The sequence below is a fragment of the Trichosurus vulpecula genome, chromosome 1 (assembly GCF_011100635.1).
Source record: "Trichosurus vulpecula isolate mTriVul1 chromosome 1, mTriVul1.pri, whole genome shotgun sequence".
Taxonomy (NCBI): domain Eukaryota; kingdom Metazoa; phylum Chordata; class Mammalia; order Diprotodontia; family Phalangeridae; genus Trichosurus; species Trichosurus vulpecula.
The window spans coordinates 410,238,183-410,310,271 of NC_050573.1; positions in this window are offsets into that span (position 1 = coordinate 410,238,183).

Below are 72,089 nucleotides of genomic sequence, written 5' to 3' on the forward strand. Positions count from 1 at the left end.
AATCGTCACTTACCTAGAATCGTCACCAAGAGGCAACTTAAGCCCACATGGTCTAAAAACCTCCGATGTCCCAAACATGTCACTCAAACTCATGTGTAAACTGGGCCCTCCCCTGAGGCAAGGAGTTCATCAAGGACTCCAAAATCTAATCAAGAAAAAAAAAGGCGAAACTCTTCAAGGGCACTTAGTTGAACTGAGTGCTAAGAGCCCATTTTGTTTACCAACAAAATTGTACATTTCATAATACTCTCTATCTGTTATTTGGTCATAAATTCTTTCATTATTTATAGTTCTGACAGATAAACTATTCCTTGCTCCCCTAATTTGTTCAGGGCATCACACTTTATATTTAAATCATATACTCATTGTAATCTTACCTTGACATATGGTATAAGCTGTTAGGCTATACCTAGTTTCCGCCATGGTGTTTTCAAATTTCTCAACAGTTTTTGTTTTATTTTATTTTATTTTTATTTTTAATTTTTATTTTTAGTTTACAACAGATGGTTCTACATAATTTTGAGTTCCAGATTTTCTCCCCTCTCTCCCCCTCCCTCTCCAAGATGGCATGGAATCTCTTATAACTACCATGTATAACTTCGTATTGAATTAATTTATACACTAGTCACATTGCGGAAAGAATTATGACCAATGGAATGAATCATGAGGAAGAAGAAACAGAACCAAAAAAAAAAACCCAAAAACAAAAACAAAAGAGAAGAGAAAAAGGCGAGCATGAAGTGTGCCTCAATCTGCATTCAAACTTCATAGTTCTTTCTCTGGATGTACATAGCATTCTCCATCGTGAGTCCTTTGGAGTTGTCCTTGCACCTTGTGTTGCTGAGAAGAGCAAAGTCTGTCAGGGTTGGTTCTCACGGAATCCATATATCTGTGGTTGTGTACAATGTTCTCCTGGCTCTGCTCCGCTCACTCAGCATTATGTCGTGTAGGTTTTTCCAGGTTGTTATGAAGTCCGTAGGATCTCCATTTCTTATAGCACAATAGTATTCCATTACCTTCATATACCACAGCTTGTTCAGCCATTCCCCAATTGATGGGCATCCCTTTGATTTCCAATTCTTGGCTACCACAAAAAGAGCCGCTATAAATATTTTTGTACATATGGGTCTTTTCCCCGCTTGTGTGATTTCTTTGGGATACAACCATAGAAGTGGTATTGCTGGGTCGAAGGGTATGAACATTCCTGTGGCCCTTTGGGCTTAGTTCCAAATTACTCTCCAAAATGGCTGGATCATCTCACAACTCCACCAGCAATGTAACAATGTTCCAATTTTCCCACATCCTCACCAGCATTTATCATTTTCCTGTTTTGTTATTTTAGCCAATCTGACAGGAGAGATGTGGTATCTAAGAGTTGTTTTGATTTGCTTTTCTCTAATCAGTAGTGATTTAGAGCATTTTTTCATATGCATATAGATAGCTTTAAATTCTTCCTCTGAAAACTGCCTGTTCATATCCTTTGACCTTTTGTCATTTGGGGAATGGCTTGTATTGCTATATATTTGGCTCAGTTCCCTGTATATTTTAGAAATGAGGCCTTTATCAGAGATACTAGTTGTAAACATTTTCTCCCAATTTTCTGCTTCTCTCCTAATTTTTGTTGCATTGGCTTTTTTGTACAAAAACCTTTCAATTTAACATAATCAAAATTATGCATTTTGCATTTTGTAATGCTCTCTATCTCTTGTTGGGTCACGAATACTTTTCTTTTCTATAAATCTGATAAGTAAACTATTCCTTGCTCTCCCTAATTACTTATAGTATCAGCCTTTACTCCTAAATCATGAACCCATTTTGACTTTATTCTGGTATATGGTGTAAGATTTTAGTCTATGCCCAGTTTCTGCCCTACCATTTTCCAATTTTCCCAACAGTTTTTGTGAAATAGTGAATTATTAGCCCAGAAGCTGGCCTCCTTGGGTTTGTCAAAGAGTAGATTGCTGTATTTGTTGACTTCTCCATCTTGTATTCCTTTGCTATTCCACTGATCCACACCTCTGTTTCTTAGCCAGTACCAGGTAGTTTTGATGACTGCTGCTCTGTAGTACAGTTTAATATCTGGTATGGCTAGGCCACCTTCTCTAGCATTTCTTTTCATTAATACCCTAGATATTCTAGACCTCTTGTTTTTCCAGATGAATTTTGTTATAATTTTGTCCAGTTCAGTAAAATAATTTCTTGGTAGTTCGATTGGTATGGCACTGAATAGATAGATTAATTTAGGTAAAATTGTCATTTTTATTATATTAGCTCGGCCTAACCATGAGCAACTGATATTTTTACATTTATTTAGATCTGACTTTATCCGCGTGAAAAGTGTTTCATAGTTATGTTCATATAGGCCCTGGGTTTGTCTTGGCAAATAGACTCCCAAATATTTTATAGTGTCTACAGTAACTTTGAATGGAATTTATCTTTCTATCTCTTGCTGTTGGGCTTTGTCAGTAATGTATAGGAATGCTGAGGATTTATGTGGGTTTATTTTATATCCTGCAACTTTGCTAAAGTTGTTTATTATTTCCAGTAGTTGTTACTTGATTCTCTAGGATTCTCTAAATAAATCATCGTATCATCTGCAAAAAGTGATAATTTAGTTTCTTCTTTTCCTATTCTAATTCCTTCAATTTCTTTTTCTTCTCTTATTGCTACAGCTAATGTTTCTAGTACCAAATTGAATAGTAGGGGTGATAATGGACATCCTTGTTTCACCCCTGGTCTTATTGGGAATGCATCTACCTTATCCCCATTACAAACAATGCTTGTTGATGGTTTTAGGTAGATACTATTTATAATTTTGAGGAAGGTTCCATTTATTCTTATGCTTTCTAGTGTTTTTAATAAGAATGGATGTTGTATTTTGTCAAAGGCTTTTTCTGCATCTATTGAGATGATCGTATGGTTTCTGCTAGTTTTGTTGTTAATATGGTCAATTATTCTAATAAATTTCCTAATATTGAACCAGCCTTGCATTTCTGGAATAAATCCTACCTGGTCATAGTGTATTATTCTCGTGATGAGTTGTTGCAATCTTTTTGCTAATATTTTATTTAAAATTTTTGCATCAATTTTCATTAGAGAAATTGGTCTATAATTTTCTTTCTCTGTTTTGACTCTACCTGGTTTGGGTATTAGTACCATATTTGTGTCATAAAAAGAATTTGGTAGGACTCCTTCTTCCCCTATTTTCACAAATAGTCTACAAAGTATTGGAATTAGTTGTTCTTTAAATGTTTGATAGAGAAGATGGCGGCTGGAAAGCAGTGAGCTCCCCACTGAGTCCCTCCAAAAACCTATAAAAATGGCTCTGAACCAATTCTAGAACTGCAGAACCCACAAAACAGCAGAGGGAAGCAGGGCTCTAGTCCAGGACAGCCTGTATGGTCTCTGGGTGAGGTCTATCCCACACGGAGCTGGGAGCTGGGAGCTGGGAGAGGAGCAGAGCAGAGGCCAGTGTGAGCAGCACGGACCAACCAGACCAGGAGGCAGGCGGAGCAGGCCCTAGCATCCTGAATCAGTGAGCTGCAGCAGTTACCAGACTTCTCAACCCACAAACACTAAAGACAGCAGAGAAGGTTAGTGGGAAAAGCTGCGGAAGTGGAAGGAGTTCACAGTTCGGCCACCACCCCTGGGGCAGTGGAGGTGGGGCAGCTACAGCTGCTGTTGCTTCTGGCCCCAGGCCCACCTGGTGGGAGGAATTAAGTGGCAGATCAGAGCAGGAGTGCACAGCCTGCTGAAGATCTAAGCCCAGTCTGGGTTGGGGGTTCTTGGGGAAGGAGTGCTGATGTGGCAGAGCTGGCACATCCCCCCCAAACATGGAACATAGAACTCTTTAGTCCACAAGCAGTCATACCCCGATGAAAAACTCAAGGGTCAAGTTAGTTGGTTGGGAATATGGCCAGGCAGTGAAAACACACCCAGATTCAGTCTCAGACTTTGGATTTTTTCTTTGGTGACAAAGAAGACCAAAACATACAGCCTAAAGAAGTCAACAAAGTGCAAGAGCCTACACCAAAAGCCTCCAAGAAAAACATGAAATGGTCTCAGGCCATGGAAGAGCTCAAAAAGGATTTGGAAAAGTAAGTTAGAGAAGTAGAGGAAAAATTGGGAAGAGAAATGAGAAGGATGTGAGAAAACCATGAAAAACAAGTCAATGACATGCTAAAGGAGACCACCAAAAAAACTGAAAAATACACTGAAGAAAAACACCTTAACAAATAGACTAACTCAAATGGCAAAAGATCTCCAAAAAGCCAATGAGGAGAAGAATGCCTTGAAAGGCAGAATTAGCCAAATGGAAAAGGAGGTCCAAAAGACCACTGAAGAAAACACTACCTTAAAAATTAGATTGAAGCAAGTGGAAGCTAGTGACTTTATGAGTAATCAAGATATTATAAAACAGAACCAAAGAAATGAAAAAATGGAAGACAATGTGAAATATCTCATTGGAAAAACCACTGACCTGGAGAACAGATCCAGGAGAAATAATTTAAAAATTATTGGACTACTTGAAAGCCATGATCAAAAAAAGAGCCTAGATATCATCTTTCAAGAAATTATCAAGGAGAACTGCCCTGATATTCTAGCGCCACAGGGCAAAATAGAAATTGAAAGAATCCATCGATCGCCTCCTCAAATAGATCCCAAAAAGAAATCTCCTAGGAATATTGTCACCAAATTCCAGAGCTCCCAGATCAAGGAGAAAATACTGCAAACAGCCAGAAAGAAACAATTTGAGTATTGTGGAAACACAATCAGAATACCCAAGATCTGGCAGCTTCTACATTAAGAGATCGAAGGGCTTGAAATATGATATTCCGGAGGTCAATGGAGCTAGGATTAAAACCAAGAATCACCTACCCAGCAAAACTGAGTATCATGCTGCAAGGCAAAATATGGAATTTCAATAAAATAGAGGACTTTCAAGCTTTCTCAGTGAAAAGACCAGAGCTGAATAGAAAATTTGACTTTCAAACACAAGAATCAAGAGAAGCATGAAAAGGTAAACAAGAAAGAGAAATCATAAGGGACTTGCTAAAGTTGAACTGTTTTGTTTACATTCCTACATAGAAAGATGATGTGTATGATTCATGAGACCTCAATATCATAGTACCTGAAAGGAATATGCATATATATATATGTTTATGTATATTTATATATATATATGTGTGTGTGTGTGTGTGTGTGTGAATATGTATGTATGTATCTATGTATGTGTATGTATATACATACATACATACATATATATATGTGTATATATATATATATAGAGAGAGAGAGAGAGAGAGAGACAGAGAGAGAGAGAGAGACAGAGAGAGAGAGAGAGAGAGAGAGAGAGAGAGAAAGAGAGGACACAGGGTGAGTTGAAGATGAAGGGAAGATATCTCAAAGAAATAAAATCAAATTAAGGGATGAGAGAGGAATATATTGAGAGAGGGAGGTAGGGAGAGATAGAATGGGGTTGATTATCTCACATAATGGCAGCAAGAGGAAGCCATTCTGTGGGAGGAGGGGAGAGGGCAGGTGAGGGGGGAATGACTGAATCTTGCTCTCATCAAATTTGGCCTGAGAAGGGAATACCATACATACTCAATTGGGTATCTTACCCCATAGGAAAGAAGAGGCAAGAAGATAAAAAAAAGGAGGGGATGATGGAGGGGAGGGCAGATGGGGGTGGAGGTAATCAAAAACAAACACTTTGGAAAGGGGACAGGGTCAAGGGAGAAAATTCAATAAAGGGGGATGGGTTGAGAAGGAGCAAAATATAGTTAGTCTTTCACAACATGAGTATTGTGGAAGGGTTATACATAATGATATACATGTGGCCTATGTTGAATTGCTTGCCTTCTTAGGGAGGGAGGGTGGGTGGGAAGGGGAGAGGGGAGAGAATTTGGAACTTGAAGTTTTAAAAACAGATGTTCAAAAACAAACAAAAATGTTTTTGCATGCAACTAGAAAATAAGATACACAGGCAATAGGTCGTAGAAATTTATCTTGCCCTATGAGAAAGGAAGGGAAAAGGGGATGGGAGGGGAGTGGGGTGACAGAAGTTCATTAGAGGTGAACTCACCCTTTTCATTCTTTCTTTTTTTTAATCAAATTGACCAAAGGTTTATCAATTTTATTGGTTTTTTCATAAAACCAGCTCTTTGTTTTACTTATTAATTCAATAGTTTTCTTGGTTTCAATTTTATTAATCTCTCCTTTGATTTTCAGTATTTCTAATTTGGTATTTAATTGGGGTTTTCAACTTGCTCTTTTTCTAGCTTTTTCAGTTGTATGCCCAGATCATTGATCTCCTTTTTCCCTATTTTATTCATGTAAGCATTTAGGGATATAAAACTTCCCCTAAGAACAGCTTTTGCTGCATCCCATAAGTTTTGGTATGTTGTTTCATTATTGTCATTCTCTTGAATGAAGTTATTAATTATTTCTCTGATCTGTTCTTTGGCCCACTCATTCTTTAGAATTAGATTATTTAGTTTCCAATTAATTTTTAGCTTATTTCTCCATCGTTCTTTGTCACAAATAATTCTTATTGCATCATGATCTGAAAAGTGTGCTTTGACTACTTCTGCCTTTCTGCACTGGATTGTGAGGTTTTTATGCCCTAGTACATGGTCAGTTTTTGAGTATGTGCCATGTACCTCTGAGAAGAAAGTGTATTCCTTTTTATCCCCATTCAGTTTTCTCCAGAGGTCTATCATATGTGCCTTTTCTAAAATTCTGTTTACCTCCTTAACTTCTTTCTTATTTATTTTGAGGTTAGATTTATCAAGTTCAGAAAGGGGGAGGTTGAGGTCTCCCAATATTATAGTTTTGCTGTCTGTTTCTTCCTGTAACTCCCTTAGCCTCTCCTCTAAGAATTTGTATGCCTTACCACTTGGTGCATATATGTTAAGCAATGATATTGCTTCATTGTTTATGGTGCCTTTTAGCAGGATATAATGTCCTTCCTTATCTCTTTTAATTAAATCTACCTTTACTTTTGCTTTGTCTGAGATTAGGATTGCTACACCTGCTTTTTTTTACTTTAGCTGGGGCACAATATATTTTACTCCAGCCTTTTACCTTTACCCTGTGTGTATCCCCCTGTTTCAAATGTGTTTCTTGTAAACAGCATATTGTAGGATTATGGTTTTTAATCCATTCTGATATCCGCTTCTGTTTTATGAGAGTGTTCACCCCATTCACATCAGAGTTATGATTTCTATCTGTGTCTTTTTCTCTATCCTATTTCCCCCGTTTATGCTTTTATTTCTCCCTTTCCCCTTCTCCTCAACAAAGTTTTGCTTTTGACCGCCGCCTTCCTCAGTTTACCCTCCCTTTTTATTCCCCTCCCTTATCTTACCATTTCCCACTTGCTACTTCTCCCCTCCCTTCTGACCACCCCCCTCCCTTTTTTCCCCCCTTCCCCTCGTACTTCCTGTAGGACAAGTTAGATTTCTAAACTTATCAGGTTATGTTATTCCCTTCTTGAACCAGATCAGATAACAGTAAAGCTCAAATACTGCTCTTCTCCCTCCCTTCCTTCCCTCTACTATAATATGTTTTTGTGCCACTTCATTTGGTGTAATTTAGACTTTTCTACTACCTCCTTACCTCTTCTCTCATAGCCTTCCCTTTACATCTCTTACTTATCTTTTTTATCTTTACATCAGTTAATTTACACAGGCATTCACAATCTATGTATATCCCTTTCAATCGTCATAATAGCTGTACCAGTCTCAAGACTGACATATATATGTATATATATAAAACATACATAAGATGATATAATCCCACATAGAGATGCAAACAACCTGCCCTTATTGGTTAATAAGGTTTGTGGGGTTTTCCCCCTGGTTACCTTTTTATGTCCGTCTTGAGTTTTGTATTTGGAGATCAAATTTTCCATTGAGTTCTGGCCTTTTCATCAGGAAGGTCTGGAATTCCCTTATTTCATTGAATGTCCATCACCTTGCCTGAAAAATTATGTTTAGTTTTGCTGGGTAGTTGATCCTTGGTTGTAGTCCTAGCTCCTTTGCCCTTCAGAATATCATATTCCAATTTCTCCTGTCTTTTAATGTGGAAGCTGAGAGATCCTGCATGATCCTGACTGTAGTTCCACAATATGTGGATTTCTTCTTTTTGTCTGCTTGCAGTATTTTCTCCTTGAGTTTATAGTTTTGAAATTTGGCTATAATATTTCTTGGTGTTTTCAGTTTGGGATCTCTCCCCTCCCACCTCTCTGAATTCTTTCAATGACTATCTTGCCCTCTGGTCCTAGGACCTCTGGGCAGTTGTCTTTGATAATTTCTTCGAAGATACTGTCAAAGCTCCTTTTTTCATCGTGGATTTCTGGTAGACCAATAACTCTTAAATTGTCTCTCCTGGATCTATTTTCCAGGTCAGTTGTTTTCCCAATCAGATATTTCACATTTTTTTCTATTTTTTCATTCTTAACATTTTGCTTTACTACTTCTTGGTGCCTCATAGATTCATTAGCTTCCACTTGCTCAACTCTAATTTTTAATGAGTTAGTGTTTTCATTTTGCTTTTGAGTCTCCTTTTCAGTTGGTTGATTTTACCTCTCAGGGTGTTATTTTCTCTATTTAGATTCTTAATCTCCGCGGCCATTTTGCCAATCTTATTCTTTAGGGACTTTTCCATTTTTTCCATGTTTTCTTTTACTTCCCTGATTTGGTTTTTAAAATCCTCCTTTAGCTCTTTCAGCAATGCTTGTTGGACTGGAGACCAGTTCACATTATCTTTTGAGGTATCAGATGGATCTATAGCGTCACTGCTATCCTCTTCCAAATTGGTATTTTCATCATTCCTGTCTCCATAAAAAGAATCTATTGTCCTCGGTTTTTTTGTGTTTTTCATGTTGGTTTGCCTTTTCCTGGCTTTACAACAAATATCTGCCTTTGGGACTCAGAGTTCTCTGTCCCAGCTTTCTTATTCTGGGGGTTGTGAGTCTAGAATTATAGCCTTCAGTTTCCTGAGGTGTGTGGAGGGGTCTGGCTCCCTGACTTCTCACTCCCTATGGGTGCTCTCCAGCACTGTTGCTCTTCTGCAATGGTCTCAGCTGTTTGTTGTTTGAGCTGATGTCCGGTACTTCTTGGGGAGCAAGATTACGTCTGAGCTCCTGGTGTTGACCCCTGCCGACTCTCCCCTCTGGGACTAATGAACTTCTACTATTTGACCACTGAAGCCCCACTTCTTTCTCCTCTGTTCTAGCATTATTTTTCTTCCCAAGGAATTCTCTGGGTGAGGGGGGGAGGGATTAGAGCCGTTTACCTGGCCGTTATGTCTCCTGGAAGTTTGAGGTGCCAGGTTTCATCCCTTCGGGCTGCAAGCCTCAGGAGTAGGTGTTTTCCTGGCTGGTGGCGTTGCGCTGCCTCTCCTCACTTCCACAGACTGCAGTCCTGTGTTGGGAGCCCTGGGGGTCTCCACCGGTTTCGGGCACCCAGCTTTCTCCCAGCCTGTCTCCCACGTGGATTTCCCGGCCAGCCGCTTCTGCTTTGGTCTGGAGCAGCTCCCCATGCCAAGCCCTCTCCGAGCCTACAGATTCGTGCCTTTGGCCTTTCAGACTCTCCCGGCTTAGAAATTTGCCCCACTCAGACTGCTTGTGGTTTCTGACTCTCTCAAATCTGCTCAAATTCACTTTTTCATTGGAATCTGACAGACCTTGTGAGAGAGCTCCAGTAAGATGCTGTTTTCATGCGGCTATCTTGACTCCACCCCCTCCAGACACCTCTTCTCAACAGTTTTTGTCAAGTAGTCAGTTCTTGTCTCAAAAATGTGGGTCTTTGAATTTATCAAACACTAAAATACTATGAATCACTTACTTCTGTGTGTGGTGCACCTAATCTCTATTCCAGTGACCCACCACTCTGTTTCTTAGCTGATACCAGATTGTTTTGATGATGAGCATTTCATAATATAGCTTGAGATCTGGTATGGCTAGGCCACCTTCTTTCACATTTTTTTTCATTATTTTTTTCACATTCTTGACCTTTTGTTCTTCCAGATGAATTTTGTTATCTTTTTCCGGCTCCTATAATTTTTTTGGTAGTTTGATTGGTATGGAACTGGATAAGTTAATTAACTTAGGTAAAATTCTCATTTTTATTATATTGATTTGGACTATGCATGAGCAATTGACTTTTTTGTATGAAAGGCGTTTTGTCATTGTATTCGTATAGTTATTGAGTTTGTCTTGGCAGTAGACTTGCAGGTATTTTATATTGGCTAGAGTCATTTTAAATTAAGTTTCGTTTTCTGTCTCTTCCTACTTAGTTTTGTTGTATATCTATGTATATACACACATATGTACATGTATACACATACATACATATGTACATATGTGTGTATGTATATGGATTATTTATGTGATTTTAGTTCATGTGTTGCAAATTTTCTAAAATTGTTTATTAGTTTTAAATGCTTTTTATTTGATTCTCTAGTATTCTCTAAGTATGCCATCACATCATCTGTAAAGTGTGATAGTTTTGTTTTCTTATCACGTATTTTAATTCATTCAATTTCTTTTTCTTCTCTTATTGATATAGCTAGCATTTCTAGTACAATACTGAATAATAGTGGTGTCAATGGGCATCATTTATTTACTCCTAATCTTATTATGAAGGCTTCTAGCTTATCTCCATTACAGGTAATGTTTTCTGATGATTTTTGATAGATGGTACTTATCATTTTAAGGAAAGCTCTGTTTATTCCTCTCTCTAGTGTTTTTTTAAATAGGAATAAATGTTGTATTTTGTCAAAAGCGTTTTCTGCATCTATTAAGATAATCATATGATTTCTGTTGGTTTTGTTATTGACAAGGATATTTTTCCTAATATTGAACCAGCCCTGCATTTCTGGTATAACTTCCACATAGTCATAGTGTATGACTCTTGTGACATATTGCTGTAATCTCCTTGCTAATATTTTATTTAAAATATTGCGTTAATGCTCATTAGGGAAATTGTTCTATTATTTTCTTTATTCTCTATTATTTTCTTTCTTTGTTTTTGCTCTTCCCAACATATCAGCAACATATTCGTGTCTTGAAAAGAATTTGGTAGGGCTCCTTCTTTGCCTATTTTTCCCAAATAGTTTATATAGTATTGAAATTAATTGTTCTTTAAATGTTTGATAGAATTTACTTGTGAATCCACCTATCCCTTGGGATTTTTTCTTTTGTTGTTGTTGTTTTTTGTTTTTGTTTTTTTTTTTTTTGCTTTTTGGGAGGGCAATTGGGGTTAAGTGACTTGCCTAAGGTCACACAGCTAATACATGTGTCATGTGTCTGAGGCTGGATTTGAACTCAGGTCCTCCTGACTCCAGGGCCGGTGCTTTACTCACTGTGCCACCTAGCTGCCCTAGGATTTTTTCTTAGGCAGATCATTGATGGCATGTTCAATTTCTCTTTCTAAGATACAGTCATTTAAGTATTTTATTTCCATTTCTGCTAATCTGGGCTACTTATATCTTGGTAAATATACAGTTACTTCACTTAGACTGTCAGATTTGTTGGCATATAATTGACCAAACTGGCTACTAACTTTAAAAAAAAATCTTCATTGATGGTGAATCTACCTCTTTCCTTTTTTAAATTGGTAATTTGGTTTTCTTCTCTTTTAGAAAACTCTAATTAGCCAATGGTAAAATCAGCTCCTTGTTTTAGTTGTTATTTCAGTAATTTTACTACTTTAAATTTTATAATTATCTCCTTTGATTTTCAGGTTTTCCAATTCAGATTTTAATTGGTAACTTTTAATTTGTTGTTTTCCTAGTTTTTTATTGAATTTCCAATTCATTGATCTGTTCTTTCTCTATTTTATTGAAGTAAGCACTTAGAGATGTGTTTTTCCCTAAGTCTTGCTTTGGCCAGATCCCCTTAATTTTGGTGTATTGTCCCTTTTTAGTCATTCTCTCTAATGAAATTATTGATTGTTTCTATGATTTGTTCTTTGACTCAGTCATTCTTTAGGATTAGATTATTTAGTTTCCAATTAATTTTTGATCTATCTTTCCATGGCCCCTTTTTTGAATGTAATTTTTATTGCATTATGATATGAAAAGAATGCCTTTAACATTTCTGCTATTCTTCATTTGCTGGTGAGGTATTTATGCCCTAAAACGTAATTAATTTTTGTCTAGGTACCATATAATACTGAGGAAAAAGGTATATTTCTTTCTATTCTCATTCAATTTTCTCCAGAATTCTATCATATATAACTTTTCTAAAAATTTTATTCACCTTGCCTTCTTTTTTGTTTAATTTGTGGTTAGATTCATCTAGTTCTGAGAGAAAAATGTTGAGACCCCACAAGTATAGCTTTACTGTCTATTACTTCCTGTAAATCTAACTTCTTTAGATTTTGAATTCTATACCATTTGGTCTATGTATGTTTAGTATTAATATTACTTCATTGCTTATAGTACCTTTTTTAGCAAGATGTAGTTTCCTTCTTTACCTTTTTTTATTTAAAAAATTATTAAAACATATTTAGCCATTCCCCAATTGATAGACATCCCTTTGATTTCCAATTCTTAGCCACCACAGAAAGCCGATAAAAGTATTTTTGTATGAATAGGTCCTTCTCTCTCTTCTTGGATGTATTTGGGGTATAGACCTAACTGTGGTATTGCTGGAACAAAGGATATGCAAAGTTTTACAGCCCTTTGGGCAGAGTTCCAAATTGCTCTCCACAATGGTTGGATGAGTTTACCACTCCACCAAGAATGCATTAGTGTTCCAGTTTTCCCACATCTTTTCCAACATTTATCATTTTCCTGTTTTGTTATGTTAGCCAATCTGATAGTGTGATGTGGTACCTCAGAGTTGTTTTTAATTTTTATTCACTGATCAATAGTGATTTAGAACATTTTTTCATGTAACTATAAATAGCTTTGATTTCTTTGTCTGAACACTGCCTGTTCATACCTTTTGACCATTTATCAATTGGGGAACGACTTGTATTTTTATAAATTTGAATCAGTTCTCTATATGATTTAGAAATGAGGGGTTTACCAAAGAAACTGGCTATAAAAATTGTTTCCCAGCTTTTTTCTTCCCTCTATTTATCTGCATTCCCTCTATATATTTGAGAAATGAAGACTTTATCAGATATTCTTGTTGGCAAAAATGTTTCTCCAGTTTTCTGCTTTCCTTATGATTTTGGTTGCATGGGTTTTATTTGAACAAAAAAATTTCAATTTTATATAATCAAAATTTTCTTTTTTGTGTTTTGTAATGCTTTCTATATCTTCTTGGGTCCTTAATTCTTCCCTTATCTAAAAATATGATAGATGAACTACTCCATGCTTTCTTAATTTGCCTAGGCTATCACCTGTATGTATAAATCATGCACCCATTTTGACCTTATCTTGGTATATGTTGTGAGATGTTGGCCTATTCGTAGTTTTTGTCATAGTGTTTTCCAGTTTTCCCAGAAGGTTTCTTTTTGTGAAATTATGATTTTTTGCTCCAAAATTTTGTATCTTTGGGTTTATCACATGTTGGGTTACTATGGTAATTTATTATAATGTAATTTGTACCTAATTTATTCCACTGATTCACCACTCTGTTTCTTAGCCAGTACCAGATTATTTTGGTAATTACCACTTTATAATACAGTTTGATATCTGGTATGGCTAGACCATGTTCTTTCACATTTTTTTCATTGATTCCCTTGATATCCTTTAGCTTTTGTTCCTCCAGATGAATTTTGTTATTATTCTTTCCAGTTCTATAAAATAAATTTTTATAGTTTGGTATGGTACTGAATAAATATATTAATTTAGGTAGAGTTGTCATTTTTGTAATATTGGCTCAACCTACCCATAAGCAATTAATATTTTCCAAATTTTTAGATATGACTTTATTTTGTGTGACAAGCATTTTATAGTTGTGTTCATATAGTTCCTGAGTTTTTCTTGGCAGGTAGGCTCCCAAGTATTTTGTATGGTTTACAGTTACTTTAAATGGAATTTCTATTTATATCTCTTGCTGCTGGACTTTGTTGGTAATATATAGAAATGCTGACAATTTACATGGGTTTATTTTGTATCCTGCAATAATCCTGTTAATAATTTTGGATGGTTTTTTAGTTGACTATCTAGGATTTTCTAAGTATAACATCACATACTTTGTGGAGTGATAGCTTTGTTTCCTCACTGCCTATTCTAATTCCTTTGACTTCTTTTCCTTTTCTTATTGTTATTGTTAACATTTCTAGTACAACATTTTTGAAATTTTATTTATTGATTTGTTTTTAGTTTTCAACATTCACTTCTATAAGATTTTGAATTCTAAATGTTCTCCTCTTCCTCCCACTCCCACTTCCCCAAGATGGTGTACAATCTGATATAGGCTGTACATATTTACACATTAGTCATGTTGTAAAGAATTGGAACAAAAGAGGAAAACCATGAGAATAAATAAAACAAAACAAAAAAGATAAAATAGTGTGCTTTTATCTCTATTCAGACTCCATAGTTCTTTCTCTGCCAATGGATAGCATTTTCCATTATGAGTCTTTTGGAATTGTCTTAGATCCTTGCACTGCTGAGAAGAGCTAAGTCTATCAAAATTGGTTCTCATACAAGGTTGCTGTACTGTGTCCAATGTTCTCCAGGTTCTTTTCACTTCACCTAGCATCAGTTCATGTAAGGCTTTCCAGGTTTTTCTCTAAATATACCAGCATATCATTTGCAAAGAGTGATAGCTTCATTTCGTTTTTGCTTATTCTGATTCCTTCAATTTCTACTTAGCGGTATGGTTGTAAAACTTAAATTAGATAATATAAATAAAGTTTTTTTTGTAAACCTCAAAGCACCATACAAATGTCACATATTAGTGTTATCAATGTAACTAGAAATGGAAAAAAGAATCAGATTAGGAAAATATTTACACTAAATATCTCTTACAGTATTCTGGCAAAATTTACATGGAATCACTAATAATCTGTAACAGAGGTTGGCACACTGTGACCCATAGGTCACATCCAGCCTATGTTTCTATGTGGCCTGTGAGCTGAGTAGTTTTTACCTTTTTAAATAAAGATTTATTGTATCATGTTGTACAATATATAAGATTAAGGGCCTGATCTATATATAAGCTGTATAAGAATAAGGGTCATTTCCCAACTAACAAGTGGTTAAATAATACTGAAACGAGAAAATTCAAATTGTCAACAGCCAGCTGAAAAAAATTGTTCCAAGTCTCTAATAATAAAAATACATATTAAAATAACTCTGAAGTATATGTTATGTTCATCAAATTAGCATAGATACTAAAAGATGGGAAGATTTGTATGATGTTACAAAATGAAGACAGAGTGAAAAGAACCATATATGAGTAGCAATTTAGATAAAGACAACAGTAAAAGACAAACAAAATTAAATAAACTATGACAATACTGGTATAAAAGGGAAAAGCAATACACGCACTCACATGCATATACAAACATATATACATATATGTACACATACATATATGTTTCTATATGTATCACATGTGGTTAAGTACTTTTGTATAACTGTTTTGGGAGAATGTATTCTGTATCAAGGATTTGGGGGGATTTTTGTTGGTAAGTGCCTATTGTGTTAAAGCAAAACATATCAACTAAAAAAACCCAAACAAACCTCCATTAAGTTTGGTGACAATCATTTCATCATGTTTTATCCTTTTAGAGTTTGTTTCCAAAGAAATGTTGGTAATGATTGGATGAGAGATAGAATCAGCAGGGAGGGATGGAGTGTCAGTCTTGAAAAACTCAAGAGTGGAAAAATTGAATTGAATAAATACAAAGGCAGGTGGTAATCCTTGGACCTCACATGATTTTGATCAATTGCATCTGGCTTCTATTTTCAAATATTAATATTTCTTGACAGATATACTGGGCTATGTCTCCAGAAATATTTCAGTCTTGGCTTGTGCCAACCCACCACTCACTGCAACCTCCTACTGTTAATGCCCTGGCAGTCAGTCTTTCACGTTAACAGGATTTCTTTCCATCACAGTTTTGTTTCTCTCCTGAAGTAGATATTCCACAGTCCAGTGGGAAGGCCTCCAACATAAGTGATGTTTAAAACTTACAAGCCCCAAACCAACCTGCTAAATAAACTGGAATTACATCTGTCTGGCTCACTTTAAAAAAAATGTGTCTCAACTAAAACCACTTCCCATTCAATTAATATTGAAAATAAGTTAAACAAAGAATATAAACAAAGAATAATAATTCTATTAGATGAAATCAGGATGAAATCTTTAAATCATAATTGCAAATACAATATTTGAAGGCCCTAAAGTCATAGTCTAAAAATAACTAAAGAAATTAGTTCTCTGTTCTTTAATATGGTATTTTTTGAGATATGTTTAAGAAACTGGGGTAACATAATTAAGTGCCACTTGCCAATATTTTCCAGCTCTGTGTAAACTTAACTGCACATATAAAACATATTTTCTCCTGCTGTTGACTTTTTATTGTCCTATGCCTGTAGTAAACTCAGGGCTGCTATGCTTGAGGGTGTAATTTTGTGCAGGAAACCACAATAAGGTCTGGGAATAATTGCAACAAAGACCAAGATTAAAAGATATAAGTTTGCAAAATCTTTTGACATTTCTATCAAAATATATTCACAAGAAGAAGAGTTCTAATTACCCTTCTGATTATGAAACTGATGTTAGAAAAAGCCACATAGGTTTCACTTTGTCACATTCCAAATTTGCATAGCCTCAGTTAAAGTCTGGAGTCTCCTCCCTATCTGTTCCAGGTTTAGGTAAAAAAAAAAAAACAGCCCCAACATTTGTTATTGAGTTTTTAAATGTTTGTGGGCCAAACTTTTTAGTTTTACAAGGATGTCGCCATATCTATATAAGGCAGTCATTCCCAAAGATTTTATTTGGCCCCAGATGTCCCTCACTACAAAAGAAATTCCCACTCTGTCTTTCTTTCCTATAGAATGGGAAAATTAGACAATAAACATTTATTAAGCACCTACTATGTACCAGGCACTGCACTAAGCACTGGGGAAGTAAAACTGAATTGTAAATATTTGGAGATACATAATGCAAGGCCATCATGGGATGATTCTGGGAGTTCTTCATGTACTATGATATTTGTCCATAAAGCCAATTTTGGTAGGTCATTTGAAGTCCAGGACTCCTTCCACAACATGCAAGATTACCATTCCCCTCCAGACTTGTTTATCTATAACGCCTTTATTTATTTCCTTAGGTTGGACAAGTTCTTCCATACTGGAACAAAGATGTCACGTATACCAAATCTAAAGCCTGAGACTAGGTGAGTGTAACCCATGCCAACCTGCTTTTCCTTTCTGAATTGCCCTGGCATTCACTATAAGTGTGTCAATAGTGCAGCACTGTGTTATAATTGATTAATATTGCATGTGCTGCTCAACCCTGACACCACCACCCCCAACTCAGCTACTCAGAAGGGTAAATGGAAAGCTCACAAAATAGTGAGTCCTGCCCCTGAAGAGGCATATAGAACATTCATGCCTTTGCTTGGCAACTTGACAGCAAACAAACAAAATATCTGCAGATCTCCTTTGAATGTGACAGAACATACTAGTTTGACATAAAAGTATTTCATGTCATTCAGGGAGGAAAAGGATCTGATTTTGTGTTAAAGGCACTAATGCTCATTCCTTCTTCCAAGTTTATTCTTTTCTAAAACATTTGCGACATACAGCAGAACAGGGTTACATGGGAATAGTATGCATGCTTCTGTATAGTATTGTTGTATTAGGGCACATGGAGGACAAAGGGGAGGAGGATGACTTTTAGCCTTTTGGCTGAGACACATTTTCACCTGAACACTAATAATATACCATGGTGTTGATGGGCAAAGCATATGGAATGAGTGATATCTTGTTCCCTGTGGGTCCTATTTCCACATACGAACCTATGTTAATCTGTCTACCCCAGCCACACATGGACTTGATTCACAACCTGACAATCCAACTTTCCCATTGTTCCTTTGTGCAGGGTAATATTGAGATGGAGCAGAGGAACCATGCAAAGTAACCCCATTCAGTTGGGTGAAATCCAGGGCTGTTTTTTTCCACAGACACATAAAATTAAGTAGTGAGTAGCCAACCCTCCAGCACACTGAAGCCTGGGTGTGCTGCTGTCTGCTTCTGTTAGAACATCTCATCTGCAAGCCAGGTGTGTTGAGCACTGTGGAGTTGCCAGTAATTAATGGAGTTATACTGAAGAATGAGAGTCAGGGGAGTAGCCCCATGTTATAGACCTGTAAGCTAGTGTTAGAAATATTTTTCTTAAAATTAGAAAGAACTCTTAAAAATACAGGGAGCCTAAGCTTGGTCAGTGCTATCAGTCCCTCACACTCATTACAATTCACTTGCTAGCTTTCTTTTCTCACCCCCATAAAAGAAAGGAGAAAGAAAAGAGTACTTCAAGGGTGGAGGAAAATGGATCCTGTAAACCATGTGGAATGAAGCCAAGGCTAGCTGTTAAGTCTGATGCTCCTTGCGGCTGATGGATCGCAATCACAACCCACAAAATCACCTTGCTGTTCCTAATAGAGAAAATTAAAGCTGTATCACATCTCCACTGTCAAAATTTATGCTCCTTTTGGACAAGCTTGGCCTGCAATTTGTGCTGTAATCTAGCTTTTATGTTTTCTCATACTTAAAAGTCTTTTTTTTTCTGGATACAAATTCACAGAAGACAAAAAAGTTGGGAAATCCAAATAGATGAATTTAGACAATTTATCACTTATGAGCTTGAGTACTTAGAGTTTAGTACCACATCCCTCAAATCTTCACCTTTTACTGATTTTACTCCCTTCTGTATGTGGCTCTCGTCCTGCCTCATATTTGTGTGGCCTTGGGATATCTAACTTTTCCCTTCTCTCACACCTCATATCCAACCAGTTGTGAAGTCTTGTTTCTTCAGCTTCCCCAATATCTCACAGCTACAATCTCCTCTCCATTCCCCTTGTTCCCATCCTAGCACTGAACCTGGACTTTTGCAATCATCTTCTATAAGACCTTTCTACCTCCATTCTTTTGCTCCTCTCAAATGTATCCTTCCTTTTGCATAGATCTGTATGTTCTGGTAATGTTATTCCTTTGCTTAAACCCCTTTAATGGCTCCCTGGTGTCTGGCACAAAATTCTGAAGGTCCACTAGCATGCATTTAAGATATTAGGGATAAATCAAATTTAAAGTGGACACTGAACTTGGAGTGAAAGACCTAGCTTGCAATCTTAGCTCTGCTATTGACTCATTTCACAGCCTTGACCAAATCATTCTCTCTTTCTGGGCCTCAGTTTCTTCATCTGTAAAACAAGAGGATTGGCCCAGATGATGACTGAGGCCCCTTCTCACTCTAACACTCCATGAACATTTTATTAGAAGCATAGTAATTCACTCTTATATAATTGTTTTCAGGTGCATAAAGTGCTTTTATTAATTAATCCGCCTCTAAGAATTGTTTCCCTAATGTAATTTTCCCCACAAGTCCTGTGGTTTTTAATGTACAATTCTCAGTAGCATGGTGATGGAATGCACTTATAGCTGAACTGATTTTGATTAATAATGTTGTTTGACCAGTGATCCACCAATCCTGTTGTGGATGGGAAGAAACCGCAGTGTCTCCTTGCCTTTTCCTTGCCTTTCCCCAACACAAGGCCACCCAGGCTACAACGCATTGCAAGATGAGAAGACTGACATGGCTGTTCACAACACAGGGATGACTTGAGTTACCAATTACAAGCTTTTCAATGCCACCAGGCCTTACCATCTGGCATGTCACTATACCCTCCAGATCCCTGAGCACTGCCATCTGACCTCCTTTGGCAGCCTATGGATCAATGAGCATTTTTACTCCTCCCTACCTCCCCTGAACCACCAAACCATTAGGACTTCCAAGATGTTCAGTCTGCCATGCAACTAAATTCTTTCATATATGCTATCTCCCTCAATTAAAATATGCGCTCTCTGAGAACAGTCCTTTGTTGTTGTCATTGTCGTTGTCTTTCTAGTACTTAGCATACTCCAAGCACTTAATAGGTACTTTTTCATTCATTCAAAAATTCGTGGATCATTGGAAACTATCAGATGAATGATGATAAAAAATACATTTGGGGAAGAATAACCACCTAAATTGGCTTCTTTATGGCTTTCAATTTTGGACTATAATGTAGGCAAAATGTCTAACCTCAACTGATTTCAAAGTTTAATGAGCTGATGCTGAATGGAGTAGTTGGTAAAAAAAATAGAAACAGGACCTGGACCTCTGATTCCCTTGCTATAGGCAATAGAGGATAGGAATGTCTAACAACAGCTCTCTGAAACACAGAGCACACTTTAAAATTTAATCGTTATTATTAAGGTTTTCTCCACCATTTTCTTGTCTATCTAGACAATCAACAAAACAATTAAATAGCCCTTTTTATAGCACTAATTTCTGAAGTATAAAGGCTTAATACTGAAAATGTAATAATTGACCAATCAAGTTGACTCCAGCATATCTCTGTATAGGGTACTCCTGGATGGAGAAACTCTCTCCACTGTGCAACTTTCCCTGAAATTTATGGTGTTTGGGAGTTTCCTGAACTGCTGAGAAGTTAAGTGATTTATCCAGGGTGATACAGTTACTTATTTCAGAGACCATATATGAATGCAAGTCTCCCTAAAGTCAGTTCTCTACCCATTATATAACACTAATTATTTATATTGTAAAAAGGGGAATTTTTAAAAATTCTGATTACTTGGGTCAGTTCATCTCAAAGCAAGGGCTTGTGGTGAAGTTGTTGGTACATTAACTTCATTTTTCCCCTCTATTTCTATCAGCCTCACATGATCTAGATAACAGAAGTAAGTTTCAAGTCAGTTTAAGAAACTGTGAATACTCAAGCATTCATCTTTGGCAAAAGCTTCTTTAGATTTTCCATGTAGTAGGGAAAGGGAGATTCTCACCATGGCCGGAGAGATCCCTTTACACAATTAAGTGGAAGAGGAAATAGAGAAAGGCTGTTCGGGGAGGATACATGCTGAAAAGGTCATTGACGGAGAAAGGGGCTGTGAGAGTGATAAAGTGATAAGCTCACTCAGAAGAAGCTACTTATCTGCATTTTTTAAAAATGAAAGTACTGTGGGAGTCATCCGAAGCCACAAAATTTCTCCACTATTTAGTAACCCCCCACTTCCAGTGTCCTCAATTATTCATTTCAGTAGCAATTTTATGGGTATTATAGAGCCCTTGGAAAATTATCCAAAACTGTTCAGCAGCCATAACTTAAAAACAAAAAAGAATCCCAAATGAAAGGGGTGGGAACAGAATCAAATGCAACTGTAAAATGATAGCTTAGTCTCCATCTTATTTTGAAGGCTTTAGAATTTTTTAAAGAACTTTATTGTCCTTTTGTGGTATAAGATATACTTGTCTGTTTCTTGTGGTTGTTGAAACATTTCAATCATGTCTGAGTCTTCCTGACCCCATTGGGGGTTTTCTTGGCAAAGTTACTGGAGTGATTTACCATTTCTTTCTCCAGCTCATTTTATAGATGAGGAAGCTGAAGCAAACAGGGTTAAGTGACTTTCCCAGGGTCACGCAGCTAATGAACATCTGAGGCTGGATTATGAACTTATCAAATTGAATTTTCCTGATTCCAAGCTCAGTGCTCTATCCACTGCACCCCCAGCTGTCATCTGTACCTGTATAGACATTATGAAGCTTTTATTTTCTTCAGAAATGTAAGTCTATGCTCTAACAGCCTTGTCCCAGAACAAGTGGGGAAATAACTCTTTAGCATTACTAATTAACAGCCTAGAGTTTTACAATCTCTTTAAGCTACATCTAGATAGATATGCATATACACATACATACATATACACATGCAGAAATTTAAGCTCTTATTGCACACATGTAGAACATTACTTAAATACTATAAGTAAACCTTGTCATATTGGTATTGGTGGGTAGAGGAAAGAGATGCTATAGAGCTCTTTTTTATTTTTTTTTGCAGGGGGGAAGGCAGGGCAATTGGGGTTAAGTGACTTGCCCAAGGTCACACAGCTAGTAAGTGTGTCAAGTGTCTGAGGCTGGATTTGAACTCAGGTCCTCCTGACTTCAGGGCTGGTGCTCTACTCACTGTACCACCTAACTGCCCCTGCTATAGAGCTCTTGAGAGAAAATTATGTCATTAATGATGACCTTTTAATAAACACAGGAGGAAAAATCAAGATGTATTTAGTCTCCTGATGCCATAGCTTAGCTTGGTGGGCCTGTTTTAAAACTAACCACTTTCACAGAATGAGCAGACTTACTTCCTAAGAAGGCAAATAAGAATATCTCCATCAAGAAAAGGAAATTTAATGGTATCATTTTGAGTTTGTCTGAAGCCTGAAATTAACTGAAAACCCTCAAACATGTTCTGTGTCTAAAACACACACACGCGCACACACACACACACACACACGCACACACAAGTGCAACTAATTGTAAGCCTTTAAATATTGTGTGTTTGTTTTATACAGCTTGAGAAAAGAAAATAGGAATATTCTTTACAAAAAAGCAGCTACAATATTTAAATGTTAGCTATGCATATATTTACAATACACACTAGATTATCAAAACAACCATTATGTTTATGGCCATATTTTTCTCACCTTCATTTTGAGAAGAATATCAAAAGAAAAGTTTCCTTTACATTGTCTTGTCAGTAAATGAATGAGTTGTGAATTTACCTAAAGGACTAGATGGCCACAGACCATTCCTCATAGCCACCCCTGACAACTTGAGATAGGTTACCACCATTTTTGCTCCATCTTTCCCCTCTTAGAACAGGCTCATAGGGAGCAGAAACCATGCCTCCTTCTTTGGGGAAGTTAATCTGCTTAGCTTGGATCGGCCGGTGAGTTACTGCAAAGTCACCTGAAGAACTGCAGCAAACTGTTGCCAAACCATTTCTACCGGGCATTTTGGGATATCTTGTTATCTGCTCTGTTGCCTGTCTCCATATCTGGCCTAATTTCCACCTCTTACTCTGGGAACAGTATTCAAATAAATACTGCCTTTGCTTCTGCTGTATGGTTTTACTCACCACTTCTGTTGTTCTCAAGACCAAAACTCACTTCCCTGCCCACCACTTGCTTATATTTTTTCTTCTTACTATAGTGAGAATATAAAGTCCTTGAAGGCAAGACTTGTTTGGGCTTTTTTGTGAACCCAGTTCTTTCACACAACTCAATAAAAACTTAATGAATTAATTGGTTCCATTGTATTGGGAGTGGGGTAGCTCTTAAAAACAGACACTCAACCATCTTTATTGTTAGAGAACAGAGTGATCTAATTGAGTACTTGTGTGAAAGGAGACATAAAATATAATTTTATTTGCTGCTAATTGCTATGCGAATATGAATGAGCCATTTTGTCTTAGCAGAAGATTGCAAAAATGTTAAAGATTAATGACAGCCATGGGTCATACATAATCACATTGTGTCATTCTAGAGGATAAATTATAAGAAAGCTAGGGTAAGACCATACAAGTTAATATGATGAACACTCTTGGATGGAAGTAGTGGGAGTTTCCAGTCTCTTCTCTCAAACCAAATAGTTGAGGAGAAAAGCCTTTATCACTCTTGTGGCACTAGAGCTGAAAGTGGGATTGATGAGTAAAACTGGTTTAGGGAAATTCACAAATCAACTAGCAAGTATTAAACACTATTGTTTGATGAGTAATGTTCAGGGGTGGGGAAGCTGTGGCCTTGAGGCCACATGTGTCACTCTAGGTCCTCAAGTGCAGCCCTTTGAGTGAATCCAAACAAAATCCCCTTAATGAAAGGATTTGCTCAGTAAAACTTGGATTCAGTCAAAAGGCCATGCCCAAGGACCTAGAAGGCCACATATGGCCACAGATTCCCCACCCCTATTCTAGGCAATACAAATATATAATAAAAAGGCAGCATGCCAGAGCAGATAAAAAGGTGGCCTTGGAATCAGGATGAGCATTCAAGTCTTAGCTCTGACAAATCCTATGTGACCCTTAGGAAATCACAATTTCTTTGTGCTTCCAGGAAACTTTCTAACACTCTAAATTGCTTAACACTTGACTATCTGTACATGTAGAGGGAGTTTACTCAAAGTATACCAGTAGCTATACCAATGTAATCACAGGTTTGGACCAAAACAAACAAACAAAAATCAATCAAGTCATAATGCTCTCAAACAGCTCCTAATTTAGTTAAAGAGAGAAGATACACATGCAGCCATGACAAATAAGATGATATATGACTGTTCGGTTGTGTAGCACATATTAAAGCATAAACTTAAGCATTCGTGGAGAGAGAGAGAGATCCATAAGAACTAGAATAACAAGGAAGGAAGTGGAAGAAGTAGAAATTGAACCAGGCCAACAATTTTTTTTAAGTGCTTGCGTTGTGCAACTACATGCAAGACACCATTCCGAATGCTATTTGGAGATACAAAAATATATAATACACAATCCCTGTTATCAAAGAGCTTTCAAGCTTTGTGAAGACATAGGACAGTGACATATATACAAAAGGACAAACAACAAAAAAGACAATGATGCAAAATTTGTACACACCTAATAGTCATATGAGAAGTAGAGACAAGTCATGCTCTGAGTTCAAAGAACAGAGAGATCCTTATGGATGAGCTAAAGTAGTGAAAGAAAGTTTTATGGAGTAACATAAAAGGGGAAAATTAAGAAACATATTCCAGATATGGAAAATATGAGTTAAGGGGTTGAGGAATCTCCTAGAAGTGACGAGAGTTGATACTTGCAAGCAAAGAAATAATAGCTCACACTTACATAGTATCTTTCCTATAAAGTAGACATTAGCCTCCTTTCCTCCTCAGATGAGGCTCAGAGTGGAAGCAATTTGCACATGGCCACACAATTAGAAAGTGGCAAAACCAAGAATCAAACTCAGATTTCCATTTGCTAACATCTAGTACTCTTTCCACTATGCTACACTGACTCTCTGACAAATTTCCCATCTTTAGATCAATGAATATATGTTAAGCATCTTTTGTCTAACATCGCATTAGGTGTTGTGGGGGAGCAACAAGATGAGGAAGACCAGGTTTCTGCCTTGGATTGGCTTGCCCCTGTTTTCCCACATTTTGTAGTGTTCTGCTTCTAAGATGTTTCTCTTATCTTGTTCTTTACTCTCTCCTTTACCCCCAGATGCTAGTGCCTTCCCCACCCCTATCACTTTGTGTTTATTATATATATATATATATATATATAAATATATATATATAATAAACAAAGTGTTAGCCTTATGAAGGCATATATATATATATACATATATATGCCTTCATACAATCATGTTTCCCAGGTTATAAGTTCCCTAAGGACAATGACTCATTTTATTTCCAGGTTATAAGTTCCCTAAGGACAATGACTCATTTTATTTAGAAAAAACCTACTATTTGTTTATTTTTAATATTTTTTATTCTTGTCTTTCAAAATTTTGAGTCCCAAATTTTCTCCCTCCCACTTAGCCTTCCCCTACCCACTGTGAAAGCAAGAAATAAAATATTAATTAATTATACATGTGAAATCATGCAAAATAGATTTCCATATGAGCCATATCACAAAAACCTCCCAAAAATAAAGTGAGAAAATTGTACTTCAATGTGCATTCTGGTGGTAGATAACATTTTTTCATCATGAGTCCTTTGGAATAATCTTGGATTACTATAGTGATCAGAGCATTGAAGTCTTTCACTGTGGATCATCATTGCAGCACTGCCGTTACTGTGCACAATGACCTCCCAGTTCTTCCTGCTTCATTTTACGTAAGTTCATATGGATCATCCCATTTTTTCTCATTATTTCTTATAGCACAATAGGCCTCTATCACGATCAGATGCACAACTTCTTCAAACATTCCCCAATTGAAGAGCATTCCCTCAATATCCAATTTTTTGCCACCACAAAAAATTCTATAAATATTTTTGTATATATAGGACCTTTTCCTTTGATCTCTTTGAGGTATAGACCTAGTAGTGATATTGCTAGGTCAAAGAGTAGTACAAAGAGTAGTTCCAAATTGCTCTCCAGAATAATCAGATCAAATCACAACTCCACCAACAGTTTGTTAGTGTACATATTTTTCCTCATCCCCTCCAATGTTAGCCATTCTGCTAGGTGTGAGGCGGTACCTCTGATTTGCTTTAATTTGCTTTTCTTTAATCAATAGTCAGAGTATTTGTTCGTATGACTACAGATAGCTTTGATTTCTCCTTCTGAAAAAAAAAAACTACCTGTTTATATCATTGACTATTTGTCATTTGGGGAATGGCTCTTATTTTTTGTAAATTTGACTTAGTTCCCAATATATTTGAGAAATGAGGACTGTATCAGAGAAACCTGGCATAAAATCTTTTGATATTTTATTCATTGTCTATGGTGCCTTTTAGCAAGATGTAGTTTCTTTGTTCATCCCCCTTAATTAGGTCTATTTTTACTTTTGTTTTGTCTAAGATCATGATTGCTATCCATCTTTTTAAACTTCAGCTAAAGAATGATAGATTCTTCTCTAGTTTTTTTATTTTATTTCTGTTTATGTTTTTCTGTTTCAAGTGTGTCTCATGTAAACAACACATTACTGGATTTTGGTTTGTAATCCATTTTGGTATCTGCTTCAGTTTTATGGGTGAGCTCATCTCATTTACATTCACAGTTATCATTACCAACCTTGTATTTCTATAATCGTGTTTCCTTTTGTTTATTTCTCTCTCTCTCTCTCTCTCTCTCTCTCTCTCTCTCTCTTTCTGTCTCCCCTGCCCCTCCTCAAAGGTCTGCTTTATTTCTGACCACTGTCTCCCTTAATCTACTCTACCTTTTATCATCCCCCAGGTCCCTATATCCCCTTCCCCTTACCCCCTGGGTAAGATAGATTTTTATATTCAACTGAGTGTGTGTATATATTTTTCCTTTATTGAATCAATTCCAATGAAAGTGAGGTTCAAGCATTGCCCGCCACCCCATCCCATTTTTTCCTTCATTATAAAAACATCTTTGCATGCCTCTTTTATGGGAGAAATTTTTTCTCCATTTTACTTCTCCCGCCCACCACTTCTCCCAGTGCATCCCTCTTTCTCACCCCTTCATTATTTTTTTGAGCTTATCCCAGCATTATCATTTCACACTCCTGCCTTCTCTCTATGTAGATTGTCTAACTTCCCTAATAATGATACAGTTCTTAGGAGTTACATGTATCATATGTCTATATAGGAATGTAAATGGTTTAACTTTGTCGAGTCCTTTATGATTTCTCCTTCATGTTTATCTTTTTATGCTTTTCTTGGGTCTTATGTTTGAATGTCAAATTTTCTATTCAGCTCTGGTCTTTTCATCAGGAATTATTGAAAGTCCTTTATTTCATTACATATCCATTTTTCCACTGAATGATTACACCCAGTTTTGCTGTGTAGGGTGTTCTTGCTTATAATTCTAGCTCCCTTGCCTTCTAGGATATCATATTTCAAGCCTTCTGATTCTTTAATGCAGAAGCTTCTAATTCTTGTGTGATCCTGATTATGGCTCCATGATATCTGAATTGTTTCTTTCTGACTGCTTGCAATATTTTCTCCTTGACTTGGGGCCTCTAGAATTTGGCTAAGATACTCCTGGGAATTTTCAGATCTCTTTCAGGAGGTGATTGATAGATTCTATTTCTATTTTATCCTCTGGATCTAAGATATCAGGGCAATTTTCCTTGATAATTTCTTGAAATATAATATCTAAGGTCTTTTTTACCTTGGCCTTCACATAGTCTAATAAATTTTAAATTATCTCTCCCTGATTTATTTATCAGATCACTTGTTTTTTCAATGAGATATTACACATTTTCTTCTATTTTTTTTCATTCTCCTGACTTTTCAAAAATTTTTCCTTGGTGTCTCAAGCTTCTACTTGACAAATTCTAAATTTTAAGGGATTATTTTTTTTTCAGTGAGCTCGTTGTCCATTTGGCCTGTTTTGCTTTTGTAGGAGTTCTTTTCTTCACTGGATTTTGTGCTTTTTTTAACCATGAGGCCAATTCCATTTTTAAGATGTTGCTTTTAGTATTTTTGTGCTTCTTTTACCAAGCTGTTCATTCTCTTTTCATAACTTTCTTTCATCACTCTTATTTCTTTTTTCACTTTTTCCTCTACCACTGTTATCTTTTTCCTTAACTCTCCCAGGATTTTTTTTGTTGGACTTACATTTACTTAATCTTTTTCTTTGCAGCTTTGTTTGTAGATGTTGTCTTTTTGTGAATTTATATCTTAGTCTTCCCCACCACCACAGTAGCTTTTTATAGTCAAGTTTTTGTTTTGTTTACTCATTTTGCAGCCTATTTCTTAACTTTTAACTTTGTTTTAAAGTTAGGCTCTGCTTGCTTGGGAGTGTGGAGACATTGTTCCAATCTTCAGTCTTTTTTGTGCTGCTATTTTGAGAGTTAGTTCTAGGTTCTGCAAATTTTCAGTGCTTACAGGGTGGGTGAAGTGTGGTCACTACTCTCTTGGGCTGTGCCCTGGTTTTTATCTAGGATGGGCCCCTGTTCTTCTTGCATCTGAAAGTTCTAGCACTTCTCTTAGCCCTGGAACTGTAACAAGGTCTCCTTCTCTCCTGCAGCCTTAAGCACTAGTACTCCTGTCTCTGCCTTGGAACTGTGACCAGGGTCCCTGCTTCCTTGTGATTGACCATAAGCCCTCCTCTCCATTCTGTAACTGCAACCCAGAATTGTATATGGGCAATAGAGTTGCCATTCAGTGCCAGCTCCACCCAGTGCCAGCAAATGGTTCTTTGTAATCTCTTTCTGTTTAGTTGTTCAACCCCTTTACTATCTCTGGTTTGAGAGCTTCTGAAGTTGCAGCTGCTGCTGCCACCATGAAGGCTCACTGCTGGTGCTTTAGTTGTTTCAGTCATTTCAGTTGTGTCTGACCCATTTAGGATTTTCTTGGCAAAAATAACTGAATTGGTTTTGCTATTTTCTTCTCCAGCTTCTTTTACAGATGATGAGGAACTGAAACAGGGTTAAGTTATTGCCCAGTGTCATACAGCTACTAAATGTATGAGGTTGGATTTTATGCAACAAGTCTTCCTGGTTTCAAACTCAGTCCTCTATCCACTGTGTAACCTAGCTGCCCCAGGCTGCCCCCCTTTCTGATGTCACAGACCTTTCCTACTGACCTTGTTTTAGGCTGGAAAAATGTTTCACTCTGACCTTTTGTTGGCTCTACTACTGCAAAATTTCATTTGAGGAGTTATTTTAAAATTGCTTGGAAGGGATTATTGGGAGAGTTCAGCTGGGTTGTTGCTTGTACTCTGCTATCTTGGCTCCCAATAACTGACCTTCTTCTTTGTATCCTCCAACTGTGTCTTGGCACACAGTAGGTACTTTATAACATTTGCTGATAAGTTGATTGATTGACTGATTTGTGCTACAGGCTTTAAAATATGAAAATCAGTGCAAAACATTTTTGACTTGATTTGTCCACAGTCAACACAAGCCCTAACTGGAACTGGACTTATAACAAGCATGGAGATGGAATGTCACATATTTCAGATTTCCTGCCTAAAGAATTGAAATCTACCTAAGGGGACCAATAGATATGATTAGTAGGGAAATCTTAGCACTATATCTCACTGCATGCCCTAAACTTGCCACATTAGTTCAAATACAGTTTTTTAAAACTCCTCAGTAAGTAAAGTTTAAGAACTCTATGTGGGCAAAGGCTGGCATTAATATCCTTGTCCACTATTTACTCAAGGAAAAAACTAGGTCATAAAACCCAGAAACATTTTGTGGGAAAATTGTACTTTTTAAAACACCAGTTTGCTTTGTTCGGTGGCTCATTTTTTTTGTTTTCTTTAATAAATTTTTATGTTTTTCCAGCAAGAGTAGTAATGCCATTGTTAAGCAAGAGTACATTACATTATGTTATAGTACTAATCAAAGGGACTAAATTGTAACCAAAATATGTAGAGTAAAGAGTGGTGATCCTAGTTCTCCTGTGGATGATACCATTGGAAAATAGGTTTTATGAGGTAAAACTTGATGAGCAAAACTTACTCCATTAATTTTTGTGATGCTGAGTAGAGTGGGCGATTTCAAGCTACCTCAGTTATAAAGCTGAGGATCTAGTTAGCCAGCATGGCTGAGACTTACAAACTGTTTCCAGCCATATAAAATACAGTGATTAGAAGATATTTGGGAATTGTTACAAATTATTAGAGCTGTATTTAAAGGGTTGAGCCACCCTGGTAGACTTGAATGAAAAACAGATCATTTTCCAGAATTGTTTACGGGGACTTAAGGCACTTGTGTGGTCAGAGAACTCCAGGCAGCCCCATTAAGGCTATGGGAATGAGCTCCTGTGAAGTTAACATCACTTGTAGCACAAGGCTCTCTTTGGACCAAGTTGGTTTGTGCCCAGCAACAGCTGTGCATTCATTAAAAAGCAGACTGTGGAGAGATTACATCACAGAAACCCAGGAGCCTTAGAGCCTATCCCAACTGAGACCTGAACAAGAATCTTCTCTAAATTCTTCATCACTACTCTGCCTAAAGATTTCTTGTTAAAGTAACCCATTCTTTTCTGGAGCAATTCCATTCTACTTTTGGATAACTAAATCTGTCAGATAATTTTCTCACAAATTACCTGAACCAGCATTTATTAAATGCCTACTATGTACCAGGACTTATGCTAAGGGTGTCAGAAAACTCTTAGAGACCTAATTTTAAGTGAATTGTCTCCTCCATGGGTGGAGAGATTTTTTTCATTGTCTTCTAAACCATTAAAATAAGAAGTGTAGGATCCTCCTGTCAAAAAAAAAACTTCAATTGAATCAGGTAAATGCCAGGTAAAAGAGGGTAATTGGATGGAAATTATACTATCCGTTAGAAATGTTCAGAAAACCCATGGAGGTTTGCATATGTCATTGCCCATACATTATTTACTAAATATTCCAAATTTCATCACAAGCCACCGAGATACGTCTAAAGACTGACACTAAGAACCTCTGGTTAAAGTTCCTGATGGATAGTGGGCCATAGTTGACAATTACTGGGTTTCAAAATTCACTTTACATCACTTTTTGCATGTGCCTAGTTCGGTATAATAAATAACAGATTTATTTAGTAGACAGAAACAAAGGTATTACAGAATGGGAAAACCTCAGCAAAGAACAAAAGCCCTTCCAACTCTCCCCACCTTGTTCATCCAAAAAAAAACAAAAACAAAAACAAACCAATGACAACAACAACAAAAAAAACAAGGTCAAGAATAACCTAATTATTTTCACTGTGATGTGTTTCATCAGGACTGGCATCTAGCTCCAATAGCCATGAGGCTATATTGAGGGTAATTAACAGGCCTCAAACGCATCAGTGAGTTAGGAAGATGTCCACCTGCCACCCTACTCTCACCTGTGGTTCCCAAGGAACTGTAGCGTATCCAACAGCCTCACCCTGGTAAAAGCATCTTGGCAAACAGTCTAAATCAGGTTGAGGGTAACTGACCAACCTCAAACCCCGTCTACGAGTTAGAAGATATCTACTGCAAGCATGTGGAGACTTCCCCTGGCAGAATGGGTGAATGAGAACAATTTGTTCCACTGGCAATGAAAGTGGCTGAAGAAATCACTTTGGAGCGTTTAGAGCTTGGTCAGACACTGAAGATGCCAAGATCATCCACCGCATTTCAGGACATTGCCAGTCATCTTGACTTTTGACCTGCCACTGGACTTTGATGACTCTGGAAGAAAGAGTGAGGCTGATGACTTTGTGCAATTCTGCCTCACTTAAATGCAATTCACCCAAGAGTCAAAACATTACCTATGATGTCATTGGTCCTCTGTGAAAACAAAGGACAATCAACATCAGTATTACCTGTCAATAAAGATTTAAATAAAAATAAAAGAATTTTACTGCAGATAATGTAACAAGATACTTTCTTCAATCGAATGAATTAAATGATTAAAATATTTTGAGTTACAAATAAATTATTTTAAATATCTCTCATATATTTTAAAACAATAAATGAAAGCAATAAACATTCACATTTAGATTCCTTTGACATTATTAAACAATTTAGGGTAAAATACAATACATTTCCAGAAATTCAAAGAAAACAAGACATCTTTCCTGGGGTTAGAGAATTCTGCAGCCTGGCTAAGGGTTACTTACTGACTTAAACATAAAGAAGATATTAAATGGAATCGCATTTGGAAAAAAAAATGGGTACAAGGATAGTAATTCTGGAAAACTTATCACTTATCCGTATCAGAAATAAAACTATCTAATTTTTAATTCTGTTGTGCATCCCATATCCTCTATGCATACATGGAGAACCCTGTTTATTGGTCCTTGGGACAGAAGTGGCTATGGTAAAAGACACTTAAAGTATCTTTAAACTTATAAAGGAGGGCTAGGGCCCTCTTCTCTGTCTTCTGACCAGCTTTGGTTGACTTGGTTAGACAGAAAAACATCTAGGCTGTCTGATATGGAAAAGAGGTGCCTTCCTGAGCATTCAGGAGATAATTAAGAACTAGTAGTGGCATAGACCTTAGTCCAGCCACCTCCAGAGAAAGCTAAACCATTTAATGACTTAAAGTAACTGCAAATAAAATAGCCCCTCTCTCTGGGAGGGTGTTAGCTGGTAAGAGTTACTTGGCACCTTGCAGTCTCTGCTCTTCTTCAACATGTAGCTGAAAGAGTAAATTGGATAGAGGAAGAATGTGACATACAGGACTAATATTTTTTCTGTGCTCAAATCATAAATTCCAAAGTCAAATCGCATGCAATCTATGTTTGACTTTAGGAAAGTTGCTTTAACCTTCAAGGCCCCCCCAGTTTTTTCATCTGTAAAAAGAAGTGAATTGGATTCAGTGACCTCTCTCTAAAGGTTTTTCTAACTCTGATTTCCTTATTCTATGTGACATGTTCTACAACATTAAAACTCTTCAGATGGCAACATGTTAGCATTTTTTCTTCTTTAAAAAAGCCTGATTTTATTTTAAAGATTCCAATGGGTAGCAAATGAAAACCAAAACAAAGGGGAAGGTTTAAGAAATCATCTTAGACTCTGTGTGGCATAATGTAGTTTATGGAATAGAAAGTAAAATGTGGAGGAGAAATTTCTCGCAGAAACTTCTTTGGTATCAGAAAAGCCAAAGAAGTTCATTTTTTTTTCCTTTAGGGAATGTCACTTGATATTCTTACGCTTTGAATTTGTAAAAATTCTCAACTTGGTGCCAGAGCAAATTCTGTTGTTTTGATACTTTCTATTTGTTTTCTGGAAATTTCCAAGTTTCCTTCTTTTCTCTACCTTAATTGTAACTGCAGTGTACAAAGACATTTCCTTCTTTACTCAAACATATTAACTATCAGGGAAAAGCCCAGCTGGTACAAATTCAAATAGCAAATACATATTTATGATAATAGGTTTCCCACAAATATATATGCAGCTTGTGGCAGCAAATATGCAACTTGATCCCCAGGCAGAAAACGTGTGAGAAAAAAACAATGGTTCTGAAGACTGTGCTATTCATTTGATTTTTAAATCTGTCTTTAATCAGGGCAAAAAAAAAAATCCATTTCTGCTATTGGGCCCAGTGAGTGCCATTAAAAGAGATGGAGAACATTTGAAAAATTTAAGTTCAAATGCACAAGTTTCTGAATGTTTATTTGGGCATTAAGAATAACAAAGAACAGGCAATAAAGCAGAATGGGACATGGGTTGGGATTGGATGTGTAGTAAAAATGCTGGTTCTCCAAAGATTCAGAAATCAACATTTTAAAAAATATCTTAATGTTTATACACTTACATTTAAAATAAATATTTATATTCTTCCAAACATTACCTTGATGGCTAACATTCTTCTTGTAAAAATCTGAACTACTTGAAATGTACACTGGAATTTTGATATAACAATATTCAATACAAAGTGGAATTTAGTAGAAAGCTAGTCTGGGTACCTTGAACTACATTTAAAGGTCACTGAATTATGCAAAATAAATCATTAAAATATGGTTTTCCCCCCAAAGTGGTCACAAAGTATGAATCCTGAGGACAGTAATAATAGATAGCTCAAGGTGTACATATGTATTTCTTTTGGTTTGATGCCTTTAAAATATAAATATTATGGAGAAAAGGGATTACTTATCATGGCTCAGCTATACAGATAGAACTAGCCACATAAAATGAAGTAAAGGATTCTTTGCCAGATTCCATGAAGATGAACTTACTGGGCCTGATCTGGTCCGATTATTTAGGAAAAACAAAAATTTGGGGGGAAGATTCAAAATAAAAAATAAGAAGTTTATAAAACCCTCTGCCTTCTACAATACCTTCCTTCCTTTAGAAACAGATCAGATACTCTCCTGTGCATGAAACCTTTCCTGATTCCTTGCTCTTCTCTACATCAGCTTTTCTCATTCCCACTGACTTTTATCTAACTATTTGTTATTTATTTTCATTTATTCACTTTATATTGATGCTGCATGTGTGTGTGTGTGTGTGTGTGTACTCATTCATTCATTAGAAAGTAAACTCTTTGCAAATGGGGATTTTTTTCACTCTATCTTTTATTCCATTATCTAGCATAGTGCCTGGCCGCATAGTAGGTAGGTGCTTAATGAGAGATTGATTGGCTGATTGGTTGATAGTTCATCATGATCTTTCACTGATGAAAAGAAAAATTCAATTCACTTTCCAGGTTTAGCATTGGTACAAGTTTCAAGCTCAGGGAGCAGCCAAAGTTTAAGATGATTGATCAAATTCGCAAGGGTTTCCAAGTCACAGTGTTGATTTGTTTTTAGCTATATAGTTTTCTCCCTACCTCCATCTATTCTTTTTTTTACTCCTATTCCCATAAAGAACATCTTCAAGCCAATTTAAAAGGAAGCACAACCCAGGCATGAAGAAAGACAAATGACCCTGCCTTCAGAAAATGTCATATGAAAAAGAAAACAAACAAAAAACATGAGTCATTTAGTTTGGGGAAAGAAAATAGACAGTTGGGAATCAAGTTTGCTCTTGATCCAAATATGAGTAAAGCATCCTTCAAGTCTTCACCACAGAAGATAAGTGATGGTGAATAAGGAATCACAGATTTAATAAGGATGGCCCTTAAAAGGCCCTCCTGTGGACTATACCTTAATGTCAGGATTCCATGCATTTTTTTTGGGAGGGGAAGGGTATGACTCTCATTTTCACCATGATGCATCAGGGCACTGCATTCCTTGCCTACGGCTGAAATAAGAGGAAAATACTCTCTTAAAGCTTCTCATGCCAACATCTTTCCTTTGCAGGAAAAATAAATTGTTCTTCGTCAACTTTTGAAACTAGTAAAATTAAGATGATTTTCACTATTCTTCCCCTCAAAAAAGTTATAGATTTTCTCCCTTTTCTCTTGGTATCAGTCAATTCTATCTAGATGATAAGAAATCCATTATTTATTTCATGTTCAATTTTAAAAAAAGTCAAAGATTTTTCTTATATTGCAGGAAGATTGCCATCTGTCCCCTATTTCATTAGGGCTGTCCTGATTATGTTAAATGTGTTCTGGCTCAAGTTTAAAAAAAAACTCTTCAAATTTACATGAAGCAAAAACTACATCAAAAGAAAAATTTTAGCAGTGAGGAAAAAGTTGACAAGATTGAAACAAATAGAACCCCAAAGTGCAAACAAGGGGACTGACTTCTTGCGCCTGGATGTTTGGATGTGAATAAAGTAATAGCCTCTCCCTTCACCTCTAATTACTCATCCCAGGCAAAATGCAAATGAAACTTGAAACCAATCATTTTGGAGAGTCCAAGAGTTTGGTTAATTTTTCTTCCTCTTTATTTTTTTTGAGCAACCTCATGCTTCTGGGATCTGGCAACGGCCAGAAGGGGAAATGCCAAAATACTATGGGGAAGGCTGTTCTTGTGGTAATTGGGGCCTGACTGGAAGAGGCCGGAATTGCTATAAATTTCATGTTTAAAACCAGAAAAAAAAAAAAGAAAAGAAAAAAAAAAAAGAAGCTCCTTCTTGTAAAGTTTCCAGCTCTGCCTCACAGATGCAAGAATTTCTGATAATTAGAATAAAGTTCAGATAACTATGCAAAGGGAGGGAGGGAGAACTATGACATAATCCTTAGAAATGGTCACACTATTGGACTTTGAGTCCAGGTATTTGGATGCTCAGCTTTGCCGTTCCTTTTATAGTAGAAATTTGGTAAATTGATATAATTTTCTTTTTAAAAAATCTCTGCCTCAGTTTCTCCATCTGAAAAACATGGAGCCAGTACATCTCCAGATACTTAATTTGGGGGGACATATGAATTCCTAAGGAACATATGTGTGTTTTTTCATACAATATAATCATGGTTCCAATGGACTCTAACAAGCACTGATTTATTTTGCAAAACAGGGCCTCCAATTCATTGTGTAGATCCTTTATGGAGGAATTATAGATAGATGAAAGCGAAGGTTCTGGTAGGAGAATGATAAAGACAATTGGATAGAGTATAAGAAACAAAGTTTGTACATGTTCAGGTCTACAAGGAACCTCTTTTGAGCCTTACAACAATCCTTTCTTGTTAACAACATTTTACACATAAAGATATTGAGTCTTGGATAGATGAAATAATTCAACTATTGTCATATATATATTTCTCCCTTCCACATCTCAGGGGTTAGGGGCATGGTGCTCCTGTAATCTAACATCCACATGAAAGTTTTTGGCCCTTCCTTTGTACCAAAGAAGAAATCTGAATTATTATGGTATTAAAAAATAAAACATGTTGATATTACACAAAACTATACACATATTTTATGCATTTCTGAGTTTCTAAACTTTTTCTGTGTCATCCGCTGGGGTTTGTGTGTCAACTGCAGCTTCTGCAAAACTCTTCAGAAATTCCCATTTAATTTCTTATGCTGACCCATGATATATTGAAACCCCAATGGAGAAATTTGCAATGCGGAAGGGATAACTGTAGTTTCAGTGCCCCCTTCAGGAACTACTCTTTCCCAACCAGCAGTAACACTCACAACCTTGGATTTGGTCCCCCAGAATTGGACTACCCCAGTTTTATAGGTACTTTATGGTTCTATACTCCTAAAATGATAGTTCAGATGCTACCAGTATTATGCCTACCTTTCATAGTCAGCCAGTAAAGACAATTAGCTCAAAGCAAAGGCATTTACTAATATGGCATAGCTAAAACAGTAGTTGCACAACATTCCTGGGTCTCATGCTCCCACAAATACACAGTGTCACTGAGAAGGAGCTAACTTGGAGTACCCTGGTAGTAAATTATAAGTATAGGGAACACATATGGCCAAAACAGCCATGGATTAGGGGCAGAATTTCATGGTATAACTTGCCTTCCTTGGGGTTAAATAGAAAAGGCAGTGGTTATTTCACCTCTGTGGGAAAGTATCCCTGTGGGCAAACTTGCAGCGGTCAAGGGAAAGCAGACTCTAATCTATCCCTTTCAGAAAGGCTAAGAAGGTTGCTTATGTGGGCACCCTGGGCCTGATCTTCTCTGCAGTTACACTCCTACCTTGTAGCATTAGTTCTCCCCTGAATTCACAACTGGTTCTTTTCTCTACTTCCAGGGGTCATATTCATTGAAGCTGCTCCCTACCTGAAAATACTCCATCTCTCTTTTATGCCAACACAACAAAAAGGACATTTTCCCTTATATATTGTATTTAGAAGGTTGAAATTTTAGATTTTTAGTAGTGTTAGTCGCTTCAGTCTTTCCTTTTCATGTGTTGTAACTTCATAGACGTAGTAATTCTGAATGTTAAAATATATCACTGAGTCTAACAGAACAGGGTTTGTTTTTTTCTCTAAGCTGCAAAAAGTAAAAGAGTATAACCTCAAATAGTCCAGTTTATAATGTTTATTGGCAGACATTCTAGTGTATTTTCTACAATATCCAAGAGAAATACTTGTCTGGACTTGATTACAATGATAGAACTTACTCATACTCTTCATCACGAAAACAAATGATAACAGGAGAAACAATTTAATTCATATCAGCATCAAAAATTCCTACATTGTGATGCCTTCTCAATGATTTGTTTTACTGTTGAGATAGATAAGTGTCTAAACAGGGAAGGTCATGTTAAATTGACCATCAGAGGATTAAGGTTAAAGTCCAGGTAAATGCACATGGCTGGTTGATGACCTCTCTTGACTATTCACCCTCAGGATCCTTTCCTGTGAGAAGTGAGATGCACAGCTGCCATGGGGACAGCAGCTGTTCAGCCCCATAGATGGCATAGGTGACCTTTTGCAGACACACATTTCTATTACAACAAGGGAAAAAAGAAAGCTAAAAAAAATACAGCACACACAAAGCCTATTAAGTTGTCACCAGCTACTAGATCAGAGCCAGAATTTTCTCAAAGCCAACTGATTTCCTGGAAGGCTTGTGGTAATGTTAGAAATGGAGTCCATAATATGTACAGATTCTTGGAGTCTGTTCACACTTATCCACCCCCAGCAAAATTTTTTTTTCAGAGAACCCTGAACTAGGAGCGACATTCAGTGTTATAACCTTCCTGACTCAAGGTTTACTAGAAAAGATAGTAGCTCTCCCACTAATATCACCTTTGCAGGCAATTGCAGAGGCCATGGAAAAGCAGACTTTGGTCTTTATCTTTAGGAGATAGAAAGGTCATTTTGACTTTCGTGCATTATGGATGTTCTAGAATTTGGAGGAGGCAAATATAGATTACATCAGTTTAAAATATTATATTTTTTAAGTGAAAAGAGAGCACTAGAAATTCTGTCATTGCTAAATTTTGGGTAAAGTAGAGCGAAACAAAATCTCATCAACCACATTCCTGTGTCATTTCTTGCCTTCATGTCTTGAGGAAATTTCCTCTTCTGTTCAGTGACATCTTGCATATACTGGAAAAGGATGTGTTCTGGGAAAAAACATCAAGGCAACTTTTCAAGAGTTTGACAGGTACTTTGGAAGTTTTGGAAGTGTTCCTTCATAATTAAGACTCATGAATTTGACTAAAAATGTTCATTGTTATTTGTTAGCAAGATGCAATATGTCAGAATGGATTAAGATAGAAACAGGTTCAAGTTTGATCTCTGAAACATACTTCTTGAGACACTCTGGGCAAATCTCATTGCTCCAGAAAACTATGAGTATAAGTTACAAACAAATTTCCAATTTGGATAGGTGAAAGGAGTTTTCAAAAAATCAGGGAAGTTACTCAGGTAGAAAAAGAAAACCCTGCTCTTTTCCAGGCCTGGCTAGTAGAAACTATTAGGAAGTATACAAATTTGGATCCTGATTCTGTTGAAGGGGCAGCAATACTTAACGTGTATTTCATTAATCAGTCTGCTCCAGATATTAGGAGGAAACTGCAGAAATTGGCAATGGGACCCCAAACACCTCAGGTCCAATTGCTGGAGACGGCCTTTGGAGTCTTCAACAATAGAGACCTGGTTGCAGCAGAGGAAAGGAAATGCAGGGAAAGAGCTAGAGACAGAGAACATGCTCAATTCCTGGCTGCTGCCATGGCCAGGAAAAGACGCAAGGAGTGCCCCTCCAGGGAGCCCCCTTGGAAGCCCATTGGCTTGGGCAGTGGGGAAACCTGCTTTTGATGCCACAAGAAGGGTCACTGGTCCAAGGAGTGCCCCTCTAGGGCGCCCCCCCTGGAAGAAGCCTCCAGGATCCAGGCCGTGCCCAGCATGTAACCAGGAGGGACATTGGAGGAAGGACTATCCCTGAGGCTGGAAAAGTGGTAGAGCCTCCTCCCAGTACCCTGTCCTCCAGTCTTCTCAAGACTCAGAAGGAGAGGAAAGCCTGGGGCTTGGCTGTGCTCCCACTTTCTCCACCTCTCTCGTGGAGCCCTGGGCAAAATCGAGGCAGAAGGTAAGGTTACCCACTTTATCACGGCTATGTTCTCTTGTTTTAACTAATTGCTCTGGCCCCACATGCCCCTCTACCCATCAGGTCATGGGCATCAAGGATCCGTTGTCTGAACACTCCTTCTCTGGCCCTGCCCCCTTGTCGGGAAGGGACCTGATGGTGAAATTGGGAAGCCAATTTTCTCTAGTTAAACCTCATAACTCCCTTTTCCCTCTGTTTCCCAGACCTCCCCATGATCCCCCAGAGGCATGGGAGAGGGTTGAGCCAATTGTTTGGGATCAGGGAATTCCTGGGCAAGCTACTTCTGCCACCCCAGCCATAGTTCCCCTCCATTGCCTTCAATATCCAATTAAGCCCAAAGCTTGGGAGGGACTGCAACCATTAATTGCCATTCAAGGCCCTGACTCACTCCCTCTAGAGTGGGGCCCCTACCCAGCACAAGCTTCTGGGACTTTGAAAACTAAACTGACCACCACTCCAGCATTAGCTCTACCCAATCTAGAAAAACCTTTCACTCTCTATGTTGATGAAAGGAGAGGACAGGCCTTGGGAGTCCTAACCCAGGCTTTAGGACCCGACCCCAGACCTGTTGCCTATTTTTCAAAGCAGTTAGACTCTGTGGCTACTGGATGGCCTGCATGCCTCAGGGCTGTAGCTGCTACAGCCACTCTAATTGAGGAAGCCTCTAAACTTACACTTGGCCAGCCCCTGGAAGTTCTGACCCCGCATAGAGTTCAGAGCATACTGGAAGCAGATGGCCCCCAGTGGCTGGCTAACCACAGGCTCACCACATATCAAACCTTGCTCTTAGATACCCCCGACCTAATTTGGATGTGCTACACACTCCTGAACCCCGAAGCAGTGTGGTACACTGAACAAGTGATTAGGGGAGCTAGGTATGAAATAGCCACCTTTAATTCCCACCAGGGATATTGTCCTTTCTCTGTACTCCTGTTTTGTTGTTTGCTCAACCTCCTTGCCAGGTTTGTCTCCTCCAGGCTCCAAGCCATCGACTTCCAGATGACTGTGCACCCCTTGAACTAGACCCATCGAGCCGGGAACAGATCTACGCCCCTTGCCAGCAGGAAGCAGTTTCAGAACCTGAGATCTTCGTCCCTGACCCCAAAAGAATTTGGGTCCTATTTGTTTGAGGGGGGAATGATGAGGGCACAGTCTCTGGGAACCCCCTTGAATCTGGAATACAGTCTCTGGGAGCCCCCTTGAACTGTCCTTGAATCTTCCAACTGGACCTGGCCTTCGCCTAAGGCCACAAGCCTCACATTATCGTTAGGCCCAAATCTCTGTCTAGCCCCTTTATTGTCCAGCTACTTCCCCACCCTTGATATATCAGTATCCATACCTTCAGCTACTTCCCACCCTTAATCCCATTACCTCACCTTGCCCTCCTTGGACTTGCCCTCAAGACCCTCCCTAAACCCCTCCTCTAGTCACCCCAGACCACCCCTCAATCCCTCCTACAATCTTTGTGTATATAATCTCCATCTTGCCTCCATGAAGGTGCTCAGATTCAATCTAATTCAGTAGGTTGAATCTGGCCCGCTTGTGGAAACAGGCGTCACAAGGTGGGGGGATTTCTTAAGACAGCCCATTATGGTGAATCCCTAATAAACTTTGTCTTTTCCCTTGGCTGAGAAGTCTTGAGTCAAATTCTTTTGGCAGGCCCGGAGCGTCAATATTTTGGGGTGTCGAGCACCTCTCAACCTTTAACCTCTTCACTACCAGGGGGTTCATCACAATAATGAAATCATAGATCTAGGGAAAAAAATATTACCTCCACATACATTTTATACTCGTGTGTCAGTCCCCAAGGGAATACAGCAGCCGTGAGTTAAATATATATTATTTTCTATTTGGCTGAGAATTATTTTTTACTCTAGGAAAGCTATCTAGTAATTATGAGACTTATTTTACTCTTTAATTCAACATGACCTAAGAACAGTTTTAATTTATGAGTTTTTAATATTATTCATGTTTTACACAAATATATTCATAGGCGCTATTCAACAGGTGTCATGGCAGAGTGGAGAGAAAGCAGTCTTTGGGCCAGGGCAGTCTAGGTCCAAGTCTTGCTCTATTATATTGGCTCTTTTACCATGGGCAAGACCTTCAACCTCTCAGTTCTCTAAGCAACTCTCTAAGGCTTATAAAGTTGCAGAGAAGACACTAAGCTGCTTTGTTAAGGGAATTTCCTCACCAGGGAGTTCTTCATACCAGGGAAATCACTGATCCAAGGGACTCTATCCCTATCTGTTTCATATTCACAGGTTCTCACTGGTTACTAAATAGTTTCTCCTATCACTCTTATCTCTTAAGGGTTAGGACAAGTATCCTAGGTATGTTTAGGCTCAAGAGGCCTTTAAATCTGTATTAGGATTTACTTGGTTTCTGTATGTTCTAAGTTAGTAATGAAATAGGCATGATCACAAATCAGTGGGTCATATGTAATATGTATTAAATGGCAGGCTCCAGTTGATAAATTAAGAACTCTCCCAAGGACTGGCACTCACAAAATCAAAATCACAAAACAGTTAGAAGTGAGCTCAGTAGTCATCAAAGCCAACTCATGTTCAAAGGAATCCCCACTATAAAATACATGGCAAGTGGTTGTCTAGCTTCTGCTTGAAGACTTCCAAGTTGAGGGAACCCAACACCTCTCTAGGCGAACTATTCTACTACTAGACAACTCAATTTAATATTTTTCCTGATGTCAAGCCCAGATTGGCCTCTTTACAACTTTCACCCACTACCTGGATATGTAAATATGTAAATATTATGCCCACCTCCTGGACCAAGCAGATTCAAGATTTCTAGGACAGAATCAATGTTCCCTATAGATAAAAGTGGTACTTTGAGTCTCCTTTGGGCAGCTTTAATTCTTCAAACCCCATTACTAAACCAAGTGCCCTTCCCTAATTCTTCTTTTTCTCTTTTCCCTGTCACATCAATTCTAAAGCCACTGATGGACATAGGCATTTTCAGAGTTTAAAGGAGACTACATAAGATTTTTGAGGGGGGGAAGGGAGTAATTTAAATCCCTTTTTGCCCCACTTCAATCTTAATGATGATGTTTATAACTTTGGGCTGCCCTATGAAATTCCACCCAGTTCTTTAACAATGGCTTCTTTGCATTTTTACAATATCTTTTTTTCCAAAATACTCTGGGCAAATTCAGAATTACTAAGCCAGGGCTAGGATCAACCGGCAAATGCTAAGTATTTGCAAATGCTAAACAGCAGAATGAGGTGACCTTTGCATCCAGAGTAGTGCTGTACATCATGTCTTTGACTGACTTTTGCTATGTGGTAATTATTTGGGCAACATCTGGTGGCCCATCACATTTTTTAACATCCTGTCTCATTGCGTGACTTTTCATTCTGTGACATTTAGTTCCCATTTGGGACTTGGAGTTGGAAACCTAAAATTAAGTTCCATTTCAAACATAATAATAGGGGATTGTGTTGGATAATGATGTTTGAACTTCCCAGTAAAGCAATTTCAACATAACACATTGGAAAAAATACTGGTGAAAAGCAATTGATGATTTAACAAAAATGCATAGGCAGGTGCCAAAAACTGTTTAGAGAGGGCCACTTCTCTGCCTTCTCATAGATCTCAGAGAATTTTCTTCTACTCTTTAGCTTTCTACTCTTTAGCTCTCCTCCTGAAGAATCACACAGTTTCATTAATATACTTTCTTTTCTCCTTTCTAGCTACCTTTTCTGCCTCTGCTGAGTACATTTGAGTAACTTTTTTTCCTTGAAAATATCTTCAGAGAATGTTATTATATTATATAGCTTTCCATAGGGGGCATAATAAGTTTTCTATTGGTACTTGCTTGGAATGAAAGGAGACTGAGCCGAGAAATCATAATTTACTTCTCTAATTAAAATGTCCACTCTTGGGCCTAGAAAAGAATTGTGAAAATTCTCCTTCCCTTCTTTGCAGAGGTAGAAATTGTGGATATAGAATATCACATAGATTGTCAGTTGATGAATTGATTGCTAAATTGCTTGTTCTCTTTCTCTTAATTGTGGTTAAAAAGGGTTGGTTTGCTCGGTAGAGATGGTGATGGTGGTGGAAGATATACATTTGGAAGTAAAAGTTATGGAAAAATAAAAATTATCAATACAAATAAGACTTTTAAAGAAAAAAGAATGCTCATCTACTGCCAACCACATATAGAAAGATTACTCCCCAGCCAGACTCATCTTGGCACCCAGTTGAGTAGCATCTACTACGAGTCCATGTGTTGGCGACACTGGGCATAGCCATACAATTCCATTGCTGCTTTTCTCAGAGCCAATCATAAAAGTGGGTCACCCAGGCATCAGTTCATTCTCTGGGATGGTGGTGTGAATCTTCAGATACTTCCAAAGGATTTATTGAACACACATGTCACTTAAGTTCAATCTAAGTAGCCAGTCATTAGCCAGAGGAAGAAGCAGACTAGGTCACCAAGTCATTGTTAACAAGAGTTGTTCACTTTAAGAAATCTTTCCTTGGTATTTCTCAAACCTTGCTTCCAGTTCTGGCAACAAAAGTCAGAGAAATGATCTTAAAGTTGGCCATATATTCTTACTTGATTAATAAATGAACCATTCAAGGGACGGTAAGAGGTATGCTGGGAAAGAAAAAAAAAAACGTGAGTTATGCCCTGTTCTCAGCAATACTTCTCATTTCCTCATTATAAATGAAGGCCTAAGGGAAATTTGTTCATTCTTTTGGGCTGCTACAGTACTTTTGCCTCACTATCCTAATAGGCAAGTAAGCATTTGTTAATATCCTCCCTATGTTTCAGGCATGATCCTGGGTACTAGAAGTACAAAGAAATAAATGAAACAGTTCTTGCCCTTGTCAAGTACCTTACTCACTATATAGAACATGCTATTTATGCTTAATAGCTTATATCAAAGATATACAAGGTAATACAAAAGAGTCCATTAATTCACTTCCTTAATAGGTACAAAATTTTAAATAAGAATTGAGAACAGACAACCTAAAGGAAAACAAACTACATTTTCCCCAGAATTTTTTGAATTGAAAAAGTTGAAATGATTTTGTCCCAGAATGATGAATATGACATTTTGGGTAAAGTATTCCTAAATTTCCTCCTGGCTTATTAACTTCCAACATGATCTCTGAAAACGATATAAAATTTTTTTTATTTTAATCATGTTTTCTATTTTTAGGTAAAACTGCAGTATATATAATATGAGATCATTGCAATGCCTATGCATTTAGGACAAATAATACTGACCAATTCTCAAATGCAAGAACAGAATAAAATTGCCCTGAGGAGAGACCATGGTTTCACAAGATAAGGTTGGATTTAGGGCTTTCTTTGCTGCTAGGCTTCCTTTTGCTTTCTTTTTACCTACAAGTTGGTTTCTCTTCCTCCTGGCCTCCTCAATAGGTGTTAAAGGAATGGAAACAGACTGGACACTAGCCATACTATCTCTCATACTTGTAAAGATTTAAATCAGGTGATCACTTTCCTGCCTGCTCAATGGGCTTGGGAAAAGGGCAATAAGAGCAAGTCTAATGGTTTTGGCTTCATGTGGAAGATAGAACCTGGGTTCTTCTGGCCCCAGTGGCTTGAGATCCGTTAAAAAAAATTGAAAAGAGAGTGGGCTACATTTCATTTGAGAAATTGTGCAAATCTTTCGATAGTCTAAAATCCCTCCTGGCACAAAGACCTCTCTCTGATAATAAATGTTCATTTAGTTATGCTCTCTGGAACACCAAAATCTCTGAGCAGAGTTGCAAGTGATTCGAATGACAACAAAAAGACTCATGGTAGGATGAAGGCAGATTGTATATTTCCAGTGATGATCTGCTGTCCAAAATCATGTAAGGGATATATTTGTAGCACAGTATAGTGGAAAGAACCCTCTATTTTGACTTGGGAAACTTAGGTTAGAATCCTGGCTTTATTGTTTGCCTTCTGCTCTTGTTACCTTGGGCAAGTCACTTATTATCTCTCTAGACTTAGGTTCCCATAAAAAGAAGAATTTGTAGGAGATGGTTCTTCCAATCCCAACTCTAGATTCTATGATACTACATGAATGATTAGAAAAGGAAGTGGACTTTTAAAAATTTTATTTATATTTTGGCAAAAGCAAGGAGTAACAAATAAATAGCCAGAACATTCCACTGGTGCCCCCAAAATGCAAAAAGATTTGGAGGAATTCATCTAGCACTTTAGTTAGATCTTTTATGGAGTATCTATGGAAGAACACGGACAAGAACCACTCAGGATGAAGAGAAGGTAGTGGAGGATTACTTTCTGCCTCAGTAGAGAAAATACCACTATCAGTGAAATCACAAATCCCTTGAAGTGTGGAAAATTAAGAATTTACTTTTGTTCAAATCAAAATGTTACAATGCTACCTCTTCATTGCTCATATAAATCATTATTTATTTTTTGTAATAAAATATTCATGTAAAAATCATCTATGAGAACTTAATAATAAGGGCAAGGTGAAGCATACTATGTTGGAGAGTTACTAAAGGTAACTCTGAGAGGACTTCATTAACACGTACTTAGAATAGTAAGCTAGTTACAGGACTGTTTTATTCTTTTCTTTTTTTTTCTTTTTTTATTAAATTTTTTTTACAAATACAAAATAGAGAGAAGAAACAAAAACATATCATAAACTTAAATATTGAAACCTAAATATAAAGTAAGAAAGAAAAAAGCATGTCATGAGCATAGCAGAACATAGGAGAGGATTCAAAATATGTAACAATAAATTTTCTTTTCAAGAAAGCCTGTATGATAAATAATACACCTTGTGTTGAGGATTGCCCATCTTTTCTTTGCTTCCTTGTGTTTTCTTTTGTTCTCTGCTGTGCACTTTTTAACTTTGTTCTTTTTCCCCTCTCCCCACCCCTTAGAAGGCTGCAATATAATTTAGATATTTCTTGATATATACATACACATACGGGTATATAAGTATACTTACACATATATACATGCATATATAGACATATGCTTTCCCAAACATAATCTACTCCTGATCTTTGTTTTTTATGTTTGTACTTATCTTTTGTTTCCTATCTTTCCTGCCTCCTCTACTTTACTTCTACTCACTATGTCACCTTCCTCTTACTTGCCTACCCCCCTCCTCCACCAACCACCCTGCCCTCCTATTAGTTGCCTTCTTCTCTCCAAGGATTCCTCCCCTATCCTCCCATTCCCATTAATCTAAACACCCTTTACCTATTCCCTCATTCTCCCCTCTAAAAATCCCTCCCTTGTCCTCTCCCCCAACACTAAAACCCTACCATTTTATTTCTTCTAAATTTAGAAGACTTTTATACTCTTCTAAATATATATGTATTGTTGCCTCTTAAACCCATTCCTGATGAAAGCAGGTTACCAGAACTACCAGCCCCCATCTAAATCCTCTGTACCCTTTCATCTTCTTGCACCTCTTTTGTATAAAATAGTTGCTGTTTTTAGTTGTTTCTAAATGGTTTTACTTTTTAATTCATATCATAGTCAGGTTTATCCCCCTCTTTCTTATGAGCTCATCAATTATTAATAAGAATGCTAGACATATATTTTACATCTTACGTTATATAAAAGGTAAGCAGTCTGTTCATATGAATCCCTCATAGTCAGTCTTTGGTGTGTACCTTATGTTTCTCTTGGTTCTTGTATGTCAAATCTTCTATTAAGTTGAAGATTATTTTAACAAAGTCTTGAAAGTCTGAGGGTTTGTCAAATGTCCATTTTTTTCCTTCAAGATAATGCTGAAATTTGAAGGGTATGATATTTTTGGCCGGAGCCCCAGGTCTTTTGCTCTTCAATATACTGTTTTCCAAGACCTGTCTCTGCTGCTAGGTCTTGTGTAATTCTAATTGTGGTGCCATCATATTTAAATTGTTTTAATCTTGATGCTTTTAATATTTTATTGTTGAGCTGGGGTTCCGGAATTTGACTAGGATATTCGTATGAGTTTTCCTCATAGGATCTCTTTTAAATGGTGTTCTATGGATTTTTTTCCTATTTCTACTTCTCTGCCTTGTTCTGGATATTTTTTTTTGGCAGGGCAATTGGGGTTAAGTGACTTGCCCAAGGTCACACAGCTAGAACATGTATCAAGTGTCTGAGGCTGGATTTGAATTCAGGTTCTCCTGACTCCAGGGCTGGTGCTCTACTCACTGCGCCACCTAGCTACCCCTTCCCTGTCTTGCTCTAATGCTTCAGGACAATTTTCTTTAATTATTTCTTGTATTATTGTATCGAGATTCTTTTTTTTTTATCATGACTTTCAGCAACTCCAGTTATTTTTATATTTTCTCTTCTTGATCTATTCTCCAAATCTGTTGTTTTTCTTATAAGATGTTTATCTTCTATTTTTTCATTATTCATGTTTTGTTTAATTACTTCTTGATCACTTATAATTTCACTGGCTTCACTTTGCCCAATTCTAATTTTCAAGGTGTCATTTTCCTCCTTGAGATTCTGGATCTCCTTTTTTAATTGGTTGATTTTCCTTTCATAACCTTCTTGTTTTTCTTGGATTATTTTTATTTTGTTAGTTTTTCCTCCATCTCTGTCATTTGATTTTTGTCTTTTTAAAAATCTTCTATAAATTCCTTTTGGGCAAGTGACCATTTGATGTTGCTCTTTGGGGGTTTCTTTACTTCAATATCCTCCTCTGAAAATGAGCCCTGGTCATCTCTATTCCCGTAATATGTTTCTATGGTTGGGTTCTTTCTCCTTTACCTGTGAATTTTTTTTTTTACAGTAAAACTCTAGCCCTGGGGTATGGGAACTGCTGCCTCTTGCCCCAGATCTTTAGTTCTCTCCTCTAGCCTGGAACCAAAGCCAAAACTCCAACCTTCTGTAAGTGCCCACAGCCAGGGGCTTTCTGCCCCACTACTTCTGCACTCACAGGATGTGTGCTGATTCCTCCTCACCCCCATCTCTCCTTACAGCACAGCTGAGTCTGGCGTTCCTCATCAGCAGAGGTTCCTGCAGTCTTCCTGGGCTCAAACGCACACCTCCCCTCACTATCCCAGGGTGAAAAGTTCCTGTGGCCAGGGCTAGTTGCTTAAGCGGCTTCCCAGCTGGTTTTTAAAACGGGAACCTGGCCATGAGGTATTTACTCCTCCTCACAGGGACCAAACCTAGTCCTGGGGATTATCTTCAGATCTTCTCAAACTATCTAAGAAAAACCTGGGTTGTGCACCTATTTTTCTTTGTCTCCACCCACACTTTGTTTGCCCTAAGGAGCTATTGTAACTTTTGTGAGGGAAAATCTTGAGAGCTTGGAATTTTCTGACCTACTCTGCCATCTTCCCAGAATTCTCTCCCTGTATTTTCTTTTCTACCTCAGCAAACTAATGAGGCCTACCTCTAATATGTGAAATATTTCTACACTGCTGGAAGTATTGCTGAGAAAAAAAATGCAGCACGTGATTTGAAAATACTATCAAATAATATGTGAACATCGATATTTTTAAATTCTGAGCTTAACAAACACCAAATAAAATGAGCATTTTTCCAATACCATATAGAAAAATAACATAAGTTTTATTTGAAACTAAGAATCTTTATTATGTATGGCTTGGTTTTCCTTTTAAGCAAAAAATAAATTTAATATGTAACAAGCTGGTCTGGTTCTTTATGGTTTTCATTCTGTTCTTTCCTATGCATACTTTTTAAAAAAGTGTTTTTATTGATATCTTTTTTTTAACATCAATATAATTTTCCCCAGTATTTTCCCCTCCCTTTCCTAGAGAGGCATCTTTTGTTAAAAATATAAAAATTTCAAAATAGTATTTTTAAAGAAAAAATAGACAAAAAAGGAGAGGAAGAAGAAAAATTCAGTATAACTGATCAATTAATTGAAAAAAAGAAGTCTACATTTGTGGATTTTCCTTCACTGCAAAGGCCTGGGAATGTTTTCTCATCTTTTCTTTCAAGCCATGCTTGTTCTTCATATTTTTGCAACGTTCAGTTTTGATGTGTTTTAAACATGTGGTTGTTCTTTCTATTTACATTGTTTTAGTCTGTGTGCATATTGTTTTCTTGGCTCAGCTTAGTTTACTCTATATCGGCTTATGCAGAACTTTTTTTTTTTACTAAAGTATTATATTTAATATTAAGGTCGTTTATCACTTATGATTTATTGTGGAATGTGATGTATGGTGTCCATCTAAGCCTAATTTCTGCCAGACTGCTTTCCAGTTTTCCCAGTTTTTTTCCTACATAATTACCTCATTCTGGGTTATTGAGGCCAATTGTTTTTTAATCTCCTTTGTCTTATTATATTGATTTACCTCTTTATTTTTTTAAACCAATTCTTGGTGTGTTTGATGACTGCAGCTTCATAATATAGGTTGAGGTCTAGAAACATTATTTCCCTTCATTCATACTATTTTTTATTATTTTCCTTGATTTTCTAGAACTTTAGCAGCATTGTCATTTTTATTAAATTGACATGGTCCAGTCATGAATTTTCCTCCAACTTTTTCAGTTAGTCTTTATTCCATTCAGGAGCATTTTATCATTAAACCTATGCAAATATTTGTTGTACTTTGACTGAATGAGCCTTTCATTTTTATGCATTTTGTATTTCTTTTTAAGAATAAGATTTCTCTTTATAGCTTCTTGCATTTTGTTATTGTATTAAAGATGATGTTGATTTTTGAAGGTTTATTTATGCAGCGTAAAACTTTGTTGAAGCCATTAATTTTCTCAAATAGTACCTTTATTGATTCCCTAGGATTTGATAAGTTAGTTATATCATCAACACGTAAGGGTAGTTTTATGTCCTTTAAGATTTTTTAATTGATTTATTAATTTAATATTTATTATATTTCACATAATATATAATTATATTTTATTATACTATCTGTATACGTTAAATAATATTACATATTAGATTATTGCATAATTATGTCATATTATTATATTATTTTTTCTTTTCTTATTTGCTATTACTAGCATTCACAAAACCATGTCAAATAACTGGGGAAAGTGGACATTCTTGATTTATTCCTGTATTTTTCAGGAAAAGTTCTAGTATATCCCCATTGTCCTTTAATTTAGATATATGCCTTTTATGATCTTAGAAAGGGTCCCACCATGCCTATACTTTGCATGGTTTTAACATATATTAGTGTTATATTTTTGTAAGGTTTTCCTCCCATCTATCAAGATAATTGTGTGGCTTTGGATTTTATTTTTTGTTTTTAATATAATTAATTATGTTGTTTATTTTCCTGATGATGAGTCATCCTTGCAACTTTGGTTCATGATGAATGATTTCTTGGATCAATCACTGTAGTCCATGTAACGGGATTTTATATTGATCTATAATTCTCCTGCTATGTTTTATCCTTACCTAGCGTAAGCAGGAGAACTGTGTTTGTCTCATAAAAGAATTTTGGTAGGTGTCTTTGCTTCTAAATTTTTCAAAATAATTTGTATATTATTATATTTGTATATATTTGAAAATAATTTGTATATAAAGAACAATTATACTAAAAGTTCTTTAAACATTTGATAGAATTCTCCTATGAATCCATCAAGACCAGGAGTTTTTTTCCCCCAACTTTGGCAATTCCTTTACAGCTTTCCCAGGATTGGGTTATTTAAGATCTCTAGATGATCTTCAATCATTTTGGGTATTTTATAGTTTTTGAAGATGTATCTCTATTTGTTTTGTGTTCTCAATTTTCTTAGCATATGATTGTTAGCATATAATAAAAGATACACATGATAAGCTCTGTTTATTCCTTTTATTTCTTCTTCTAGCTTTATTGTGTTTTCACCTTGCTCATTTGCTAATGTTTTATTTTCTGTCCTCTTCTTTTTAATCAAATAAGTTGATACATCAATTCAGTTAGAATTTTCAAAGAAACAGATCTTAGGATTTTTTAAATATAATTTTTCACATTTTTTTATTTCTAATTTAGTTTTTCTCCTTAATTTTTAATATCTTCTGTATATATTTTAGTGGGGTTTTTTGTTGCTTTGTCATTTTAAATGCATATTCAATTCATTGAACTTAATTTTCTATTTTGTTAATGTAAGTTTGCCATGATATAATTTTTCCCTTAAAGACTGCTTTAGCTGAAATTTTGTTATGTTGTTTTATTATTATTATTATAAGTGACTATACTTTATTTAGGATTTCATTGTTAAGTCTCCATTTGGGTCTCAGTCTTTTGTTTGTACTCCACAAACTAATCACTATTTTTATTGCGTTATGGTTTGCAAAGGAAGTTTTCACTATTTCTTCTTACTATTTATACTTGCTTGCAGTATCTCTGTGCCCCAATAGTAAATTTTTTTGATAAAGCTGTCATATGATGCTGAGAAATGCGTTCCATCTTTAGCATTTCTATCTATGTTACAGTGTCTAACTCTAGTTTCTTCTGCAATTTGTTCAATTCTGTACTTTGTCTTTTGTTTCTCTTTCAGTTTGACTTCTTCAAAATGGAGAAAAGTGCATTGAATTCATCTGTCACTATTGTGCTACTGTCTATGCTCTATCATAGTTCAGTTCATTTTTCCTTTACAAATTTGGCTACTAAGGTATTTGAAGCATACAAATTAATTGGTTAGTTGTCTATATTTCAACACAATGTATTTTCCTTATTTATCCCATTTTATGTTTTGTATATTTGTCTTTTTCTTTGTTATTATCATGATAAGAAAATTGCAACTCTGGCTTTTTAGGGATGTACCTAATGTGTGGGAAATTTTCCCTAGCCCCTCATTTTTATTCTGTGTATATGTTTTTTAAAATATTTCTTTAAGCAACATATTGTGGGATTTTCTTTTTTTTTTTGTTTCCAATATGTGAAGATGCTATGGTGTCCCAAGTTTTATTTTTTAATTTATTTTTATTTTTTAGGTGTAAAATGTAGCTTACACGGACACAACATTGTCTCAGACATCTAACCCTAGGTATACATGGCGGTTAAACATTGTTTAGAATTCAGATTAGTGAGTACAGAAGGTATTAATCAGTATTTATAAAAGTTTTTCTCTACTGTGGAGGAGGTTAATAATTTCGTAGCATCAAATGCTCTCTTCTGTGATAAATGGTAAGTAAATGAAGAAAACGTGTATTTACTTGTTCAGTTACCAGTGCTGTTGATACAAACTAAAAACCAGCCCAAACGAAAAACAAATGAAACAAAACAAAAACCTACTTTAAAACCTATCCAACTCAGTTCTCATTAGATGTAGATGGTGCTCACACTGCTAACAAATCAACTAATGGAATCGATATCCAGATGATTATATACACACACACATATACACATACATACATACACATGTGTATATATATATTTCATATACATATACACATGTATGTATGCATGTGTATATATGTGTGTATGTATGTGTGTATATGTGCATGTACACACACACACACACATATATATATATATATATATATATATACACACATACACATATATCTATACACACACATATACACACACATAATAAAGCAACGTAAATGATTATTGTACTTCATCTCCAGGACAGGAGTGCCAGATCAGTCGCTCCTCAGAAAAGGCGATGACTATCTGAGGACTTTTCATTTTTGCTTCTTTGGCCAGCACCAAGCCAGCCTCATCGGAATCTTCCCACTTCATGAGAAGCATGAGCTCTCCACTGCTGTCCATAGCACTGATGAATCGCTCTGGGTCAAGGACCCCCACAAAGCCCGGAGGCTTGTAAGCCTATTCGCGCTTCTTCTTTGACTTCCTATCGTCTGACTCGCTGTCAGGCAAAGACTTTCTCTTGGCTCCATCTTTTTTTTTAAATTTAATTTAAATTTATTTATTTAACATATTTGGTTTTCAGCATTGATTTTCACAACAGTTTGAATTACAAATTTTCTCCCCATTTCTACCCTCCCCCCCCCACTCCAAGATGGCTTATATTCTGGTTGCCCTGTTCCCCAGTCAGCCCTCCCCTCTATCACCCCCCTCCCCTCTCATCCCCTTTTCCCTTCCTTTCTTGTAGGGCAAGATAAATTTCTACGCCCCATTGCCTGTGTATCTTATTTTTTAGTTGCATGCAAAAACTTTTTTTGTTTTTGACCATCTGATTTTAAAACTTTGAGTTCCAAATTCTCTCCCCTCTTCCCTTCCCACCCACCCTCCCTAAGAAGTCGAGCAATTCAACCTAGGCCACACATGTATCATTATGTATAACCCTTCCACAATACTCATGTTGTGAAAGGCTAACTACATTTTGCACCTTCCCAACCCATCCTGCTTTATTGAATTTTCTCCCTTGACCCTGTCCCCTTTCCAAAGTGTTTGTTTTGATTACCTCCACCCCCATCTGCCCTCCCCTCCATCATCCCCCCCCTTTTATTTTTTTTTATCTTCCTCCCTCTTCTTTCCTGTGGGGTAAGACACCCAACTGAGTATGTATGGTATTCCCCCTCAGGCCAAATCTGATGAGAGCAAGGTTCACTCATTCCCCCCTCACCTGCCCTCTCCCCTCCTCCCACAGAACTGCTTCCTCTTGCCACCTTTATGTGAGATAATCCACCCCATTCTATCTCTCCCTATCTCCCTCTCTCAGTATGTTGCTCTCTCATCCCTTAATTTCATTTTATTTCTTTTAGATATCTTCCCTTCATCTTCAACTCACCCTGTGTCTGCTCTCTCTTTTACATATATATATATATATAAAAACATATACACATACATATACACATACATACACATACATACATATACACATAGATATATACATACATACACATTCACATATATATATATATGTATATATATATATATATATACACATAAACATATATATATGCATATTCCCATCAACTACCCTAATACTGAGGTCTCATGAATCATACACATCATCTTTCCATGTAGGAATGTAAACAAAACAGTTCAACTTTAGTAAGCCCCTTGCAATTTCCGTTTCTTGATTACCTTTTCATGCTTCTCTTGATTCTTGTGTTTGAAAGTCAAATTTTCTATTCAGTTCTGGTCTTTTCACTGAGAAAGCTTGAAAGTCCTCTATTTTATTGAAAATCCATATTTTGCCTTGGAACATGATACTCAGTTTTGCTGGGTAGGTGATTCTAGGTTTTAATCCTAGCTACATTGACCTTCGGAATATCGCATTCCAAGCCCTTCGATCACTTAATGTAGAAGCTGCCAGATCTTGGGTTATTCTGATTGGGTTTCCACAATACTCAAATCGTTTCTTTCTGGCTGCTTGCAGTATTTTCTCCTTGATCTGGGAGCTCTGGAATTTGGCGACAATATTCCTAGGAGATTTCTTTTTGGGATCTATTTGAGGAGGCGATCGATGGATTCTTTCAATTTCTATTTTGCCCTGTGGCTCTAGAATATCAGGGCAGTTCTCCTTGATAATTTCTTGAAAGATGGTATCTAGGCTCTTTTTTTGATCATGGCTTTCAGGTAGTCCAATAATTTTTAAATTATCTCTCCTGGATCTATTGTCCAGGTCAGTGGTTTTCCCAAGGAGATATTTCACATTGTCTTCCATTTTTTCATTCCTTTGTTTCTGTTTTATAATATCTTAATTTCTCATAAAGTCACTAGCTTCCACTTGCTCCAATCTAATTTTTTTTTTCAAGGGAAAAGACAAAGTTTATTAGGGATTCACCACAACGGGCTGTCTTAAGAAATCCCCCCCACCTCGTGACGCCTGTTTCCACAAGCGGGCCAGATTCAACCCACTGAATTAGATTGAATCTGAGCACCTCCATGGAGGCAAGATGGAGACTATACACACAAAGATTGCAGGAGGGATCGAGGGGTGGTCTGGGGTGACCAGAGGAGGGGTTCAGGGAGGGTCTTGAGGGGAAGTCCAAGGAGGGCAAGGTGAGGTAATGGGATTAAGGGTGGGAAGTAGCTGAACAACAAAGGGCAAGGCTAGGTAGAGATCTGGGTCCAATGATAATGTGAGGCTTGTGGCCCTAGGGGAAGGCCAGATCCAGCTGGAAGACTCAAGGACAGTTCAAGGGGGCTCCCAGAGACTGCACTCCAGATTCAAGGGGGTTCCCAGAGACTGTGCCCCCATCATTCCCCCCTCAAACAAATAGGACCCAAATTCTTTTGGGGTCAGGGACGAAGATCTCAGCTTCTGAAACTGCTTCCTGCTGGCAAGGGGTGTAGATCTGGCTTGATGGGTCCAGTTCAAGGGGTCTCGATGGGTCCAGTTCAAGGGGTACAAGGTCCGAGCGGTCATCTGGAAGTTGATGGCTTGGAGCCTGGAGGAGACAAACCTGGCAAGGAGGTTAAGCAAACAGGCAGCAAACAGATCGTATAGGAGTATAGAGAAAAGACAATTTCCCTGGTGGGAACTAAAGATGACTATTTCATACCTTGTTCTCCTAATCACTTGTTCTGTGTACCACACTGCTTCGGGGTTCACGAGTGTGTAGCACATCCAAATTAGGTCGGGGGTATCTAAGAGCAAGGTTTGATATGTGGTGAGCCTGTGGTTAGCCAGCCACTGGTGGCCCTCTGCTTCCGGGGTGCTCTGGCAAGTCAGAGCTTCTAGGGGCTGGTCTGCTAGAGGTTTAGAAGCTTCCTCAATTAGAGTGGCTGTAGCAGCCAGAGAATCTAATTGTTTTGAAAAACAGGCAGCTGGCTTGGGGTCAGAGGACTGGGTTAGGACTCCCAAAGCCTGTCCTCTCCTTTCATCAACATACCGAGTGAAAGGTTTTTCTAGATTAGGTAAAGCTAATGCTGGAGTGGTGGTCAGTTTAGTTTTCAAAGTCCCAGAAGCTCGTGCTGGGTAGGGGCCCCACTCTAGAGGGAGTGAGTCGGGGCCTTGAATGGCAATTAATGGTTGCAGTCCCTCCCAAGCCTTGGGCTTAATTGGATATTGAAGGCTATGGAGGGGAACTATGGCTGGGGTGGCAGAAGTAGCTTGCCCAGGAATTCCCTGATCCCAAACAATTGGATCAACTTTCTCCCATGCCTCTGGGGGAACATGGGGAGGTCTGGTAAACAGAGGGAAAAGGGAGGTTAAGAGGTTTAACTATAGAAAATTGGCTTCCCAATTTCACCATCAGGTCCCTTCCCGACAAGGGGGCAGGGCCAGAGAAGGAGTGTTCAGACAACAGATCCTTGATGCCTGTGACCTGATGGGTCGAGGGGCATGTGGGGCCAGAGCCATTAGTTAAAACAAGAGAACATAGCCGTGATAAAGTGGGTAACCTTACCTTCTGCCTCGATTTTGCCCAGGGCTCCGTGAGAGAGTGGAGAAAGTGGGAGCACAGCCAAGCCCCAGGCTTTCCCCTCCTTCCAAGTCTTGAGAAGACTGGAGGACAGGGTACTGGGAGGAGGCTCTATCACTTTTCCAGCCTTGGGGACACGTCCAATATCCCTCCTGGTTAGATGCTGGGCACGGTCCTAGAGGCCTGGATCCTGGAGGCTTCTTCCAGGGGGGCGCCCTAGAGGGGCACTCCTTAGACCAGTGACCCTCCTTGTGGCATCGAAAGCAGGTTTCCCCACTGCCCAAGCCAATGGGCTTCCAAGGAGGTTCCCTGGAGGGGTGTTCCTTGGATCTTTTCCTGGCCATGGCAACAGCCAAGAATTGAGCATGTTCTCTGTCTCTAGCTCTTTGCCTGCGTTTCCTTTCCTCTGCGGCAACCAGGTCTCTATTGTTGAAGACTCCAAAGGCCGTCTCCAGCAATTGGACCTGAGGTGTTTGGGGTCCCATTGCCAATTTCTGCAGTTTCCTCCTAATATCTGGGGCAGACTGATTAATGAAATACATATTAAGTATTGCCGCCCCTTCAATAGAATCAGGATCCAAATTTGTATACTTCTTAATAGCTTCTACTAGCCGGGCTTGGAAAAGAGCAGGGTTTTCCTTTTCTCCCTGAGTAACTTTCCTGATTTTTTGAAAATTTATTTGCTTTTGAAATGCAGTTCTTAGGCCTTCTAACAGGCAAATTACCATATGGTCTCTCTTTTCTCTATCCTCACTCCTTTGATAATTCTATCCTGGGTCACTAGTGGGAACAGCAGCTGTACCTGGGGGATATTTTATGGGGTTATTGCTAGCCAAACTATCCCCAAATTTTTGGGCTTGTTCCCATATTCTCCTCTTCTCCTCAGTGGTACAACAGGTAGAGAAAAGGATATGCAAATCACACCAAGAAAGTTCAAATTGCAGGGACAGATCCCTAAAACCCTCAGTAAACTTAGTGGGATCTTCTGAGTATCTCCCCAGTTTTTCTTTAATTTGAAGGAGATCTGAAATGGAGAATGAAACATGCACTCTCCTTGTCCCAGCAGGGGAGGCAGGTATTTCTCTCAGGGGAAAAAGCCTTGAAGGCGCTGTGGGACCTGGAGCTTGCGGAGTGACATAAGAAGTCCCGCTTCTGGTGAGGGAGGGGTTGGGAGCTGCCGGCTGAGGTAGATTAGACTGCAAGGCCAGGGCATCTGCCTGGCAAGGGAGATCAGCTAGTACCAGAGGAGGGGTAGGGGTCAGAGAGGGAGATACCAAAGAGACCTGAGTGGGAGCCACCTCAGAGAGAGGGGCCAGGGGAGGACGTACTGCCTTGGGGGCAGGGCCCGAGACTGTAATCTGAGTAGGGGTTGCCTCAGGAGTAGGGCCCATGGTGGTAGATACTGCAGGGCCTGAAGTAGGGGCAGGCCGTGAGGCCAGAACCTGAGTAGGGGTCCCTTCAGGGGAAGGTGCCACAGAAGGAGGCACGTCAACAGCACCCTTGGCTGGGACCTGAGCAGGGGTCTCCAAGGGGGCAGGGGCCATGGGAGGAGATGCAGGGTAGGAGACTTGGACCGTGAAGGAGGCAGGAAAAGAGGAGGGTTGCACTACAGCAAACCAAGAGAAAGAGGGGATGGCCACGGAAGGGGGAGCACAGGAAACATAGGTGCTCCGAGGAGGTTGGGGAACAGGAGGAGGGGCTGGGGCTAAAGCCCTGGGGGCCATAAGGAAGGGGTTATCCAAAATATCCTGTTGACCCCCATTGCTCCTTTGTGGGGGAGCTCTAGCTATGAGCATCTTACAATCTTTTCTGAGAACGGGGTTCCGAGAGAGCTCCACGAAGGTCATTATGTAAGGAATTTCTGTCCATTTTCTTTCCCGCTGACAATATAAATTTAACTGTAAAAGAGTATTATATTGTAAAGTCCCAAAATAAGGCCACTCTTCATGGTCTTCTAAGTGATATTGTGGCCAAGCAGTATTGCAAAGGTATACCAGCTTTTTCTTTTTAAGTTCTTTAGAGAACTTAAATTTTTTCCAATTTTGTAAAAGACAGCCTAAGGGCGAATTTTTGGGAATTGAGGAGGTTTGACCCATTGTGTGCCCAGGGGGCTGGAAGGCCCTTCCTCTGCAAGGAGGATCTGGGAGTAAGCCTCAAAAAGGAACAAAGCAAGACAGGAAAAATTAAACACAAAAAGGTACCTGAGATTTTCCCATTCACCAGCGCTGAGAGAATTGGGAAAATTGGGGGCGCACTTCCGGATAGGGCGTCTGTCCTTGTCCTCTATGCTTCAGAAGGTGTGCCCAGGTCCATGGCCTTGAACATAAACCACTGGACCGAACTGAGAGCGTCAGGCTGAGTCCAAGACAGCAAGCATCTGTCTGACCTACTGGGACCTGGGAAGTCAGGCCCGAAAAGCACTTCCAAAATGCTTGGAGAGCGAGAAAGGGTTTGGGTTAGGGAGAGGCTTACCTTTCAGTCCTGGCTGGAGAAAAACTTGAGATTAGCAGTCGTTCCCGGCCAATGCACCATAAAAATGAAGAGGTAAAAGGTTGAGGGGTGCTGGGCACCCCAAAATATTGACGCACCGGGTCCTGCCGAAAGAATTCGACTCAAGCCTTCTCAGCCAAGGGAAAAGACAAAGTTTATTAGGGATTCACCACAATGGGCTGTCTTAAGAAATCCCCCCCACCTTGTGACGCCTGTTTCCACAAGCGGGCCAGATCCAACCTACTGAATTAGATTGAATCTGAGCCTCCAATCTAATTTTTAAAGTAGTATTTTCTTCAGTGGTCTTTTGGACCTCCTTTTCCATTTGGCTAATTCTGCCTTTCAAGGCATTCTTCTCCTCATTGGCTTTTTGGAGCTCTTTTGCCATTTGAGTTAGTGTGTTTTTTAAGGTGTTGTTTTCTTCAGTGTATTTTTCAGTATTTTTTGGGTCTCCTTTAGCAAGTCATTGACTCGTTTTTCATGGTTTTCTCGCATCCTTCTCATTTCTCTTCCCAATTTTTCCTCTACTGCTCTAACTTGCTTTTCCAAATCCTTTTTGAATTCTTCTATTGCCTGGGGCCAGTTCATGTTTTTCTTGGAGGCTTTTGTTGTAGGCTCTATGACTTTGTTGTCTTCTTTAGGCTGTATGTTTTGGTCTTCTTTGTCACCAAAGAAAGAATCCAAAGTCTGAGACTGAATCTGGGCACGTTTTCACTGCCTGGCCATATTCCCAACCAACTAACTTGACCCTTGAGTTTTTCAGTGGGGTATGACTGCTTGTAGACTAACGAGTTCTATCTTCCACGTTTGGGGGGGAGGTGCCAGCTCTGTCAGACCCACACTACTCCTTCCCCAAGAACCCTCAGTCCAGACTGGGCTTAGATCTTCAGCAGGCTGTTGCACTCCTGCTCTGATCAGCCAATTAATTCCTCCCACCAGGTGGGCCTGGAGCCGGAAGTAACAACAGCTGTAGGTGCCCCACCTCCACTGCCCCCGGGGCTGGAAGTCGAACCGTGAACTCCTTCCACTCCTGCAGCTTTTCCCACTAACCTTCTCTGCAGTCTTTGGTGTTTGTGGGTCGAGGGGTCTGGTAACTGCCGCAGCTCACATATTCAGGGCGCTAGGGCCCCCTCCGCCCAGCTTCTGGTCTCGATGGCCGCTCAGGCTGGGCTCTGCTTACTCCGCCCCCAGCTCCCAGCTCCCAGCTTCGTGTGGAATAGACCTCACCCAGAGACCATCCAGGCTGTTCTGGGCTGGAGCCCTGCTTCCCTTTGCTGTTCTGTGGGTTCTGCCATTCTAGAATTGGTTCAGAGCCCTTTTTTATAGGTTTTTGGAGGGACTCGGGTACGGAGCTCACTCTAGTCCCTGCTTACCAGCTGCCATCTTGGCTCCGCCCCCATTATTTTATTTTCTTATCCAATCTTTCACTCATTTTCTTTGTATTGGATTCTTCAATCCATTGACATTTAAAGTTATGAGAGTTAGGTTTATATTTTCCTCCACTTACCTCCAATATTTTTTTATTCCCAAATCAGGAATTTTTTTCTCTCTCTTCCTCTGTAAAGATAGTATTTTGTTTCTTCAGTTATTTTAGCTTAACCTATTTTAAGACAACCCTATTTTGACTAGTTCTCTTCTCCTCACCCTTAACTATTTCCTCCTCCCATTCACTTTCCCTTTCCCTAGTTTTGCTGAATTTATTAGTTCCCTTTTCACTTTATCAAGTTATTCAGTTCAGTAATCAAAGAAAATCTTCACTCCCCTCTTCCTTTTAAACTTGCTTTGTTCAGTAGCTTTTAAAATGTCATTTTCTTCATCTTTCCCTAAAGAATGATTTTATTCCCTCCTCTTCTTCATTATTCATTCTCCCTTTCTTTTTACCCTATACTGTTATTTGATTCATCACCCTTATACTTGTTTAGTCCTTCTTTAATTAATGTATTCCTCATGGAATTAAAGAATCCAAGGTACCTATTTTATGTTCCCTCTTTTAAACAGTTTCTGTGTTATTGTCTAGTAGGTTTTCCCCTCTGAGCCTTTGTCTGTTATACCTCCATCCTTCGGGTGATGAAGAGGATATTTGTCTCCCCATGGTAGGATTTTTCTTATGTCCTTGATAGCACAATTCATTATTAACCTTGGCCTTCCCCCTTGTCATACCCCCTCCACCTTTTGCTATGGAATTTCCTCTCTGGGTTCATGTTCTCTCACTCTTCTGGAGGTCACTTGCCTCTGAAGCACTGATTCTTCTTTTCCTGAGGCAGGAGCAGTGGTTTCTCTAAGCAACAAATACTTTCAGATTATATTCATTATAAAGTGTCTATCTCCCTTTATAGAATATCTTTTTCCCCCATGGGAATATGTTACTCCCTCTCTTCACTGTAACAAAATTTCTCCATTTCTTTTTCCCATTTCAGTCCCTTCCTTTGCCACCTCATGCTTTCTCTGGTAGGCTCTCTTCCTTCTGAGAGGCAACAGGAGCTGTTTTCCTTTCATTGTTAGCTTTTCACTAGATTATTGTATGTCACATATTTGCATCTATCTTTTTTTCCCTCTCCTCTCTTCTTTTATGCGCCCTCTCATTCTGTAATTCAATCCCACAAATAATATTGATTTACCTGTAGTTGGGGAGGGAACAGAGACAAGATGGCAGAACAAGGCAGAAATTCACCTGAACTCTCCCAAATTCACCTCCAAACAACTATAAGATAATGTCTCAAAATGAATTCTAGAGCAGTGTGTATCAACAATCTGGCTAGCAGCTGTTGTGGGGGTAAAAGACCCACCAACAACCAGCTCACAGAAAGCTGCCAACACAGGTTCTTTTGATCTGCTTTACTAAGGAAAGTAGCATTAAGGGGTTAACAATCTTATGTCAAACTGACATACAAATATCATTCACTTAGTTCAAGGGAAAAAGCCAGCACCCTGAACTTCAGTGCAAATACAAACAAATTACAAACATCAAGAGACAGACCTTGTCTGATTCAAATCACAACACATAGTTACCAGAGAAGAACCAACATCTGAGTTGTAAAGCTGGGGGGAAGTTGCAGCTTACCCAGAGTCTCAACACTCCTTCCATCAGTGTGCCCAAAAAGTCAAACACCAAGCTGTCCTCAATTATATCCAGGCTGGGTGTGGGAAAGTTCCCCATCCCCAGTATCACATCATATACAAATCAGTGACTCCCAATTGTCTCAGTGATGAGAAATAGTCCAAGACAAAAAGATCCCACTTTATATGCCCCATTCAAACAAAGGCCAGGATACTTAAAGGCACTTAAGAGAAGAACAGCAAAAAGTCCCACCTTAATTATTATTACATGCAGACCCAACAGAAAGATGGGGCAAAACAAGTTCCAGCCAAAGAAAATCTAAAATGTTGGCAAAAGGTCTGTCTCACTTAGGTAAAAGGGGAACACAGTCTACTGCATGCAGCATTTGGGCAAACCAGCAGCAGGCTATGCCTCAGCAAGCTAGGTGGAGGCCTGGCATCCTAGTACAGATTAGTGGCAAGGCCCTACAGCCCTGGCACAGGAGAGTATCCTCTCCACCCCAGGAGCAGAGCCCAACTTTAAAGTCATGAAGTAGGCTGGAAAAATGAGCAAAATCACATTACAAGTTATGAGGGACATCAGAAGCTATCTAATTCAAAATGTGGATTTTTAAAAAAAAAAACCTTTATTATTTCCGACAAGTACTTGTCTAGTTTCTATTTAAATTCCTCTAGTGACAGGAATTTGCTGCCTTCTGAGGAAGTACACTTTTTTTTTGGATAACTCTAATTATTAGGAAGTTTTTCTTTATATTTTGTTTAAAAAATCTTCCTTCCTAAAATTGCTACCTGCTGACCCTAGTTTTATTCTCTAGGGCCAAGCAGAATGCAATCTAATTCCTCTTTCTAGTGACCTGTCAGGTCATGGAAGAGAACATCAAGTCAGGATGGCCAACTTATTAGACATGGGGCAGAGCTTGAATTCCAAGAGTTTTCAATAGGCTGATTCTAAGAAAATATTATCAATAGGGGAAAATACAGTCTTACATGAGGTAAAAGACAAACTTCACCATTACAAGATGCAAGATAATAGCTAGTTAGTAGTTTGTCTACAAAAAAAAAAGATCTGAGGTTTTAAATGTTTTGTGAATTCATTATGTCTTAACAACACAATATAGCAAACAATAGTGTTAACGCAATTTAGGCCAATGCAAGGGAGGCCTAGTGTCTAGCACATACTCTGCTCTTCCCTGGTCAGATGATATCTGGAATGTTGTGTTCATTTCCACTTGCCACATTTTAGAAAGGATTTGGTAATCTGGAGAGTGTGCAGAACCAGATGACAAAAATGCTGAGAAGTCTTGAAACCATCCCATAAGAGCGGTCTTTTGAAGGAATTGGGAATGTTTAGTCTGGAGAAGAAAAGACTTAGGAGGATCATGACAGCACTGTTGAAGTATTTGAAGGGCTATCATGTGCAACAGAGAATAGATGTATTCTTCCTGACCACAGACATGAGTACAGGATGCAAGGGGTGGAAGATGCAGAGAGGCAGATTGAGGCTTAATGTTAGGATTTCTGAATTTTAGAGCTCCCCAGAACTGTATTGCCTCAGGATAGCATTGGTTCCCTTTCACTAAAGAAAGTGTTCTGGCTAAATCTGAGTGACCACCCTAGGAGGAGGCTATAAAGTAGATTCCAATGTAGGCATGGGTGGGATTAGATGGCCTTAGTCGTCCCTTCAATGAGAGAGATTAAAGGAAAATGATATTCATTGTTATGGTAAAGAAGCACTTTTTAACCCAGACCAAGTTATCAAGGATGGATTTAGTATAACAATCCTCCAAAGTATTTAAAAAGCCTTGAGTCTGTGTGAACTACTATAGTACCCTGCCAGACCCCTGATCCCACAGCCTCTGGCCAGATATCCATAATGAGCTGGGTCTAGAAAGATATCCATAATGAGTTGGGTCTAGAATACTACTTCTTGAAGATGCCCAACTGTAATTTCCCTCTTCGTGAGTATAAACCATTAATTAGTAAATAGACCTAAAGTCTTAGGTGAATTGTAGTCTGTAGTCATGCTAAAGATCTGTCATTTAAAGTGAAAAGTGTTCCTAAGCTAAGTGTCCCTCTGTATACTTGGGTCACCTTTTGAATGGGAAATTTCTTTAAGTATATAGTTGTAAGCCACTTGAGGGACAGGATTGAGTCATTTCTTTAAAAAGTTTTTTGCTACTTTTCCTTTTCCTTCTTTTATTTCCAAATTCACATTTTTAGTTATTCAACAAACATTTAATATGTGTTTTCTACTAAATGAAGACAGCCCGGTATAGTGGAACGAATATTAGGATTGCAGTCATTCGAGTTATGGGTTGGAATTCCTCCTCTGGCACTTACTAGCTATGTGATCATGACAAAGTTACTTCTTTCAATCTCAGTTTCCTGATCTATAAAAGGGGGTTAATGATTCTAGTGGAACTTAACCTCTGAAGGGTTTTGTCAAAATTAAACAAAACAATGGACAGAGTACAAAGTGCTATGCAAAACTTAATGCACTGCAGAGGCAGGGGGTTATGGGTGCATAATACTGCACATTGATAGATTCAGTTGGTAAGTTTGTTGGTTGGTTTAATTGAATTGCCTTTTTTCCTTTATTTTTTTTCTTTTTTATAGGACATGATTGTATTGATAGGGGAAGGGAAAGGCTCTCTTTAGAAATAAAGTTAATGTAAAACCAAAATATATCAATATAAATGTTTACATCCTATGTGACAGTCATCTATCATTAAAGCACTGTGTTAGGTACCTGGAATATATGTTGTTCCTATCACCTTGGAGGTCTTCAGGTTTAGTTTTTCCAATTTTTGAATTGCATGGATTCACTCATGCCATCCTCTCATTTGAACTTAATTATGATTAGTTCCTTTTTTTTCTTTCCTGAGATTTATGGAGTTTTTCAACTGTGGTTGTTTCCCTCAGCTCCATGGTGAGTTCTTTCCCAGTTAAAGAAAGAAGGGTTAATAACAGCATAGGGATTTTCTACTTTGATAGAGAAAGAAGGTTCTTTAGGTCATAGGCCCTTCCAGCATTTTTTAGTTAGTATTCCTGGAATGCCAGAAAAGCCCATCTTTCTTAATGATGAATGGAGAAGGCAGAAGTCATCTGCAAATAACTGCTATGTAACATTTTTTTAAAATCAGCTAAGGGGGGAATTTTGATGAAGTAAAAAATAAAACCTACAATTACCAAGCAATAAGAAATCTTTATAATCCAGCTTTCCTTATGCCCTTCACATTCCGTGTGCCAAAGGTCATTGTAATCACATTCTGAAGTACACACCACTGAGAAGTTGTAGTATTTCCATTTTTTGCCTATCCTTTGAGGAAATAAGTGGGGAAAAACATTATGGAGTAGGGAAATAAGTGGGGAACTTTGGGGAAATAAGTGGGGAAAAAACACTATGGAGCTTTTGAAATGCATCTAAATCAAGTATGGATAAATCTATAATCCCTGGCTCTCTAGGGAGTGGGAAAAACAGAAAATCACAGGACCAATCAGAAAACAACTTGGTAGGTCATCTTTTCCATCATCTAATGCTCAGACATCTGTAAAAATGAGCAATTGCCTATTATTTGAAGACTACATCCTAGTTTTTCTCAGAATTTGCTATGTAGTAGGAAATAGTCTACAATTCTGCTTTCAAAGCTTTGTGTGAAGAAGCTTTCAAAAGGGATAGAAGTCACATTAGGTGTAAGAGAATAAAGAATAATAATACAATTAAAAGTTTTTCAACTGGTGCTGCTAGCTGTAATTCATGAAATCTGTTTGCCACCAAATTGGAAATACAGCGAAGGAATTGGGAGGATGTGACTGCTTAGAAATGGCAGACCAATGGCAAAGCTAAGAGATATTTTTTTTTTCATGTTTGGAAGCTGAGGGAGAGGAGCCAGTGAATAGATAGAAAGGCCCTGGAGAATGGAAGATTGGTCTCTCAGGATTGTTTGCCCAGCACGTTCCCAGTTAATACATGAATAAAATTGGGCTTTTTTGGTAACATAGTCACTCAAGAGTACAAGTACTATCAGTACAGCAATCAATAAATATTTATTGAGCAGCAATCCATAGATGCCTAACAATATTGCTATATATTTTAGGGAAATGAATTCCATCTTGAACCAACCAATTTAACCTTTTCAGATGATTGAAATATTCATATTATAAATACTATATGTACATATACACATTGAACATATTCTCTCTATATATACACAAATACAGCATCTTGAGAATTAAAAGGCTACAAGAGATTTAACTTTATAAATTAAGTGATTAGGATTTTAAATTCCAACAATTCTCTTTGAAAGTAAGATAAATCCACATCTTCCCACCAGCTCAGTTACACTGGAGAAGGGAAAAAGGGAACAATGGAGCAGCAGAATGAACACAGGGATAAATCAGACCACTGGAAAAGAGAGAGAAGGAGGAACTTTAGTCCTGAATGGGTAAAGGGAAAGGTAAAAGGAAACTTTCTTCATAATCCAAGAAGGGAAATAAAAAAAATACTTAGTGATCCAGGTGTGTATTTATATGGGATAAGATATGAACAATTCTGTTTAACCTCATTTTTTCAGCTTTGCTGGCACTTAAGAGTTCCTCAGAAAGTGGAATTTCTTCTTAACTTCATCTGGTCCACAGAAGTTATAGGGCTCTCTAATTTCATGTGCTCTCCAGAAGCTAGGGGGCTTCCTGGAATTGTCATTCACAATCCCAGATATGTCAGCAATAATTTCCAGATTCCACAAGCTTTGCTTACACTGTGAGATAGTTTTACCTCATCTAGTAAGGGAAATTTTTAATAGGACCAATTCAGGTTCGTATCTGCAAAATTCCTACTCTGATACTTCATTGTGGCATGGAGCGAAACCTGGGTTCTCTGAGGTTGTGCCGATGGAACACAGATTGTGGTTGGGCCTACCAAGTTAACATGTTTTCCATGCTGTGATAAGGGAAGTCTATTAATCTAGTTCTAGGCTATCGGCTGATGAATATTTCAACTTACCATTAAAAGACAATCAACTATATCATTAAAAATGTATTTGAAGATGTAAATTGAAATGTAAAATGAAATGTAAAAATGAAAATGTAATTGAAGAGAAGGAGGAATCACACTGAACAAAACCAAAAGTCCTTGAAGTAATTCTTGAATTGACTCATGTGAGCATGTGGATGAGGGGAGATATTATAAAACAGATTTACATTTAAACAAAGCCCACCTTCTTCTTTCCCATTGTGTAAAGTCACTGATACATAGGAACATTAATAATGTCACTTGTGGTGTTAATGCATTAGAAGAAGGACAAGACTTTGTCAGAGTGGTGATAGATGGACTAGAGGCACAGAATAAGATGTAGACATTCTGTTTTGCTTGATTATTTACTTATTTGTTACAAAGGAGGGCTTTGGCGGGGTGGAGTTGATAATGAGAGTGATGAAAAAAAAAGAATCAATTAAGCACTTTAAAACACATGGAAGGGAACAGAAAGAATTTCAGGAAGGGACATAGATAATTCAGGCATTTTGTTACTATAATGTTAAACTTAATAAGTGTAACTTAATATATAATTCTCTTTGTATATTGAAATTTTCATATTTAACTACATGAGTTTTTTAAAAAGAAAATTTTTAAAAGTCATTACTGCCTTGCTAAATTTAATGTATATGTTATGTCTGTTCTTTATGTATGACTACATGTAATAGAAGTTCTATTTCTTGTACTTCTCATTGTTGTCCTTTGTATATTGAAATATTTATCTGATGTAATCCAGCATTCCCAATTTGTGGTTGATCACCTTGATTTAAAAAAAGAACATTTGGTTAACTGTATTTCAGTTTCCTTTGTAATTTTAAGTCATTTATTTTATGCATTTAATAACTTTCTTCTGATAAAGGGATCCATGGGCTTGGTCAGAGTGCCAAAGGGTTCCCGGATACACAAAAAAGGTTAAGAACATCTGATTTATGTTTACATTATTACTTTTTAAGAACAAGACCTATCTTCAAATTGCAATTTTATGTTGCTATTTGTTAGGAAGCTTCCCATCATAACACATTAAAGCGGTTACAATACTTCTGTCATTGACTTTTTTTGGTAAGGGTACACAAGTGCTTATGCACTAGAAAATGTCCATCAAGGGAAATGGGCTGAGGTAGAATAGCACCCAGATCAAACATTTAAAATCATCTCAGTGCTTCCATATTGATCTCTCTCATCTAGAGACTTTCAGACCCATAGTCTACTGCTTGATCACCTCTGTAGATACTGGTTGAAGCACAATTCTAATTGTTTCAAGGAAACAGGAATTACCCACTGAGTGGTCTAATGTTTTCACTGCAATAAGTATTTAATAAAACGTTCCTCACAAGAAGTTGTATGAGAACTGAGGTCTTGTAACCAGAAATGGCAGCATTTTCCCAATTTCAGGACCTCACAAAAAAACTGGTTCTAATTTAAGCCCCCTTGAAAGATCTCTCTCAGCATTTGCATTGTCAGCAGCTTAAATTGACCACAGAATGATAACTAAATAATTTAGAAAATCATAAGATGATTTAGGCATTTAAGATGTGTAAAAGGTAATTAAAACCACACTGTAGGAGGCTTAAGGCCATAATGTAGCTGGCTGCACTACAGCTGGGGTCACTGATTATGTTGTACAAATGCATATGTTCAATTTATGATCCTAATGAGGAACATGGAATGTTTTGCTTCTTCATTTGCAGTGCTCATCTCCAGAGGATGTGTGAGCCTGGACTTTAATGTGAATATAAGCTCTTTATGGTTTTTGGTCACATCTTGGCTATTGTAATTCACTTCATATGCCTGTATGCTAGGCATTTGGCATTTGCCATCATGTAGGGAAGCGCAGCCCCCAGCTGATAAAAATACCAGGATGTGTCTCTCATTAGTAACCAGTGAGTGATAAAAACATGTGCTTTAACTACCCTATTTATCACAAAACATTCCTATTAAAACCCAAGGGCAGTGTCTCCAAAAGGTGTCAATACATAGGCACTTAATTTATCTCATAACAGACACAGATTTAAAGGAAGCATTTCTTTTTTCTTTTTTTTTTTTACCTCATACATCCATGATATAGTACTAATTATTAAGTCAGGTCATTTTCTTGCAGGCTGCTCCTCATTGGTGGGATTTAAATATCAGTAATTTTAGGACCTTCCTTTCTTACAAATGTTGAAATGATTTATGCCCCATATGTTTCAGACATTCTTGAGCATGGTTTCTTTATCAGTACATTTAGGAACACAAGAGGTCCATGACGACATGTTCACATGACAGAAAAAAAATTTATAATTAGGAAGTTTTTGTAGCTAGAAGACCAGATCATTAGATAACCTAAACACTCATTTCTTCTCACCTGTTTGTTATAGTAGAAAGAATGCAAGATTTGGAGTTAAGTGAGAGCTGGGTCAGAGTCTTATCTCTGACACTTACTAGTTGTACAACCCTGGACAAGTCATTTAACCTCCAGGAGACTCTTTGCTCCTCTCTAAAATGGGAATACTAATCCCAATAGTCCCTCCTTCACAGGATGGTTACAAAGATTAAAATCATCTAAGATAATATAAGAGGCTTCGTAATCCCTATAGTGCCATATAAATGGCAGCATTATTAACTAGAAGCAGTTCAATGCTGAATATACTATGCTTAACTATTTTAAAGTATCCAAATAAGTATTCATACCTTCCTTTCTCTAATTACAGGAAATCTTTTCTAGGGTGGGCTAATTGGAAGCTACCAGTCTGAAAAAAAATATATATCCATACATGCATATACTTTAAAGAACACATATTCTTTAAAGTAGCACAGTTTTATCACTTAGAACCTACAACAATTCTAGGTACAGATACAATTTTAATGAAGCCTCCCCATTAAGGGAGGCTTGCTTGCTTGTAGGAAGACTTACACACCTTTTGTTAATTTCTAATTAGGCACTGAGCCTAAAGAGTATATATTCGGAGAGGTGAGCTTGTTTTGGGGGTTCACTTATGAGAAAGATGTTGTGATTCCCTGGTCAAGACCCTGAGTGGCTGTATGTTCAGAGCTCCCCGATTCCTCAGAGGTAAAGGCTATCTCGATTCAGTAGTTGATGTAAAACTTTGATTCAGGCAGTAGAGCCCTGTCTGTCAGTCTTTATTTCTCTTCATATTTTTTCTATGTAATTAAAGAATTGACCTCTTTTAAGTTGCTTTCCTTAGTAAAGCAGATCTAATAACCTGCACTAGCAGCCATCCTGGATATGCCAGTGTGGTTGCCGTTACTACAGAATAGAACAAAGCAACTGGAACTGGGGAAACAGGTAACTGAAAAATGGGATGGCATATTGGATGGAGAGTCAGCCTGCAATCTGGAGGACCTAGGTTCAAATACTGTCTCTGACTAACCATGTGGCCATGGTTACATTATTTAACTATGCAATTTTCCAAGGCAACCCTTTAAGATTGTAAGTTGACTTGGTGACCTACATTCTACAGAAGAAATCCCCATACTAACGAACAATAAAATAACCAAACCCTGAAAGGAACTAGTCATTTTCTGGAAAAAAAAAAAAACTCTAATGAGTGACTCTTAGTTCCAATTTTTGATAAGCAAATGGGTTATGCAAGGCCCAGGGAATCTGCTTTCTCTTTAGTGGACTGATTGGCACCTCTTAAAACTGCAGAGCAGGTTTGACTTCCATATTCTGTCTTCATTCCCTTTCTACAAAGTTCAAGTATTAGTTTTGTCCGTTTTCTTAATTTTCACAAACTTTAATGGAGTCCAAATTAGTGAGGTATTATTACTGTCTTCTTTAACTAGAGTGCGATAACTTCCTTTATCACACAGCCCTATGGGCCCTGTGCCAGAGTCTCCATGACCCAGGCTGAGCATTTTCTGTGCCTCTGTCTGTGACAGAATCATGGAGGTTCTCTCACACAATGCCTCAGAAGCTGTTCCCAGCCCATTGTTGGGGGCCCCTTTTAGACATGGCTAAACTCACTTCCTAAAGCCTTTCCCCCCTTTTATAAAGCAAGCTTGTTTTCAGTTCATTCCTCTTTATCCGTTATATAAACTAGGTGGACCTGGATACTTAACAGGAAGAATCTAAAGCATTTGGTTGTTATTAGAGGAAGGATAGCTGACTCACACATGCAAAACATTAAAGAAACCTTACAAACGTTCGAGGGATTTGTTGTTGTTGTTGTTGTTTGAGGCTATGCAGCCCTTAACCACATCCTGCAGTGCACATGGCCATCAGACTTTTTTTTCTTTTATTACTCTGTATAATTTTAGGCTAATAAAACAAACAAAAACGATTTTTGTATTTTCTATTCCCAGCATTTTATTGTTTTTATTTAAAGG